This window comes from Cyprinus carpio, chromosome B24 (genome assembly GCF_018340385.1).
Source record: "Cyprinus carpio isolate SPL01 chromosome B24, ASM1834038v1, whole genome shotgun sequence".
Classification (NCBI taxonomy): Eukaryota; Metazoa; Chordata; class Actinopteri; order Cypriniformes; family Cyprinidae; genus Cyprinus; species Cyprinus carpio.
In genome coordinates this window covers 7439753-7511841 of record NC_056620.1, presented here as the reverse complement: position 1 = coordinate 7511841, position 72089 = coordinate 7439753, and the positions used below count along the sequence as shown (strand labels likewise).

At 39.1% G+C, this 72089-nt stretch overlaps 1 protein-coding gene across 1 annotated transcript; it reads left to right on the top strand.

The window, feature by feature from the left end:
• The first annotated feature begins 38447 nt into the window (after nt 1-38447).
• On the top strand, nt 38448-42611 carry LOC122142195. Its single transcript, XM_042751895.1, has 5 exons — nt 38448-38529; nt 38989-39221; nt 39428-39606; nt 39900-40036; nt 42469-42611. Exons 1-5 carry the CDS (start codon nt 38448-38450, stop codon nt 42609-42611), a joined length of 774 nt encoding a protein of 257 aa, XP_042607829.1.
• Nucleotides 42612-72089: the final 29478 nt, after the last annotated feature.

Genomic DNA, 72089 nt, shown 5'->3' with positions numbered 1-72089 from the left:
AAAGACCTTGTCTCAGACGACCACCGGGACAAGACCACAGAAAAACAGATGATTCTTCTGCACAATGTGACTTTGCTGCAGCCTGGAATTGAACAGCTGGTTTCGTCACCGATGGAGTTTTGGTTCCTTGCAGCTGTCGCCTCTGGCTTGGTTAGTGGGGGACACTTAATTTACAGCGATATCGTTGACTTGATTGCAAATGATTGCACAGATACTAATTAAAAATGAACTGAGCTGAATGATGACATCACTGAATTCAATGATGAACTGCCTTTAACTGTCATTTTGCATTACTGACACACTGTTTTCCTAATTAATGTTGTTCAGTTGCTTTGACAAAATCTTTTTTGTTTAAAAGCGCTATATAAATAAATGTGACTTGACTTGACTATTTCCTATTGTACACATTCTTTACACTAATATTAATTAATGTACAATATTTAAGCTCAACATTTTTGCATGTACTGCATAAAAAATATATAGTGTATTAAATATATACATTTAATCAGTTCTGTGTTTCTTCTATAAGTATGTCAAACCTTGCCATTCTTAGCTCTACCAGTTGAACTACAGGAATAAAAAGGAAAATAATAATAATAATAAAAAAGAAAAAAAATGAATGAAATTTTAAAAATACAGGCATAAAAATTGCACACATTTGTAGTCATTTCCATATCAGTGTTTATTGATATGTCAAATCTTTCAGACAAAAATAATGCCCATAACAGCATTCTCTCTCTCCAATTTGTGCCACTATGAAGAAATAAAAACAAAAAAAGTAGTTGATTATAGTGAAATATAACAACCTTAAAAAAAATTACTGATTGATAAAGTAATTAATAGGTACACACAGAAATATGTAACAGAAAACCCATTTAAAACAACACTGGCTTATATTAAAAAAAAAAAAAAAAAAATGGTTAATTTGTTTTCAGAGAATGTTATAAGATGCCAAATAATATTTTTGGTTAAAATGGTTAAGACCAATATTTCACATTATTACCTCTAAAACTATATCTCCTGTAATCACTGATGGCTTCTGTCGTAAATAAATGCAAGACAAACTAAAACTGTTAATTATATTTCAGTCAGGACCACTTGAGTCAAAAATAGCATAGACAATTCTTTGTCAAATTTTCATATTTTTTATTTGCATTATTGTTAAAGTTACATTTGGCGGTATGGCTCTGTTCTGAGTTACCCATCCTTTTCATGAGCTCCATGAAAGCTAGTCAGGGAACAGCAGCAGCTTCTATGGACAATCTCCCATTTAAAACTGGGAAAGCAACAAATAAATTCCCCATTGAGAACAGAGCATGCATCAATGAAAACAGAATGACACCGATTAAGTTAAACGAAAGTTAAGGAGGGGTTAGGGGAGGAGGTGGGCTGCAAGCAATGCAGTGGACGCAGCCAAGCAGCAGACTGAGAATGCATTTAAATAGGGGTCCCTATTTGAAAGGGACCAATTGAGTGCTTAGCAATCAGATCAGCTGTTAGGTCTGGGTATCAGCTGATAGCGGAGCTTGACTACGCGGCCTGCCTGAACTGACGCTGAACCCTATATTTCAGTCAGGACCACTTGAGTCAAAAATACCATAGACAATTCTTTTAGTCAAATTTTCATATTTTTTTATTTGCATGATTGTTAAAGTTATGGTATGGCTCTGTTCTGAGTTACCCATCCTTTTCATGAGCTCCATGAAAGCTAGTCAGGGAACAGCAGTAGCTTCTGGGGACAATCTCCCATTTAAAACTGGGAAAGCAGCACATAAATTCCCCCCAAACAGACCATACCAGCCAATCATCCCTGGTTCTTCCTGCCAAATCGAAGAGCCAGTAAAGGATCAAAATGAGCGTTTCAAAAAGCCAATCTTATTTAGTAAAAAGAATAAGCCAATAGATCAACATGAAGCTAGCAAGAGGAATGAAGCTAGACCTAATGAAGCTGCAATTAAATAAGCCCATTAGTTACTGAAGCAATATTTATTTCAACTACAGATCACAAGCATAGCTTTCTGAGCCTCAAGGATGGCTCGAGTAGCTGGCGAAGACCATCTTCCCATAGCTTTAAGTGTAGAAACGTGAGTAAAGGAAGCTGCAGTTGTAGCACCCCTATGCGCAATGAATGAGCCGAATAACACTCTGGGGGAAGTCCGCAGTATTGACAAAGCAGACGCAAACCAGGCTCTGGACATAGGCTTTTCCTCCTCCGTTGTAAATAATGGGTCCTCCAGACGAGCTTGTGGACGACTCCTCAGATAAGCCAACACAGACGACAGAGGACAAAAAGCAGTTATTTTCAGAAACATAAACAAAAGATCCTTCCCTGTTCCTATCAGTTTTTGAGTGCTTTAGAAATATGGTGAAGTGGTGAGAAAAAATTAAAACATCAGATATGTGAGGTCATGTGATGGATTGAAGGAATCTGAGTGGGATGAAAACTCGCCACCTCTAAGAAAGCCATAAGCAAAACAGATTCTAACATCATATCAGAATAAATCCCAAAGCATCCCTCTCTCAGACGTGATATTAATTTTTTCAGAAGTGTAAGTGTAAGAGTGAGACTTTTTTCATTGCCTTTAAGTTTCTCTATTTTAAGTCCATTAAGCAAGAGAAGAATTGATGAATTTGAGCAAGCTGATGGTGGATGGATCCAAACAGCGCAGGTGGAATTGGATGCCGGCGATCATAATTTTGATGGATGAAGGCTGCATTTTACGGGACTCAAAACAGTGGACTATAAAAGCACTAACATATGAAACATTGACAGGAAGTATATTTGCAGAGAAGGTAGCACAGAAAGAACTAAAATGAGACCAAGCAGTGTCGTACATTTTTAATGTCGAAGTTGCTAGACCACTGCGCATGTACTTGGCTGCTGAATGTAAATAAGACTGAAGGGTCATGTCTAATCTATTACGATTTAGCTGAAAGGAGGGCAGACCAAGCTGGCTGACGCTGAACCTGGACACAGGAGGTGGAATTTCTGAAATTCAAATCGAGAAAGAAAATCAGCAATTTGATTGTTTAAGCCTGGAATGTGAGCAGCTCGAAAAATGAAGTTATCCATGACAGATGACAAAGTAAGGCGCCTGACGAATCTGTTGATAAACGGAACTGATGATCAACCTTTGTTAATTATATTAACGGTTGCCTCATCGCAAAAAAAACAAAATTTGTTTTCTAGACCATTGTTTGCCCCACAGAATACCAGCTATCACTATAGCATATAATGCCAACAGAGCGGTGGACATGTTATTATCAGGCACGGATAGCAGCTCCTTTGGCCATTTACTAGCAAACCACTGACCATTAAAAAAAAAAAAAAAAAAAAAAAAAAAAAAAAAAAAACAGAAGGCGCAGCATCTGTATACAAATTAAGGGCTGCAGAAAACTCCCGATCATCATAATGAAAAAAAGAAATGCCATTCCAATTGTCAAGGAGCAAAGACCAGAACCTGAGATCTGATCTGCAGCCTGCATCTAAGGTAACTATGTCCTTAAGATCTTTAACTGATTTGGATAGATCGAGGAGTCTGGCAATAAAAGACCTGCCTTGGGGAATTATACGCATCGCGAAATATGGCCTAGTAAAGAAAGCAAATCTCTTTTTGAAAAAGATATGGACATCTCATGATTTCTTTGATGCAATTTAATTTCTCAAGGGGCAACGAGGCTTGCATTAGATTGGAATCTAATGTAATGCCTAAAAACTCGATAACTTTAAGAGGGCCTAAAGTTTTTTCCTCAGAAAGGGGAACACCTAAATCAGCGAAAGTGTGTTTTTTAAAAGCCAAAATGCATCTTTCTGGCTTGGCATTTTTATAATCCACTAGCAGAAAATCGTCTAAAAGATGGAGCACGTGCGGTAATTTACAGTTATTAAGTAGAATCCAACATAGCGCCTCTGATAGTGTATCTAATATTTTTGGACTACTGTGACAGCCGAAAGCGAGCCTGACTGAAAAATAAAAAATGTTCCTCCATTTGATGCCAAATAAATGCCACTGTGATGGATGTAAAGGCCTAACTTTAAAGGCGTCTGAAATATCTGCCTTTGCGAGCCATGCACCCCTACCTGCCATTTTTATGAATTTAATTGCGTCGTCAATAGTTGCGTAAAACGGAGAAAAAGGAGCTAGAAGAATAAGACTGTTGATACTTTGAGCAACGTCATTATAAGGGGCAGACAAGTCAAAAATTAAGCGCTTCTTCCCTAAATATTTTCGAGTAGCTATCCCTATAGGGTTAATCCGACAAATTGAGAAAGGAGGCCCAATCAGGAATCCTTTCTTAACTTCCTTTTCCAACAAAATATAGACAATTTCAGGTTCTTTTACAGCAGAAAGCAAATTACAGGGAAAAGAATGATTAGGCAACCATAACAGTCCTACAAAAAAACCTTGAATAAGTCCAGTTATTAAATAATTGACGAAGCAGCAGTTAGGATGATTTCTCAGTGCATGTCCCAGCTTTGGAACATTGACTGGGGTTGATGGCTTTATCTCTTTTTCTCCTTTTTCATAAAGCGGGTTCGTCTTGGGCACACAGATTTTGGGTGGCCGTCCCCGCAGTAACTACAAGCATGAACATATTTACAATTATAGAATTTGCAAACACTTTCATTAAAATTATAGCACAACGGAGTAGCAAATGGTGTTACCTTAGAGTCAACAGTTTGAAAGCCAGGCTTAGAGGGTGGAGGAGACACAGATTTTGGCCATTAGATTGAGAGTGTGAGAATGAGAGCCACGGATTGAGCAAGAGAGAGTTTGATGACCAGTGAAGTGTCTGCTTATGAGAGTTAAGTCGACTACAGACCAGTCCAATCTCTGATTGAAACGTTTAATAAACATAGCAGCTTTTGCAGAAAATGACTTATGATAGTCATAGAAGAGAGTTCCTCCATAAGTCAAAGCCAGGTCAGAAATAATTGCTAAATATTTGTCCAGCTCGGCTCTACGAGATGGATAGATTTCACATATGACATCTCTGTAAACCCCAAATGCCACGTTAAATTCAGCTAGTGTTAACATTTTGGAAAGCCGGGGATCGCTGTCTTTAAGCATAACAGACACATCGCCGCAGTCAACAACACGCTTCTCGCTCATTTCTGAGCACAGCAATATTTTCACAAGATTAACATCATTACCTGCAACGATTTGGCTTCTCAACTGATGAGAAATCGCAGCAGCCGGCGGAAAGAATGGAGAGCCTGTAGACACTGGAACTGCCCTTCCCATTGTTCTTCGTAGTATAGAGATCGCTAAGACATGTGACCAACTGGGCGGCAACGTCATCAGAACGCAAAGAATTATGGGTATGTTTGGCCCGTTTATATGGGGTGGCATAGCAGGCTAGTGTTCTGGCATGAAAATAATGAAAAATTAGCATGAAAAACAGAATATAACCGTACAAAATGCAGCGGACTAAAGAAAACATTGTCGGACCATACCGCCTAAAACTAAATCCTAATGCAAAGACGAGATATGATGAGAAAATAAAGGGAATCAAAGGACTGGATCCTTACGAGCAGAGCGACTGGTCAAGGGACGTCAAACTGTTGCCCATCTTCCAGCACCCATATATTTACAACTACATGATACTAAGTGTTAACGTTAGTGGGTACCAAGATGGTGGCTGAGTAAGCAGTCGCTTTTTTTAGAGCTCTCTTTAAGACCGCGGATTTTCATGATTTAAACTAATTTACTCCACCCGAAACGATGAATATTCAGCAGATACTTAAACCAGCAATACTGCAGTCACCGACCTCTTCAAATCCAGAAAAGCCAACAGATGGTGAGCATAATTACTGTGCAATGGATGTAACAATGCAATCAAAGAGGGAACGCGGACCAGACTCGACGCCGCCAACTCCAAGTAAGACTTTAAAAGAAAAAAAGGCTAAGCCAAACATTGAGAGTGATCATCTCCAAGTTTCAAATAACGATATTTTGGAAGCAATATTGTAGTTGGGGAAACATGTGACTGGAATTGAGTCGCAGTTAGGAGACATTAAAGAGCAAAACCGCCAGAACACCGCCATGATTTCTAGTTTAACCAAAACTGTGCAGTTCAACTCGGAAGAGTTAAATGAGATTAAAAAGAAAGTGTTGGAATTGGAGAGGGCTAATGGCCATTTACTGGAGGAAAACAAAGAATTGAAAAAGAAAGTAACGGAACAGAAACGATATAGCATGAGGCCGTGTCTCCAAGTGAGGGGACTAAAGGAGAAGAAAGATGAAAACCTCAGAGCGACCATCATCCCCATACTGAAGAAAATTGCCCCAGAATATGCGGGAGACATGGAGCGCGCGGTGGATGTTGTTCATAGACTTGGCAAACGAGAGGATAACCGCACCAGGCAAGTCATTATCCTGTTTGCATTGAAACATGTGAAGGATGAAGTATGGCTGAAAACCAAAGACTCGCCAATATGCAGTATGGAAGGTATTAGCTTTGCGGAGATGTTACCCAAAGAGGATTTGGAGGCACGAGAGCGTTTGTGGCCTTTGGTTGATCAAGCAAGAAAGGCGGGGAAACGAGCCTTTTTCCGGGGGCTCTTCGCGTACATTGATGGACGTCGTGTTGAGGACAACGGACTTCTTTAGGATAAGACTTTAAAGGTGAAAATTTCATGAGCGGTTTGAGAGCTCTAACATGTGGTATTTTCTTATTTTAGTAGCACGGTTAAAGGTATCGTAAAAAAAAAAGTTTTTTCCAAATGAGTGGCTTGATAGGTGGCCAGCTAGAGTTGGTAAACCCAAATTTAATATCCTAATTAATAACTTTATGGCTGATAATAATTTTAACAACATTTGGAGAACAACATACCCAGAAATAACAGGTTTTTCACGGTTTTGACCAAATGGATGCTGTAAATCTAGGATGGATTATTGGTTGGGTACTGACAATATAATGAGTCATGTTACAAAGACAACCCCCGCCGTGTCACTTCTGTGGATGCCGAAGCACCGCACAAGGCGATGGCTTGGGGAGACATGTGCGACATGGACTATGAGGACAGCGCTGCGCTGGAGTTTTCTCCACGTCGCTCGCTCTCCCCTACCCGAGTGCAGGAAGCGAGCTTTGACGAACCCGTCGTTTTCTCAAATGAGGATTTACAGCCCACCCCGGAGGCATATGATGCTATCTCCTTCGGTTGTGGACAGTATGACGACGACGTCTTATCCAACGCGGCCTCGGAGTCTGAGGACTTCACGGCTGACGCTTGCAGCCCTCTCCCTCCTAGCGGACAGGAGAAGTGTGTTTCCCCCTCCTACAGCGAGCTGTTGGACGTGGTTTCTCGCACGGTGGGTAAGCTGGGACTGGATTGGGAGGTTGAGAAGGCCGAGGCCCAACCTTCATCGAAGCTGGACGACCGCTTTCTGACTAATCGTACTCCTGCTCAGCCCCGAAGGCCCTTGCATTTTTTCCCGGACCTCCACCAGGAGGTTTCGAGGTCCTGGAAACAGCCTTACTCGGCGCACATTACTAACGCTGCAGCTGCGGATTTCGCCACCATTTCTGACATGGCGAACCGTGGCTATGCAGTGATGCCTCCGATGGAAGAGACTCTCGCCGAACATCTCACGCCTAATTCGGCCACGGCATGGAAGTCTCGCCCCCTTCTTCCTTCTAAGGCGTGTCGAGTCACGTCCAGCCTCGTCGGGAAATCCTACATGGCTGCGGGCCAGGTGGCCGCATCGCTCCACTCCATGGCGGTCCTCCAGGCCTACCAAGCGGAGCTCTTAAAGGAACTCGACGAGGGGGAGGGTATTACACCCGAGGCTGTGAAAGAGCTGCGGCGAGCAACGGATTTGGCGCTATGCGCTACCAAACATACTGCTCGAGCAGTGGGCCGTTCTATGGCTGGATTGATAACGGTTGAGCGCCATCTCTGGCTTAATCTCACTGACATCAAAGAAAAGGACAAATCTTTTCTCATGGACACCCCTGTTTCTAAGGACGGTTTGTTTGGGGAGGCAGTCACTTCGGTGGTGGATAAATTTAGGGCAGCGAAACAGCAATCAGCCGCCTTCCGCCAGCTGATTCCTCGCAGGCCCAGGGAGATTGAACGGCAGCAGGCACCCGCGCGTTCTCGCTCAACCTCCTCTCACCGCCAACGAGTTGCCTCACGAGAAGAGCCTTCACCTATGGCGCCCCCTCGTAAGGATTGGGGTCCTAAGGCTTTTCCACCGGCTCGACAGCGACAGCGAAAAAAGGTTAGACCTAAGCTCGATGGCTAATGCCTCTCGTTCTCGGGCCCCTAATAGCAGCTCCTGATATTCTCACTGCTTGCCAGGGACTGTGCCCTCCACTAGAGAGCGCTGTTGGACCGTTTTTGCGTATCCAACCCTCTCACTGCAGTCCCCACTCTCAAACATTGACTGTCTCGCCGCAAAGGGCGCTTCGAGCAGCATTGGATCGAGCTACCATGTCGAGCGTTCCCTCAGACACTCTGCGCAATTCAGCCTTCAGAATCCGAGGAACGGTTCAAGGGTCTGGCAAAGACGGCCCGTTTATGACGGCTCACACAGCTGCCGCTTTTTCACCTATGTTTACCTTCATCTGCCGTGGACACGCTTCAGGATTATACACAACGAAACGCAAAGACTTTGACACATGCGCTTCCCCTGCTTACGGACGCCGCGAGCCTTCCGTGCCCGGACATTTTAGCGCGTATGAAAACATTGCAGAAGGCGGAAATCTTGAAACCACTGACGTTATTTCGGGCCGCGTGGGAACGCTTGCCAGGCATTTCACAATGGGTGTTACGCACAATTCGTCACAAAGGCCCACCTCCTTTCCGCGGAATTCTTCCCACGGTTGTGAAGCCAAAGGAAATCGCGGTGCTGCAGCAAGAGATGTCAGCTCTGCTGAGCAAAGGGGCTATAGAAGAAGTACACCCCTCTCAGATGGAGTCAGGTTTTTACAGCCGCTATTTTGTTGTACCAAAAAAAAGGCGGCGGTTTGCAACCCATTTTGGATCTACGCCGTTTGAATCTTGCACTCAGGACGAGCAAATTCAAGATGTTAACAGTAAAGTCTATTTTGTCTCAGATTCAACCAAACAACTGGTTTGTCACGATCGATCTGAAGGATGCATATTTTCATATTCAGATCATCAAGAGACACAGGAAGTTCCTCAGATTCGCTTTAGAGGGCAAAGTGTATCAATACCGCGTTCTTCCCTTTGGCTTAGCCCTGGCTCCCCGAACTTTTTCGAAATGCATGGACGCAGCTCTGGCCCCGTTGCGGCTCCAGGGCGTTCGTGTGTTGAATTACTTAGACGATTGGCTGGTGTTAGCACAATCGCAGACTCAAGCACACTCTCACCGGGATCTTGTGCTGAATCATCTAAACAGCCTGGGCTTATGCACGAATTTCCAGAAGAGTGTTTTAATTCCCTCTCAACGGATAACCTTTCTGGGAATAGACTTGGACTCTCGCGCAATAACAGCAAGACTATCTCTCCCGCGCGCTCAGTCTCTCGCGTCATGCGTGCGTCAATTCAAAGTAGGTCGCACAGTGATGGTGAGTTTGTGCCTCAGACTTTTAGGTCTAATGGCAGCGGCATCCCCTGTAATCCGTCTGGGCTTACTTCATATGCGCCCATTTCAGTGGTGGACGAAAAGCCGGAACATTTCACCCCGTTGTCTTCCGCATCGGACGATTTCGGTGACAACCGAATTCCTTCTAGCTGGAGTTCGGCTGGGGGTTTGTGCTTCCCGAGAGACTGTCACGACGGACGCGTCTTTGACCGGTTGGGGAGCTGTTTGTCAAGGGCGCCCAGCTCACGGAGTATGGACGGCGACACAACGCTGCTGGCATATAAACAGGTTGGAATTACTGGCAGTTTTTCTAGCTCTCCAGTATTTCTTGAATCTGCTGATCGGCCGTCATGTACTACTCAGGTCAGAAAACATAGCGGTTGTGTCGTATCTGAATCATCAAGGAGGATTACGCTCTCGCCCCCTGTGCAGGCTGGCGAGAAATATTCTTCTTTGGTCTCAGAACAGATTTCTGTCGATCCGAGCGGTTCATGTCCCCAGACCTTTGAACTTCGGAGCGGATTTGCTATCCAGACAGAATGGAGGTTGCACCCCCAAACGGTGAGCCTTTTATGGCAAATATTTGGAGAAGCAAGAGTGGACTTATTCGCGTCGAGCATGACTACGCATTGCCCGCTGTGGTTCTCCCTACGCCCTCCATCGCCCCTAGGCTTGGACGCGTTAGCACACAATTGGCCCAGAACCAGCTTGTATGCTTTTCCCCCGATTCGTCTAATTCCAGCGGTGTTATCCAGGATACGGCTGGACAGAGTGGAGCAGCTGCTGCTGGTGGCTCCGTGGTGGCCCACACAGCCGTGGTTTGCGGATCTGGTCAGTCTGTTAGCGGGCTCTCCATGGGAGATTCCCCTCAGACAGGACTTACTATCGCAAGCACAGGGAATGATTTGGCACCCAAGGCCAGATCTATGGAAGCTGTGGGCGTGGCCTCTGAGCGGAGTGAGTTAATATGAGTCTTTCTGTTGAGACCACCGAGACTATAATGATTCTAGGGCAGCTTCTACGAGACACTTATATGCTTTCAAATGGAAAACTGTTTACGGCCTGGTGTAGAATTCGTAATATGGATCCGGTTTACTGCCCAGTGGCTTCAGTACTGGAGTTCCTTCAAGACCGTTTCTCTGATGGAGTGACGCCAGCCACTCTGAAAGTTTACGTGGCAGCCATTTCAGCAAACCACGTATATATAGATGGTGCTTCAGTGGGCCGTCAACCGCTGGTCTCTCGTTTTTGTAAGGGAAACAGGTCAATTTAGCTCAAAGGGAATCATTTAAGATTTTAAAGGGAATTTGAACAGAATCACTGTTTCACGGCTGATCACTGAAACGGCCAGCGATTCACTGAACGAGCCGTATAACATCAAATCTGCGCTGGATATTAATATCCAAAGTATAGTGAAAACACTATTAATTAGCACAGTAACAAGATCGGCAGGTTTTAAGACATTAACTTGTGAGCACAAAACACAAGATACTTCTCTTTTCAATATAAATAAGGCTTTATTAGATAAATCTAAGACATATAAACTAATCTAACACATAAGCACACGCACTCACACATTCACACAAGTTGCAGGAGGATAGAACGTTAGGAAAGAGTGAGTTTAAGAGGATGAAAATGTGAAATCCCAAGTTTACAGCAATACGTGAAATTGCATAGACATGAAACAACCATTTAATCACTTAATTAACCCTCGCACTGAGTTCCTCAATGAGGTTAAAATTATATTAGATAACACCAGTACAGATGTGAGTCTGGAGGTTACTTGCGTTGCCTGTTTAACGGGGTTCCCTTTGTTGTCGCTGAAAAGGGGGTTTCCCGAAGTTGCTGATTGGCTGGAAGTTCAGTAGTCGTTGAAGTGACGTCTTGGGAAGCCCGTGGTTGGGCGTTGGCTGAAGATGCGGAGTTGTGGGCTGGCTGAAGTTGAACGGGCACTCGAGGTCAGACTCGGAGACACGGTGTTACAAAACATAACTCAGAACACGAACTCTCAAACGGAAAAGAAAAGAAACTAACGTAAAAGAACAGAAGTAAAGTTTGACGAGACTAGGTGGTGTTTCTTCTCATCGTGGCTAAGTAGCAGCAGGCGTGCAGACCGAAGCACGCTGGAACGGCGCTCGAAGAACGCTAAAAAGTGATGACAAAGCATGACTAAAAGCTTAAACTAAAAAGCAAAGGCTAAAAGCCGGCATGACTGATAGCAAAAGCTTGACAAAAGCTAAAAGCTAAAAGCAAAATATTGATGGTGTCCTGAGAATTTAAACTGGCCTTTTGGCCACACCTCAAATGTTGTCTTGACCAATTAGATATTGTCTTTTCTCTGTGTGTTGCGATGTTTGTCCCACCCATTCATAAATCATATGTTATCTTATCAAGCACATGGTCCGAATTTTCCCCCTCTCTGCAGAGTATAATTTGGACATGAATCCTATAACAAGAATATGATACATTTGACAAAATAACTGATGGTCAGAAACGTTTTCAAGCAAGAATATTCGAAAACACACACATACTAAACATGAATATGAGCCCTAAGCTATTCAAGAGTTATTTAAAAAAGGCATACACAATAAGTGATTAGAAACATTAAAATCAAATGTGTCGGTTACATAAATGATATGGAGTTAAGCAATGGACTGATATCCATTTAGAAGTCTTTTTTGAGTTCATTTTGGTGCATATATGCATTGGAAGGCATTCTCTGTGCCATTCTGGGGAGTAAGGATATGTCCTGTGGAGACCAGAGGGGTTAACAGGTCTCCTTAGGAATTTCAGTCTGGTTTTGCTAGGTGGGGGGAAGTCAATCCAACGATCTTGTTTTCTCTGAGTGTCAGACTGTCCATCTCTTCGATTACTTGCCCCAAATTAGACAATCTCTTCTTCGAATTGAAATTGTCAATAATTGTTCTAATGGTGTTAATGTTGAAAGCTGTTCTGTGAAAGAGTTGGTCGGTTATCAGACTGTGGTGCTGGGAGTTGATTTACAACATCCTGCCTTTCTGTGGAATTCGGCTCATGTTTCAACCAGGCTCCCGATCGAATCTTTAATTTGTCTGGTTCACGCTACATTTTATACAGGGGTGCGCGGCGACGGCTGAGGCCTTTCCGCCCTGTGCGAGTTTCCTTCATGGGATTTATCCATTGTGTTGCAAGGTTTATCAGGGCATCCGTTTGAGCCCTTGGAAACTATACCGGATAAAATCCTGACTTTAAAGACAGTTCTTCTTGTGGCTTTATCCTCCCTCAAGAGAGTTGGGGATTTACAGGCTCTTTCTGTTTCACCCTCGTGCATGGATTTTGCACCAGGTGCTGTGAAAGTATTGCTGCGACCGAGGCCTAATTAGGTCCCTAAGGTTGCTTCGAACCCTTTTCACTTTCAACAAGTGGTCTTGGAGGCTTTACCCCCTGCAGAGGCGGGGTCAGGAGATCTGAGTCTTTGCCCTGTCAGAGCGCTGAAGACTTATGTTGATCGAACAGCCCCATGGCGTGAGTCTGACCAGCTGTTTGCCTGTTTCGGACACAAGAATAGAGGCCATGCTGTCACAAAGCAACGCATGTCCCATTGGCTGGTGGAGGCAATATCTTTGGCCTATGAGGCGCGCGGACTCGCTTTGCCCGTAGGAGTTAGAGCTCATTCCACGAGAGCAGTGGATTCTTCACAGGCTTTTTCTCAGTGGATCTTCTATGGATGATATCTGTGCTGCGGCAGGATGGTCCTCACCGAGCACTTTTATCAAGTTTTACAGTCTGGATGTGAGGACAGCTCCTGGCTCCTGGCTTCCGGGTTCTCTCCACTTGAGCAGATGCTTCCTTGGATCCCAGCTACCAGGTACATCAGGCGTTATGGTATAGGGTTCCCATACGGTGACGTCACCGCAGCATCGAAGTGACCTATGAAAGGGAACATCTCGGTTACGTATGTAACCACGGTTCCCTGAATAGGGAATGAGATGCTGCGGTCCTGGCCGTTCCATACCTTGATAGCGTTCTTCTTCAGTTCATGAAATCTGAGCGAAATAGCACGCGGCACTCAGGTATACGATGCGTACACATGCGTAGGGTGGTGCCAAGCGCTATTTGGCCAATAGGATTGGCGGGATGGTATAGGGCTTCAGACATTCGTCACACCGAAGGTGTTCCCATACGGGTGACGTCACCGCAGCATCTTGTTCCCTATTCAGGGAACCGTGGTTACATACATAACCGAGATAGGTTTTTTCACATCCGCATTTCGACTTCAGCTAATCAGTTTGGGAGAATGCAAACAACGTGATTCCAACATCCAGCCATGCAAGAAAAACGTGCATTTTACCTGAGGGAAGACAGAATCAATAAGGAAAGTCATCTTTCTTTAATGTAGGTAATGTTATTAAATACCTAGATGAAACAATTTATAGTTTAGATTAAACATTAAAGGCAAAAGCACTCCGTTATAAGAATGACTTCGTTGCTAAAATGTCATAACTAAAAACATCTTAAAAGGCAGTGTAGAGAAAAGAAGATCTCTGATAGCCGAGGCACTCCGTAATTAAAATGTCTTTATTGCAAAAATGACATGTCCTAAATGGACAACTTTAAAATGCCCACGCGTAGCGGCATGGGGCCTTCTTCAGGGCACAGTGAAGCAAATAAAAAACTGATCTTATAATGACAAAGACACACAGGTAGAAGCAAACACACAGATGCTGACAATCAGTATTGAATGTCTACAGGTAATTACTAGGACACGCCTCTCACACCGTTCTCAGCACTAAAGCTATTAGTCACAATAAATAACAGAAACACAGGCAACATATAGCATGCATTTATATTCATGCATACATTGCTAGGGCACGCCTCTCACATGGTTCTCAACACTGAAGCTGCTGGTCACAACAATAATAAAGAAGAAGCAACAAATAGCATGCACATACATTCATGCATATATTACTAGGGCACACCTCCTCACATGATTCTCAGCAATAAAGCTGTAGGTAACAATGCAAGCAAAAAACACAAGCAACAGGTAGCATGCATATATTCATGGCTTACACCTTCATGTATACATATGAATACACATATACATATACAATATATGGAAAGTTACAGGAAAGAACAATATTACAAAATCACAGAAAAGGTCTATAATCTATCTCCTCATTTAATCCTGGATAATCCATTGCTTTGAAAATCCATATCCAAAAACCGGTTTCACGTTGCAATAACTGTTTTAAAATATCACCTCCACGTATTGATTTTTTAATAATTTCAATGCCCTGAATTCTAAAGATGAGAGGGTCACTATGGTGTATTTCTTTTTATAGTGTTTAGCCATGGGGTAATCTTCGTTATTGACTCTAATTGCGTATTTGTGTTCATAAAACCGCTCTTTTAGTTTTCTTTTAGTTCTGCCCACATAGAAACACCCACATAGGCATTGTAGGCGGTAGACCACATATTCAGAGTTACAGTTAATAAAGCCATTAGTCTTAAATTCTATCTGCTTTCTCAAATCAAAAAAAAATCTTACTTTAAACGACACCCTCACAATGACTGCAAGATCCACACCTATAGGTTCCCCACAACCCTTTTCTAGCCATGTTTTTTTTCTAGGACCTGGAAGGTAACTTCTTACAAGTTTGTCCCTTAGGGATGGTGCCTTCTGAACCACAATCATAGGCGGCTCTGGAAAAACGTCTTTCAAAATAGAATCACTTTGAATTAACCCCCAATTGGACTTAATTATTTGTTGCATTTCAGAGGCACTACTACTATATTGGGTAACAAAGACTGGTCTAGAGTTGTTTTTAGCTATGTCTTTCCTTCCGCCGGCTTTTTTTCTCTAGTAGATCAGAGCGTGTTGTGGAGCGTGCTTTTATTATTGGCTTTTTCTATTATCATTGGTGAGTAGCCCTAGCCCTGAACCTTAAGTCATATCTTGAGCCTGCATTTCGAAATCAGAGTCATTATTGCAGATGCGTCTAATACGCTGAAATTGTCCAAAAGGAATATCATCTTTTCAGGCTCCTTAGAGGGAAAACTGTCCTATATATCCCTTTTGGACAAATTCTCTTTCTGGTCTTTGTTTGGTGTGTGTGCAAAAGATTATTGTCATCTATAGAGATAGTCACGTCCAAAAAAATATTATAGATGTTTTTGAATGTTCAATTGATAATTTTTATATTAGGGTTAGTTGTATTGATATACTCATGAAATTGCAAAAGTTCTTCCCTCATTCCCAGACCAGACCAAAGAGGATATCATCAATAAAGCGTCCCCAAAAACTATCTTGTCACAAGAATTTGTTACTAGATCGATTATATCTGTATTGCTCTTCCCAGTGACCTAAAAATAAATTGGCATAGTTTAGGAGCAAAACATGCACCATCGCTGTGCCTTGAGCTGTCTAAAGAAATCGTCTGGAAGAGGAACACATTATTGTTAAAATCCATTCTGTGAGAGAAAGTAAAAAATGATTGGGTGGTGATGTTCTCCGACCTATGTGACAGATAATGTTGTAAGGCTAATAGGGCCTTCTGGTGGTCAATATTGGTATATCTAGGGAGGCTACATCTAGAGTCACACCAAATAACAATTTTTTGACATTTGCAATATTCATAAGTTTACATAACACATCAGTAGTGTCTTCAATGAAAGAAGGGAGATCCCGCACTAGAGGGTTTTATAAAAATTCCACAAATTGGGAGCAGGGCTCAGTCAAAGATCCATTGGCCTGAGATAATGGGTCTCCCTCAGGTTGTTCTAAATTCTTAGGCTCTTCGGCAACAATGTAGAAAAACATGCATTGGGGATTTTCATTCATTAGAAAAGCAAATCATTGTCTGAGATCCCTTTTTGGCTCTACAAAGGATAAAATGTCCTCAGTTTCGTTTTTCATTTTTTACAATTGAATATTGCAAATGTTCAAAAATTGTTATTTGGTGACCTCTAGATGTAGAGAGGTGTCATTCAAAGTAAAGATTTTTTTGTGATTTGAGAACGCAGAGAGAATTTTTAAGACTAATGGCTTTATTAACTGTAACTCTGAATATGTGGTCTACCCGCCTACAATGCCCATGTGGGTGTTTCTATGTGGGAAGAAACTAAAAGAAAACTAAAAAGAGCGGTTTTATGAAAAACACAAAAATACGCAACATTAGAGTCAATAACGAAGATTACCCCATGGCCAAACACTATAAAGAAAATACACCATAGGGACCCTTCATCTTTGAGAATTCAGGCATTGAAATTATTAAAAAATCAATAACGTGGAGGTGATATTTTAAAACAGTTATTGCAACGTGAAACCTTTGGGATATGGAGTTTCAAAAGCAATGGATATACCAGGATTAAATTGAGGAGATAGATTATAGACCTTATCTGTGATTTTGTAATATTGTTCTTTCCTGTAATTTTCCATATATTGTATATGTATATGTGTATGCCTAGCTGTATACATGAAGGTGTAAGCATGAATATATGCAATGCTAACCTGTTTGCTTGTGTTTTTTGCTTGCATTGTTACCAACAGCTTTATTGCTGAGAGTCATGTGGGAGGTGTGCCCTAGTTATGTATGCATGGATGTATGTGCATGCTGTTTGTTGCTTCTTTGTTTGTTGTTGTGACCAGCAGCTTCAGTGTTGAGAACCATGGGTGAGAGGCGTGCCCGAGCAATGTATGCATGAATATAAATGCATGCTATCTTTGCCTGGGTTGTGTGTTATTTATTGTGACTAAAAAGCTTTAGTGCTGAGAACGGTGTGAGAGGCGTGTCCTAGTAATTACATGTAGACATTCAATACTGATTGTCAGCACCTGTGTGTTTGCTTCTACTGTGTGGTCTCTTGTCATTATAAGATCAGTTTTATTTTGCTTCACTATGACCTGAAGAGGCCCCATGCCGCTACGCGTGGGCATTTAAAGTTGTCCATTTAGGACAGGTCATTTTTGCACTAAAGACATTTTATTACGGAGTGCTCGGCTATCAGAGTTCGTCTTTTCTCTACACTGCCTTTGAAACAATTTATATATTTAAATACACTTACAGCGTACTCTTAACCTTGAATATCATTCTTAAAACACAAAATCGACCAATGAAGAGTCAAGCACGCGAGCAGTCCATATTAATTCTATAAGTTATCTTTTAATTGTAAAATAAGCATTTCCATTTGTACTTTCTGTACTGTATAGCTATGACACCACACGCAAATCAGAGTCAGAAAGAGCTTTATTGTCAAGTATGTTTGCACATATACAAGGATTTGTTTTCGTGTTCACAAGCTTCCAGAACAATGAGACAAACAACAACCACACGATAATAAAAAATCAGAGTAAACGATACTAAAAAAATATCTAAAATAAAGAAAAAACCAATTTTGGGAAATAGCATGATTATTCATTTAACATAACAGTTTTATATTTTCATATACTTTAAAAGATAATGGAGTCCTGTAAAGCCATGCGAAATTTGCAGCAGCGGTGTATGATCCTTTCAGACATCATTAAATTCTGCTGATTTATTTGTCAGGGTTGGAAAACCGATTAATCAAAAAATTATATTTAAAAATGCTAATAAGAAAGTGGCAATCAAATATTAGAAATTGCAATAATATTACCAGATAATTACTATTTTTGATCAACTAAATACAACCTTGATGGAGGCATCAGAGGATCCATTTAAACAATTACAAATCTAAACGAGGATATACCCGTTATAGATAGATGATATATCTATATATTATAATCTTATATATATAGTATATATATATATATATATATTATACAATTATATTTCACCTCTATCTTCAAGGATCTTTAAAACCTAAAACAGTAAAAATTCTCTTTCTTAAGATTTTTTTGTATGGTTCTTGTACAACTTCATTCTTTCTCTCTTTCTGCAATTTCACCTCTAGCATTTCACTCTTTCACTTCCATATATTAAAATCATATGTCAAATAAATATTTTTTGAGTCCTGTTTATGTCTTACACGGCCATCCTGTTTAACACTGTGCACTGGAGGACACCTACCAACCAGAGAGGTATAACATAATTTCAAATGAGACACGATGAATAATAAAAAAGTGCTTTGAAATGAAAATTTAATACTGGTAAGGGACAGAACCGAGTACTGGGACTGGCCTCCACTTCAAAGTGAAACAGTCTGGTAATGGTCATTGCCAGCCAGATCGAGGGTGAAGGGTGGGAATTATAAGTAAGATTTTCTAAAACATTAAATGTAGTAAAGTGTTTGTTCAGTAGACTTTGTCTTGTGGGAAAACCTCCCACAAGCCCTGAAAAAGGTGCTTTAAACTTAAAATCTTCTTTGCACTCCTTGAAAGATGTTCACCCAAAGCCTCAATTCAGTCCAGCAGAATTTTTTGCACACTTCACCACCAAGATCAAAGATGAGCTTGTGAATGTAAAAGCATTCACATTAAATTTATAACCCAACCATGTAATATTTGATTATATTGCAAATTATATTATGCCTTGATCGTGGACAATACCAGGATTTTTTTTGACCAAACATATTTAGGGTTCAGACTGTATACGTGGCGAATAAGGCACTTTTTTTTTTTTTTAAATGGTATTTATCAGTTTGCAATGAACTTTCACACTTGCCCCATACTCCAACAGGGTGAACGCACTGACAAACAAAACAAAATTGGTGGCAGGTGAAATGCCATAGGCTGTATGTTAGGTGTGCAGTCCATTAACCTGGTTTGCTATAAAACATCTATTTTCAGATGTGCACCAGGTGAATTAATAATTTCCCCACCTTTGTGTATATCCATAAATTCTATATATTGCCGTGTTTCCACCGAACTTACCGGAACAATTGTACCAGGAACTTTTTTCCCAGGGACTATTTCCCCCACGACCTGTGCTTTCTGCGGTCCACTGCGTCTAAAGTACGGTGAAGACTAGGCAAATAGTCTGGGGACGTAAGCCTGCGAGTGTTTCTCAAGACAGAGTACGCAAATTTAGGACTTGATACTCGGTAGTTCGGAGTTTGCGAGTCGGACTCGGGAGTGTGATCTCCCGCGGACCGAAACGACGCAAGTCTGGTAATTCTGCAAACAACAGCGTACTTAACATCAGTCAGCCGCCTGCTACTGCAATTTCCTCATGCTAGTATTGTTACAATAAGACGAAATAGGCTATGATATCAAATACCATGCTCATTCGTTTTCATTTAAACATAATATTAGCCGCAAGGAAAGAAAAATGTACTTCTCAGGGAAATGGGTATATATACAGTCTACAAATAGAAACGAGATTATTATATTCCCAATGTCATTTTTATTTCTCATTTTTAAAGGTTAGTTCAGCCAAAAAGATGTCATTAATGGATCACCCTCATGTCGTTCCAAACCGTAAGACTGTTGATGTTACGACGCTGCTGACGGTGCTTTGTTATGGGCGCACCAGAGAACCGTCAGCAGCGTCGTACGTCAACAGTCCAGCAGTCGAGCAACTCACAAAAGGACCGGGAGAGAAGACAATCTGAAGAAAGTCATCCTTTTGGACCAAACAATGTATTGCAATGTTTCAAATTCTAACGGGACCCTCTGCTGTACAGGGACCTACTTTGAAAGATGTTTTATTACCTTTCTGGACATGGTACAGTATACAGTACATACCTTTTCAATGGAGGGACGAAAGGAAAAGCTCCGGACTAAATCTAAAATATCTTAAACTGTGTACGAAGATGAACGGAGGGTTTAAGGTTGGAACGACATGAGGGTGAGTCTTATGAATGATAATTTTCTTTTTGGGTGAACTAAACCCTTTAACATATAGATCAATTGAATGATTACAAAGCTTACCGGTTAGATTTACCCAAAACTAATTATATTGTAAGTTTTAACCACTAAAGAGCCAATAGATCAGCGGGACCCTATCAGAAGGGGACTAAGCGGAGTTAGACTTGCTCTCGGGGATACATAACGCTCCTGAGATTCCGTGATGGGGGCCCCCTTATTGGGGGGTGGGGGGGGGGGGCAGGTGGACGTCTCCGAAAACGGCGAAAACCATTTTTAATAGCTCGCTGCTTTATAAATAAACCACAGATTTGAGTTTTCAACACTACATTCTCGCTGAATACTTAAATCTACTTTCATGTGATACAAACAGTCATATTTGAAAAATTATCCGAGAATAAAGTGGTTGAAATCAAATGCTGCTGAACTCAAACAAATCAGCATGTTGGAGCTCAAGTTCCCGCACCGAAAGTTCAGGACTTGAAAAAGTACTACCTAGTGAGCAGGGACTTTTTGAGGGGATTTTTCTAACCGGAACTTTATTAGATCGTGGTTCCTGATGTGTGGAAACACACCGGTACCAGAGCGAGTCCCTATTCTGGGTAAATTGCCAGCGGTGGAAACCGCGGCCTATGTCTAGTCTCTCTTCAGTGGTTAAGATAATATGTTTTTATGACGACCCAAGTTTCGGCAGGCATGTGGTAATGTTTTTGATGACACAACGTGAGGGTGTATTTATTTTTTAATGTGTGAAAATATCTGAGTATAGGGTGCCAGGACTTAAGGGTTTTTAAGGGACAAACACACTTGACCAGATCATGTCAAGAGTAACAACTGACTAATCCAAATGTTTTTTTATCTCTTTCTTGTTTTGTATTTTGTTTGCAGATGCTGTCATGAAAAACGCTGAAAAGGCAACTGCGGACACCTGCAGGAGGACAGGCCATCAATTCCGTTGGCGGAATGCGGTTCCAAATGAACGAAATAAAAGGCGATGTTAGAGTTTGGTTGTTATAGAGAGGGTGAAGGAAGAACAATCCCAAAACCCCTGCCCCTGCTTCCTTCAAGATTTTTTTGTGGGATCTTATCTAATGGTGTTTTTTCGTAAATTAAAGGCAGCTGGCTAAATGTAACAGACACTACTTTGATGGTTTGGTCTTACAAATACACTACACACACACCCTCCAAAAACACCAACTTTGATACAATTTGCATTGCAAGAAAAAAAAAAATACAGTAGTGTCATGTTAATTTTGCCATGCCTTACTTACAAAAAAAAAACACATTATATAAATCTAAAAACTCTTGAGGAATCAGGGGCAGGGTTTGGGATGTCTCGTCACCATCTCTATTAGAAAGAATCTAAATTTGTGTGTTTGGTTTTTTTTAACACAACTTTCAGTTCATAAGTACAAAAAAACAAAAAGAATTCTTTCAAGAATTTACTTTTCAGGTTTTAGCATATCCTTTAGTATTCATATAAGCAATGCAGTAAAGTTGCTGGTTTGATTTATGTTTAAACTGTGCAGTTTATGTGCACTTGTTATTGTATCAATGTCAATAACATATTAGTTTTCTATAGTAGGTGACTATGCATCTGAATATATGCTCTTTTGAAAGTGAATTATACTGTCACAGGTTTTTAAGTTGCATTGTTGGGGCTTTTTACCATTTTTCAGTCGCAATTGGTTCAGTATTGTTGTTAAATCTATATTTTATATATATTATATATTATATATTATAGACTAATATATATATATTCTGACATGTACTGAATGTAATATGTTAAAATATTAGAAATTAATAAATAGCATATTGACACCTGTAATACATAGTCTGATCTCTAAAATGTAATTACATATCTGGGAAATTAATAGATGAAATATTTACAATATAAAATATTTAACTGATGAAATGTAATCTGTGTAACAAAAATATTAGAAATTAATTATATGCGTTATATACAAATGACATTTTAAATAGTCTGATATCTAAATGTATTTACATGATGGAATAAAAATATGTAAATATTTCCAATAAAAATATATTAAGCTGTTTATATATGTGGAAATTAAAAAGCCGCCAAAATCAAATATTTAAATATATTTTTGTCATATATTTTAAAAATATTTACATATATTTTATAAAACATATTATCTTCTTTTAAATTTAAGAATTTTAATATATAATAAATGTATTTCATTTTAATATTTCGATCTATGTGACTTTCTGTATGGTCTGATGTGAAACGACCAGCATAAGGGATGACTTTGATATGCATTGTGACGCAGGCTCTTGAAATTACTTTTTTTGGTTCGTTGGTCTAGGCTTAAAGTTACATAATGTTTTTCTTTAGTTTAATTTGCCTAAACTATTGAGCTGACCCCGGTTTATTTTGTATTCTCTTTATTTTTGAATGGTGCCGTTTACGCAGTTGGCTAGAGCAGAGCGCTTGGGGGAACGCGGGTGCGCTCCTCTTTGGTTTAGTAAGAACTGCCACAAGGCTGGCAGTATGCATATAGTTGGGACAACAGAGTAATATCGAGTACAAGCGGGCTTTTGCGATTAGCTAAAATGCAAACGGTTCAAATCGCGATTTCGATGTAATTGCACAGCTTACACGGGGAGCAAAACCTGGGGTCAGTGCCTTGCTCGATGGCCTTCAGCCATAGGCATTGAGGATGGAGAGAGCGATGTTTCCTCGCAATGATAGACTAAAGCTTGCCAACTTCACACATGTTTCTAAAACACGAAATGAAATGTTATTTGCAAGCGAAAGACCGATTTAATTTTAGGACTTTTGGCTCCTGAAGTAATGTTAGATCTTCTAAGCACAGGAGGCTTATTATTGTTCTGTGAGGGTAACAGTTATTGAAACTAAGCAATGAAAGAGATGTCAGCCATCAGGAGCACCATAACCCTCTTTTTAGATGTACAGGGAATGGATATTGAAGTGAGTGATTTGAATTTGGCTTCAAGGTGCCCACCAATCACGTCTTTCAGACAATCAACCAGTTGAATTGACCAAAGTTCCGGTACAGACATTTCCACACTTTGCTCTCGTCACATTCCCACAACGTTTGTTTCATTTATACAAGACAATGATCTTCATCCCGTTACATTTGTTCTGGAATTTCTTTTGTGATAACCAACCATATTTCTTCATACATCATAACTATTCTCAAACTCGCCCCCAACCCGAGATGTTTGATCTGCGTGTATATTCCCTATTTTAAACCACTAGCTGGTACCATTCGGGTGCCATTTAATTATACGCGGATCATTAATCGCAAAAAAAAAAAACTTGTTGGTTAGAAATTGTTTATAGGGAGGGTCCCTAACTAGAGTTGTAAACGGGACACAGAAGAGTCAATACGGCAAATTCAAAGCCATATATTGCATGCAATAACTAAACTGAGACCTATAAATAAAACCACAAATAAAGGCCTTCTCATGTCATACCTTTCAAACCCCTTTATAAAGACATACTACAAACAGACATTATTTCGCCAACAGAAAATCAGACCGGCATACAGGAACTCAAAATATATTCTCTGTTTTGATGTGATGTGATGATGATGCAGAGGAAATGATCTTACAAATGCTGGCATGTTCATTCCCACTGTGTAGGAAATCAGTGTCATGAAATCCACCGTTCAAAGACCATCATCCAAAGATTGTCCCAGTTGCACCAGTAATTCCTTAGTTTAGGCATCGTCCCTAAACACGAGGCCCGTCTTTGGAGGCACCTTTGTGCATATAACCGGTTCAAGAATCCACAACCGTTGACCACAACTTCACAGTCTCACAACCCCCTTTTAACGTATCCTTTTGGTCGGCCCCCACACCGATATGCATAGAAGGTCCATCCCACAGAATTGTGGAGTCCTTCTGACGAAAATGCTAAGAAATCACATAGACACTAATTCATATAAATTCCCCCAAAGCATCAATCAATACCAAACACAGCCACCATGCTTACCTTCCCGACTGAGCAGCAACACGCAAGGTTTTCTCAATCAGGAAAGGGTTGTATGGAAGCTACAAGCCCTGACTCCTTCCCTCCTACGCATTCTGATTCTCTACTCCCTCCCCTTTTATATCTGAGAGTCTGCTCCCTGTTGGGGTGGGGGTTCGTCCCCCCCCTTCAACCTACACCCATGTACCCAGGTTTGTGAGACTGTTACCGTCGCCCCATCTGCTTGCCCACTTCCAACCGATGTTTCTACCCCTGCACAGAACTGGTATTTGGCAATGCAGAAAGACAGATGTGACGGTATTAGAGTTTTCTGCTCCATGCGTGATGATAGGAGTTCATACCGCACAGGTGGCTTAATTAGTGCTTCTGTGCCTATGAGCACTATATTCGTGCCAACTCGCAGCTGCCGAGCATGAAGCACTTCTTGCTGCACACCTTCGGCTGCGCCGTTAGTGTCGAGCCCTGCCCGGCCGGACATGTTGCCCTGTCCTTATGCGCCCCGAGCCCCCTCTACACCGTCCTTTTCTCTGGGGGTCTCCCCGGGGCGGCGCCGCTGTTTCTGACCGCGCTGCCCTGTGTCGCTTCTTTCGGCTACAGGGGGCGCTGCGCCATTCTCTCTCTCATTATAAACCTCCTCTGCAGAACTGCGCCCATTTGGCCCCTCCCCTTTCCTATTCACTGTTTTACTTCTCCCCCCACTTCCCCGTTTTTTTTTCACCTTCACCGCCCCCCCTTCAGCCTTCACCTTCCCTCTTTTCCCGTTATTTCGTATTCCTGCTGTTACTTCCACCTATGTTCTTTCCCACCATTACTATGTGGTGCCGCCTAGCCCCCCGGGCGACCCTGTGCTTTGTCCCTCATTGTCGTTGTCGCTGGGCTCTACCTCGCGTCCCGGGGGGTCGGGCCTAGCCATCGGGTTTTCCGGCGTCTATGTGCATTCCGCCCTTTTCCCTTTGGGGCGTTGCACCTGTGATTTTTTAGGTTGTCTCGTCCTGCTGTTTGTTCCCTTGCTCCCTGTTCCGCTGCTGGCAGTGCGTGTCCCTGATGTCTGTCCCTGGTTTGCCCCGTTTGCTCACCCCCGCCACGTGGTCCCGGACCTTAGGACCCTCGGATGTTCGCTTCGCTGTCCCCTCACCGCCTTCCGGTCCACTACTGTTTTGTTTTATTTTTCTATTCACTTCTTTTTTTTTATAACTTAGTGTCCTGCACCCGATCTTTCTGCCCTTCCAAGCCGGGCCGCCATGCCCACCCCTTCTGGGCCTTTCCGCCCCTGCTGTGCGCACGATCTTGGCACGGCGACTCCCGTTGCCTGTTTCCCGGGCGCCGTCCACTCCAGCCGGTTCCTGCTGCCTCTACCCTTTTCTCTGCCCTTTCCGTGTGTTGTCCATGCTTTAGCTTCCCCGGATTTGTTTTTATTGTTTCCCCGCGCACCGTCGTCCCCTTATCCTTGCTCTTTTATTGTCCTCTTGGCCGGTCCCCTGATCTTTTCCCTCCCCAGTTTCCTTTTGTTTTCCTTTTCCCACTCTGTCCCACGTCCCTGCCTCCCCACCCTTTCCAGCCCCGTCAAGCAACCCCACCCCCCCCCCCCCCCCCACACGGCTTCCTTTCCTCATTAACCGCCTCTGCGAACCTTCAGTGGTGCCCCTCGCTGCCCCCGGGCCCGTTTTTCCACTCCCTTCTGTGCCACCAGTCCCCTCCCGGACTCCTCCCCCCCTTCCGCTGGCATTGTTCTCCTATCGCCCCTCTGTCCCCCCCTTCTTCCATGGGCCCTCCGTTGCTCCCTCCCTGTCTTTGCTGCCTTCTCCCCGTGGCGACCAAAGGCTGTGCGTTCCTCTGCCCCTCGGCCTGCCCTGCTGCCCTGCTGTTGCCCTCGTGTCTGGCTCCTCCTCCCCTGCCCTATCTTTTGGCCTCCCGCCTTTCAATGGCCGCTCTCCCTTTTCTTCTTTCTTTCACTCTTGGTTTCACACTCGGCCAATAGCCCACTCTCGTGTGCATGGTTTCTTATTTATCTTCCCCATGCGGTTCACTTACACACTGGTGGAGCTTCGCCTTCACGCCATGCACCCTCTATGTTCCTGAGGTCCAACAAGCTGCTGGTTTGCCTTTCCCCGTCAGTACTTGTCGGCTCTACCTTCCCCATGGTCTTGTCTCCTGTTCCTGCCCTCATCCTTCCCCCATTTCCCTGTTTCATGTGTTTGGTCTTTTTGTTCTTCCCCCGCCCTCCACTCCCGGCTGGCGCCCAGTTCGCATTAGTCTTCTTGTACCATTCTAGCTGGCACTATATAATATAGATAATATATAATTATGTATATTCTTATAATTCATCTATAGCTATCTATATATAATAGTTTTTCGTAATCATGCCTTCCAAGACAACAGTTAGTATATGGTGTTTGACACCTGGGGGACCAATGGCTTTAAACGGAAGTTTTGGGCCCCGAGTTATTCTCCGAGATGTGTGGATTTGGTCGCACGTACTTACCAATGACCTGGGTCATTAGGCCAGAGGATTTTCATGGGGGATGGTGGAGAACCCCACCCGTGACATTTGGTTCAGCTGGAGTCCACCTCCGATTACCCCGTATCTGTTGCATCATACGCTTAGGTCCCTGAGCAAAACCCTTTACCTTCGCATTTTGGCTCTTATGTGCTTTTATCAGGTGGCCCAACCCCTTTTTATCCATCCTCCATTTTGCCCCATTTTTATCAGCAGCCTCCGCTGCCTTCGTGTTGCTCCCTTTGACTGTCCAGTTTCTGCCAGCTCCTCCCGGTAACTGGACGACTACCATACCACGCTCCCATCAATAATGCCGAACTTGTTCTGATTTATCATGTAATGATTTGACAACAAAAAACACCAACGGAATCTCTTGAAACATATAGCCTACCTTACTGTACATCGTAATACCCCCCGGCCACAAACTCAACTCACGATTCCTGTCACTACTCGTAGACCAATTAAAAAACTATATATTTCTATGCCGTGTAGACTACACTGTATATTAGGACTCCACCTGCGTGACCGCCATGTTAGAATAATTTGTGGTCTGACGATAACTTTGTTGTTAAAAGAATGAACACTGGTTAGGCTGTCGAGAATAGCCACATAATGCACTTAAAAAACCGTGCTATGAATATCAAAGTACTCCGCCGAGGCAGCACAAAGTTCAAGAAAATAATAGTTATATGAGATTTGGTACTCATGCCCTGAGAGCAGCACGTTAATTACACTAAAACTAAACAGTAGATTAGAATATTGGGGAAGGACTCCTGCCCTGAGAGCAGCACATTAGTACACTTAAAATAAACAGCTAAGATGTAATATAGAGTACTCCTGGGCCCTGAGAGCAGTGCAATAGATCAGTGGTTTAAAATACTAGTAATATCGAATATTGAGTACTTCTGCACCTAAGAGCAGCGCATAGTGTAGTAAAATAAACAGTCAATATGACCTATTGAGTACGCCTGCCCTGAGAGCAGCGCATCTAGTTCGTAAAAGTCCAGTAATATGAAATATTGAGTACTTCGGCCATGAGAGTCAGCGCATAGTTAATAAAAACAGTAATATGAATGAGTACTCCTGCCATGAGAGAAGCACATAATAACACTAAAAAAATAACAGTATATATGAACATTGAGATAATAGACTGCCACGAGCGACGACCGGCATGCACACCGTACAGAGAGAGATGAGAGATTCCTAGTAAAATAACAGGATACCATATGAATAGTGAGTATTTTTGCCCTGAGAGCAGCGCATAGTTTAATAAATCACAGTATTTCCTCATGAATGAGTTAACTCCTGCCATTGAGGAGCAGCAAATATACACTCAAAAAAGAACAGTAATATTGAATCTTGAGTACATCCTGCCACTGAGAGCATGCACAGTTTAGTAAAAATACAGTAATATGGACAATATTGAGTATTCCTGCAAACACATAGAACCCTAAAAATAACAGTTAATAGGGAATATGAGTACTCCTGCCTGGGAGCAGCACATAGTTATTATTAATAACACAGTAATATGAATGCGAAGTACTCCTGCCTGAGCCCACGAGCCCCATAACACATAACCCCTCCACACTACAAAAACTCAACAGTAATATCGAATATTCGAGTCACATAAATGCCATGACGCACGCATGCCACAGGTTAGTAACAAATACAACAGTTAATCTGCATACTTGAGTATTCCTGCCAACACATAGAACCCTAAAAATCACAGTTAATCTGCATTATTGAGGACTCCTGACCTGAGAGCAGCACATTTAGGTTATTAAAATAAACAGTATAATATGAATGAGTACTCCTGCCCTGAGAGCAGCACATCATTACACTAAAAAATAACAGTTAATATGACTATGGAGTACTCCTTCCCTGAGGGCAGCGCCATAGCTTGAGTAAACATAACAGTAATATGAATATTGAGTACTCCTGCCATGAGGAGCATGCCACAGTTTTTTTTTTTTTTTTCTTTTTTAGTAAAAATAACAGTACTATGGAAAATTGAGTATTCCTGCCCACACCATAGAAACCCTAAAAATAACAGTAATAGGAATATTGATTACTCTGCCCTGAGAGCAGGCCATCAGTTATTCAAAATAAACAGCTAATATGAATGGTCTACTGCACTGCCTGCAGAGGCAGGCGCATAGTTTAGTAAAATAACAGTAATATGAAGATGAGTACTCCTCCCTGAGAGCAGCGCCATAGTTGAGTAAATCACCAGTAAATGAAGATTGGAGTACTCCTGCCATGCGAAGCAGCGCCTAGTTGAATTTAAAATAACCAGTAATACGAAGTTGAGTTACCCTGCCCTGAGAGCAGCGCATAGTCATGGTTAGTAAAATAACAGTAATATGAATATTGAGTACTCCTGCCCTGGAGAGCCGCGCATCGTTTAGTAAAAATAACGGTAATATGAATATTGAGTACTCCTGCCCTGAAGAGCAGCGATATTTTATTAAACCATAACAGTAATATGGAATATTGAGTACTCCTGGCCCGGGGAGCAGCGCCTAGGTTAGTTAAAATTAACAGTAATATGAAATATTGAGTGCTTCTGCCCTAGAGAGCCAGCGCATAGTTAGTCAGAGTTAGTAAAATAACAGTAAATATGACTATTGAGTACGCCTGCACCTGAGAGGCGCGCATAGTTAGTAAAATAACAGTATATATGAATATTGAGTACTGCTTGCCCTGAGAGCAGCGCCGCATGTTTAATAAATAATACAGTAATATGACATGAGTACTCCTGCCCTGAGAGACCACATAATACCCTAAAAAATAACAGTAATATGAACATTGCGTACTCCTGGCCGAGAGCAGCACAAATAATATACTAAAAATATAACGTAATATGAACATTGAGTATCCGCACTGAGAAGCCAATGCAATCAGTTTATAAAATAACAGCTTTAATATCAGACAGGCATTGAGTACTTCTGCCCCTGAGAGCAGAGCATAGTTTAAAAATAACAGTAATATGAATGGAGTATCCTGCCCTGAGAAGCAGAACCTAATACACTAAAAAATAACAGTTAATTATGAATATTGAGTACTCCTGTCTGGAGAGCATTGAAGTTTAGTAAAAAGACAGTAATATGAATTTGGGAGTATTCTTGGCAACACATAGAACCCTAAAAATCAACAGTAATATGAATTTGAGTAATCCTGCCCTGAGAGCAGCACATAGTTTATTAAAAAAACAGAATATGAATATTGAGTACTCCTGCCCTGAGAGCATCACATAGTACACTAAAAAATAACCGGTAATATGAATATTGCAGTACTCCTTCCCTCGAGAGCAGCGCCATTAGTTGAGTAAAAAACAGTAAATAGGGAAGATTGAGTAACTCCTTCCCTGAGAGCCAGCGCAATAGTTGAAGGAAAAATAACAGTAAATGAATATTGATTACTCCTGCCAGCAAAATAGTACCCTAAAAATAACAGTATAATATGAATATTGAGTAATCCTGCCCTGAGAGCAGCGCATAGTTTAAGGTAAACTAACAGTTAATATGAAGATTGAGTGCTTTGCCCTAGAGAGCAGCGCAAAGTAACACTTACAAACTAACTGTAATATGAATATTGAGTACTCCGTGGCCTGATGGAGCAGCATCATAGTACACTAAAAAATAACCAGTTCCCCAGTAAGGGTGTTCCTTCCTGAGACCACCCCAGTTGCTCCCGCTAGGGGTCAGTTTATTTCTTTAGGAATATAATGAATTAATCCTGTCCTGAGAGCAGTGCTATCACAGACGTAATTGACTGAGCCCACATTGTCAAACGCTATATTGAACAAGTTCTTTTTTCGCTCATATTGGTGCAATCAACAGACGTCGCTGTAGCATTGGAAAAAGCGGTTTTTACTCATGTTACCACATAAACAGCTTTGGTGTTACCAATCACCGATGTAGCAGTCAAATAACAAGCATGCTATATTATAGTTAGAGGCATGATTACATTTTATGTGCATCCTTTTTTCGCTAATTATCTTATTAAATGTTCGATATGTTCATTTTTTTTTTTCATGAAAATACATGGTAAATTAACTTACTTGCACTAAATGCATCCACGAAGCGCCAGTAACGTATCTGTCTGAAGTATTCCATCTACACTTTCAAATTTCCTGACTCCGCCTCTGCTTCAATTTCATTGTTGAATCTGTAAACCAATATTTTCCTTTCTGCCATCAGAACATGTGTGAGTAAGTAAAAACTCCCATCTGCTTTTCTCATGCTCTTCTATTCTTGAGAACATGCCATGGAATGCCATATCTGCCATTCCAGATATAAAGGGGCTGGTGTCTGTGGGCTTTGCAAATGCCATACAAATGAAGCAATGTAATGCATGGTTCTCCTCACTGTCACTGTCTCCTTGTTGGTGCCATCTTTACAGCAGAAAACCTTTTGAACCAAAGCTTTTCTTGAATTTTGTTGAGGGTGGAACTTGAAAAATATGTCTAGATTTTCTGATGTTGGTACAGTGAAGAAATCAAAGCTGGGGATGGCTTCCTGACTCTGACTCGGTCTATCTTCCTGAATCTGAATAAATGAATGAGTGAAAATGAAAATGAATAAAACTAATAATAATAAAAGGTTGTTTAAGTTTATTTAACATATAGGTGCAGTTCCTCACAAAATAGGCTCATCTGTGTGTTGACACACTGTTACTTAGCACTAAAATGCAAAAAGACGAATAATATTAATACTCATAAAACTTGCCCAGAAAGCAACACGGAGAAAAAGGTGCAAACTTCTTGTGTAAGATGTGTTGGTCCTATCTGCAAATGATCATAGCTACAAAATCTACAAAGGATAGTAGCAAATTAAATTTTCTGTATAACCATTATAACCATAAAGATAAAGAGTTAAGAACTGATTTCTCAGCACTCAGCAGTGTTGGAATTTAATATTAACTACCATCAATTGTAAAAATCAGTAACTAGTTTACTAGTGCGAGCTAAATAACGCTACTGTTTCATTTCAGCTTACCGGTTCAGTTTGATTGCCATCTTCACTACTAGGCTCAGGTACAGGTAGGGAGGGGGAGAGTAGTTCTTGATCATCATCAGCAGGTGCTGGTTCATCATCAGTGACCGTGGTGCTGGGTCCAGGCTCGCTATCATTGGCCTTGGCTTTAAAACTTGAGCCGTCAGAGCCTGCTGAACTGCAACTTCCCTTTGCGCCGATTCCCCCAAATGCATAATCAGTTAATTTGAAACATTTCAGAGCATCTACCTCTAATGCTTTTTTTTTTTCAGCTCCACCTTTTCTTTTCTTCCCCCTTTCATCCATAGACAATTATTTGTTATTATCTTATCTGCTCAGAGAAATTCGCTGTACCGGATAAATCTGTCTCTCTCTCTCTGTAAAATAGACGCCGTGAAAGGGGGCGTGTTTCAAGATATGCAATGGAGTAGACCAAACTAAACAGGGAAGGAGGACAAAACACTCACATGCAAACAAAACACACTCCTTGTTGGCCGTGGCTGTGCCCACGCAATCAACTCACTCCATCCATTTGCGTAGAAAAGAGATGTAATATTATGATTTCCGTCATTTGAAAAAAAATATATATATATATTTGTGTTATACCGGGTAAAAATGTATTAAATTCAACTTAAGAAAGTTCTGTATATACCTGTAAAGACTAAAAGCTTGCCCACTTCAAAGATGTTTCTAAAACATGAAATTATATTGTATTTGCAATGCAGAAACGACAAGATTTTTATGTGTTAGGAGTTTTATGCTCATGAATTACTGTTAGAGCTTCTAAGCACCGGAGGCGTTAGTTTAGTGCTTCTGTGAACAGTTGCAATATGTTAGTGCAACTAAGCAAATGAAGAGAATGCAAGCCCACATATGATTAAAACCTTTTTTCTCTGAAAGAGAAAGTTGGTTTAAGCAATGTTAATACTAAAGCTTGCCCACTTCAGAGATGTTTCTAAAACATGAAATGAAGTGTTATTTGCAATGCAGAAAGCAAGACACATTTAAAAGATACACTATACACATTCCAACTAAGCAAATTAAGAGAATCCAAGCACAGGAGGCTTAGTTTAGTGTGCTTCGTGAAACAGTAGTACTATGTAGTGCCACCTAAGCAAAGAAGAAAATGCAAGCCCGCATAATCTAAAAAAAAACTTCTTCCTCTGTAAGATAAAGTCTGTTTTATGCAATGTTAAGGACTAAAGCATGCCCCACTTCAAAGATGTTTCTAAAACATGACGAAATGTTAATATGCAATTGCAAGAAAGACAGATTTTAATGTGTTAGGGAGTTTTATACTCATGAAGTAATGTTAGAGTTTCTAAGCACAGGAGGCTTAGTTGAGTGCTTCTGTCAACAATAGCACTATGTCAACACGGTTTCACTCCTATTCGTCACATACTGCCGTTTGGTCATTTCCCCCTCACGTCCATAAGTGATTTTTAGGGTACCCCCTATTCGTCGCTTGACAACGTAGAGGGGTCATCCGATATTTGAATGCAAATCCCTCATCTTTGGATTTTGACGAAATTGGGTTATCCATCCAGCAGTTTGCCTGTGCTGGAAAGTATGGTTTTAGGCGATTAATTTTATGCTTCAAATGTGTATTTTGCAGTAGCGTGCAGCGCATATAGCCTACTGTTACAATTATTGGTGCGGTGACCATGCAATTTCGTGGGGCAGAAACCCTTGTCTATATCGGTATCACAACTTTTTTTTATATAATTTTGGGACTACATTGTAAAACGGACAGAATTTGCAGGACTGCATATTTGCTGTAGGCTTAAAACATGCCTTAATTTAGGTGGGATATTTTCTAATTTCGATGGTATTTCAATTTTTAATGGCTTATAGTGAGCCTACAACTTTGCTTTTTTTGCTAAAAAAAAAAAAAAAAGATTAGACGACTTTTATACAACTTTCATCTCAATACTGATTATGAAGTTGTGATAAATTAAATACCCTACTGCAGAAATGTTTATTGCTTAATATGGACATATCCTTTGGCAAAGGGATGGATGCATTCTAGGAAGTGATGTGTTTAAATGTAATGGCTACATATACCCGTGTTTCCTTCAGTTAGACATTTAATGCTGACCCCTTTAAAACATTTTGAGCAAGGATATAAAAATATTAAGACTGTACTTTTTCATTATGATTGATATTTTGGCACAATTTTGTGCAACACGTCACTGTGTGTGACCATCACAGAAACCATTGCCCAGCACGATTCCACCACGGTAAGTGCATACAACAGTCTACAAAGGTGTTGATTATTATTATTAATATAATTTAATCAATATTATTGAATTAATAATATTATCAATATTATTTAATCAAATAGAAAACAGTAATTGCAATAATATTTTACATTATTTCTATATATATATATATTATATATATATAGACTATACATATCATACATGCCATGTTTTTTGTGGAAATAAACTCTAAATGCTTATTGAGGGATTAATGGGGGAATGGTTATTGGGGATATATATAAAACAGTTTAAGTCTGGCAAGTCAAAGTTTATTTTTTGTTGTTGGTTTTTTTTGTTTGCATAAAGTACCCTGGATCATGTTATTCATGTTTGTTTATCCATTAGAATTAAGGCAGAACCAGGATGTGTTCAAAATATGATAGAGCCCTTGCTCACACAATGTCTTCTTTTTAAAATCATTCATTTTTTTTATGATATTGTGATTGCATGAATAAACAAGAGTAGCATTTACTTAACTTCTTAGCCTAGTAGTTATTCATATTGTAATATGTAGTTTGGTGATCTATTCTTTTTTTCCTGTCCTTTTAAAAAACAGCACCTCATTACATCGAAAAAAGGCAGTTTTAAGAGCCACATTTGTCTTGTATCTTGTTACTCTCTCTACTGTTGTATTGTGTTCTCTCTCTCCCTCTCTTGCCTGTCTTACTATGGGTCTGAATTAGAACATATCTGAGGTTATTATTACGTACCTGTGTCTAGTATCAGGTAAAGTTTATGTCATTGAGTGTAAAAAGCAACAGCTTTTTTGCTACAGCAGGTCCCAGTCAGAGCCAGAGTCGAAAGACGGGTGTCTCTCATATCAGGGCTCCGGAAACCCAGTGTGGAAATGATTAGGACTTTCCTTCCGTTACTTCAGGTGTGTTTATTTATTTTGACTTTACTGATTCAAAACAGTATGTTTCATTTATTATAAAATGGCCATTGGTTCAATGCTATTCTCTTTTGTTATAATAAACTACTGTTTTTAAATATTTTGCATTGTTTTAACAGAGTCCTTCCTTCAAGAGCTTAAAAGCTCACTGGGGGGGACATACATGAGGATGAAACGGCACTTTAAGCCTCAACAGACTGGTCGACCCGAAGGGCTTCATATCAGGGTGGTGGGAGAAAGAGAGACCCCGACTGATCAACACCATGGTGGCTCGACAACATTGTGGAAATAGTCCAGCCGTTATCTGTTGTTGTGACTGCCGATCACACCCATTCATACTGTATGTGGCCAGTGTGATGTCAGGGTCCACCGAGGTCAAGTGTTCCAACAACAGGGATTCGATGACATATGCATTTTTTCATCCATTGCCTCCCACAACTTGTGTTGTGGAGAGGGTTCTAACCCAGTGTGGTAAGTTGTAGTTTTTAAAAGTCACATTCTTAGACTTGACTGAAAAACTGATGGAAACATGGCTGACCCCCTCGGTACCAGACGAAGCTGTAACACCATCTGATAGCTTCTCTGTTATTCGGATGGACAGGACTGCGGAGGCCGGCAAAACAAGAGGTGGCGGGGTCTGTTTCATGGTCAACAATAAATGGTGTGACCCCAGGAACATCACCATTTTGTCCCGTTCCTGTTCGCCTCATCTGGAGCATCTGACAATCATGTGCCGGCCGTTCTATTTGCCTTGTGAGTTTACAGTGGTCATCGCCACGGTGATTGCCATCTCCATGATGTGCTTAGTGTCTGCTTAAACAACCACCCGGACGCTGCCATCATTGTGAGTGGGGACTTCAATAAAGCCAGTCTAAGACATGTAATGCCAAACTTGTACCAGCACATTTCCTGTCCAACCAGAGGGAGGAATACATTGGACCACTGCTATTCTCAGTTCAGGAATGGCTATAATGGCCGGTGGTGAAACGCTGGTCTCCCCAATCAGAACCCCAAATACGGCAGGGACAAAATTACGTCAGTGAGTTTGCGTCAGTGGAACTAGACCTAAACATCTTCCTCAAACCGGAATACAAACAAAAGCTCATGCAGACAGCTCCAGAGATGGCCGAGGGTAAAACGCTGGTCCGCCCAATCAGAAGCTGCGCTACAGGACGCGGTCAATGACGTGGACTGGGACATGTTTAGGTTTAGTTCCACTGACATCAGTGAGTTTGCGGATGTAGCTATCAACTTTGTCGGCATGCTGGTTGAGGAGTTAACACAAACCATAACAATAAAAACTTTTTTGAACCAGAAACCATGGGTCGATAAATCAATCCGGGCAGCAGTGAATGCGCGCACAGCCGCGTATAATGCGGGGCTTGTGTTGGGAGACATGAGCGGACACAAAACTGCCTGTTACGCTCTCCGACGCGCTGTGAGAACCGCTAAACAACAGTACAGAGAACGAGTGGAGTCTCATTTCCAACTGAATGACTCCAGGCACATGTGGCAGGGACTGAGAACTATCAGTTCTTTTAAAAGTAAACCCTCCGTTGCGGTGGGTGCTGACTCTTCACTAGCCAACGAGCTGAACACCTTTTATGCACATTTTGAAGCAAACCGCTCTGGCGATACTGACGTGCACAGAGGAAAATAACAGCTACGTCAGTGACGCATGCGCAATCACTGTATCGGAGGACGAGGTTCGTCGAGCTCTGAAGCATGTGAACATCAGGAAAGCGTCTGGCCCAGACGGGATTTCCGGTTGTGTATTAAGATCATGCGCTGATCAGCTGACTGATTGTTTACGTCCATCTTTAATGAGTCCCTTGCTCAGTCAGTCGTCCCTACATGCTTTAAAAAAAATCTATCATTGTTCCTGTATCAAAAAGCAACAATCCATCTTGCCTAAATGATTATCGACCAGTGGCACTCACATCACTAATTATGAAGGTTTTTGAGAGGCTTATGAAGAACACCATCTGCTCCTCTATCCCTAACAACATTGACCCACTCCAGTTCGCCTATCGCCCTAATAGGTCTACTAAGGAAGCTGTGTCCCATCTCCTGCACGCCACTCTCACCCACACTGACAGCAATAAAGGGAACTATGTGAGGCTGCTGTTTATAGATTATAGCTCAGCCTTCAACACTATAGTCCACCACAATCTGGTCTCCAAGCTTAGAAACCTCGGACTGAATGCCCCACTCTGGGTTCTTGATTTTCTATCATGCAGACCTCAGGTAGTGAGGGTGGGTCAGACCACCTCCAACATCATCACCCTGAGTACATGTAAATGTAAATGTCTGACATCATGCTGCCAAACAAACGGTCTCTTTCTGAATGTCAGCAAAACCAAAGAACTGGTTGTGGACTTCAGGAGGAGGCAGCAGCGGATCTACACCCCAATCATCATTAACAGGACCCCAGTGGAGAGAGTGAGCAGCTTCAAATACCTTGGCGTACACATTTCCGAGGACATGATTTGGACTAAGCACATTCAAGCTCAAGTTAAAAAAGCCAGACAATGACTATACCATCTGAGACTCCTGAGAAAATTCAAGGTTTCCCCTAGAATCCTGAAAACGTTCTATATCGGGGCTATAGAAAGTATATTGACTCAGTGCATCTCATCATGGTATGGAAACAGCTCAGCCCAGGATCGTAAAGCCCTGCAAAGTGTAGTGTGCTCCGCTGAGCGCATCTCCAGAACATCTCTCCCCTCTCTGCAAGGCATCCACACCAGGAGATGTAAATCTAGGGCTATAAAGATCCTTAAAGGCCCCACCCACCCTGGAAATCCACTGTTTCATCTGCTACAGTCAGGCAGACGCTTCCGCAGTCTGATGGCAAAAACGGAGAGGCTCAGTAGGAGTTTCTTCCCTCATGCTATCAGACTACTAAAGCATGGACATTAAATACACTACACTTTAGAGACTCTGGTAGTGTAGGTTTACCCAATAACTCTCTGCACACTGCACTTTTTTATGACACCTAACTATGCAACTCTTCTGCACATTGTTTACATCTCTGCACATCATCTGTATAGTAGTTCTTGTAAGCATCGCTACACAGCATCTGTGTAGTAGTTTAATATATTGTGTATATTTCATTATTTGTATTTAATTATCTTTTTCTTTGATTTTTTTATAATATTTTTCATTTATTTCATTATTTGTATTTAATTCTTTTTATTTTTTATTTTAATTTTTTCTCCTTATTTTTTTCGGATATTTCATTATTTGTATTTCATTTTCTCTTATTTTTTTCTTTTGCACAGTCTAAAAAGAGTATGCCAGACCTACATTCCACTGCTTGTTGTATGTCATATAACTTGTACGTGACAAATAAAATCTTGAATCTTGAATCTTGAGGTTGATGAAGCCATCAAGTGCATCTTGTTTAAAATAGTTGCCAGTAAATAAATGTTGTTATTTAATTCTTATCCATGTGTTTTTTTTTTTTTTTTTTTTTCAAGAGCGTCTTGTACCTTTGGAGATGGCAGAGACAATATGCGGTTGTCTACGAGTATTGTCCAGTGTCATCGCAGGACAGTCCATAGTTGTGGTTACAATGAATGGTAAGAAGAACTTTATGGCTTTGGGTGGGGGTCACTTCTGTAGAAGTGTCTGCAGAATTTCACCCACTGCTATTTGCTGATCACACCTCGTATATACTCCCTCTCACTTTTCGTCACAATTATGCACATATACAAATCATGAATATGTTACATTCATACATGTTACATTGTGCAAGAAATTTTCTTTATCATGGCTGGAAATCCATAGGTGTCCATAGGTTGTGTGTTGATCAGATTGACTGGGCCCACCTATGTGGAGGAAAACAATTAACATTTGTTTGAATGGGGATAGTTAATTTGCCTGACAAAAGTGTGACTTCCAATAGAGTGCCTTACAAAATGTTTGTAGAAGTGTCCTCCTGATCCATCCTTAGTCAAAGGTTCCCATATCAATTGTCAGAATGACACAGTTACGTCTGTCAGAATTAACTCTGTGTATATATTTCCTTCTTTTTCCAGGGCGATATGATCTCAGATTGCCTCAGATTAGATGCAAAGCATGTGAAGCCACTTGGATTCCTGCAGTGGATGACCTGATCCATAATGACTACTGGCCTGCCACTTCTCACTATTCAACTGTGTACGCAACAGATGTCCTTTTTTCTTTTGAAGAGATGAAGGTGACTGCACCAGGGATGTCTAGCCAAGCATTTCTTAGAATGCTGGATCAACGCACTGTTCGCGTTGGCCGTGTAAGTATTCGTGGTAATAATGAGTATGAGTGAAGTCTACACATTGTTTATTTCCTTTGATATGTATTCTAAGGAGTGGTTACGAAGTTAGTACAAACATCCCAAAATGTATCCATTTAGAACATTTTACGTCAGTGTAGTATATTGTTTAATTTTGACCCATTTTACTGTTCTCTTTTGTTCTCTTTTACTGAACTTTGAAACAGAGCGGAAACATCACAGCAGACAGCTTCCAGAAAAGCTTCTTGGAGTGGGAAGCTGTCCGATTCGAAGTGGACAAATTATGCCAGGAGGACCACTTTGACTGCCCAGCGTGCAGCCCAGACATGCTTGCAGTATCTGTTGATGGAAACCATAAGCACTACAGATTCAAGAGTGCAGCAAGGTACTGTGTGTGCATTGACGGTCCATTACTTTGAAAGTAACTGCTGTGAATTGAAAATCATATGAATATTAAGTTAATATGTATTTCTTTTATTTATATCAGAGGGAAAAGCCATCTTTGATGGCGTGTTCATCGTGAATGATGGTGATGTCGCAAGATTCGTGGACTATGTCCATACCTCAACCAGTCATATAAACTTACACAACTTCACTATATTTAACTATAAAACACCACGTCCTACAGAGGACTTTGTTTGAACAAGTTTGGACTGTTAACCATCTTCCATGTTTTAGGTCTTTGGAAGAGGTGTCTGTGGAGGGCAATGGTCAGCAGCGTGTGAAACGTCTCAGAAGTCCTCAGGAAAAACGGACAAGGAGGGCCTGGAACTCGCTGTATGTCGTCATGGTGTTCTCCTTCGTGCCCTCAATATGTTCAGGGGGGAGATTTTTGCCTACCCCCTGTACCTCCAAAAGCAAATGGCCTGTAAGCCAGTTAGATTTTTTGCAATGGATGTGGCATGCAAGTACTGGCCTTATCTCCAGAGAGTGACAGAGAAATGCCCTGAGCTTCAGGATCTCCTCACCATGAGGCCATTTATTTCTGTTTTTCATGCCAAAGCTCATGATTTCAAATGTGTGGTAAGAAAAAAATGATTGTCCATGACATTTTATTTCCCTGAAATCCTGCATAAGATTGTTGCCACTTAGGTTTTTTAAAGGTAAAACGGAGTGGAGCATATCAGGAGGGGGCTGGTTCGACTCTTGGGGAAGAGGTGGAGCAGTGCAACGCCTTCCTCTCGAGGATTGCTGTAAGACAAAGCACATGTCAAAAGCAGGTAAGGTAACCAGTAAATTTTGATTCTGATGACATGGGTGAGCCACTTTGAGCTCATGCATATATGCTGACTCTGAAAATATAAAGCTCAGAATATTCAACACAAATGGATGGATCGATTACAATACCATCATCCTATTTTATTTGACGTGAGGATAAGGAAGGGCAGTGCGATATAAAAAATACACATCAGAGTACGATTCGCCTACTGTCCTGCCATAGTACTCTATGCCATTTAAATACTGTCCTGCGCCACTGTTTCATGCTATTTCTTCACTATCCTGTGCTATTTACCTAACCCTTTTATGGGACAGTAATCAAATGGCACAAGACAGAAGATTAGTACTATAATACTGTACTGTAAGTTATTATCTCTGAAAAGTTTGTGATTCAAGTCTGCACAGTTTCTTCTCCTACTGCTACTGGAAAGAAGGGTGATAATCTCTTATTTTTTATTTTTGCAGGACACATGCTGACGATCATGGCCATGCGCTGGAACCAACAAAAGTTTGACAACTTGGCTTCTACCCATGCCCGCCGATATCGGAAGGTAAAGACACCAGTTTTCCCTTATGCAAAATGCATAGCGATGTTGTAAAATAATGTGGCATATATCACAAAAATATAGAGAACACAATTATCCAGATATTTTTCAATATATTCAGTATTAATTATACAGATGGTTGCATGTGTAGTGTCAATTGTATTTTTTAGTGTCTTGATATAAAATATTAAATGTTCATATCACATATATTGATAGTCCACGTATATACGAATATACTGTACAGTATATTTAATTAGTGTTGTATGTGGTTTCCTAATAGTGAAGGTACTTCACAATCCTTAGCAACAATAGTCAAAGTGGTAGATGCTGATGTTGCCGCTGTTGCCAGCCAAATTGAGGAGCTGGTGGCAAGTGTTAGGAGGAGGTCCCAGCATCTTTATAAGGATAGTGACGGATGCAAAGGACATGCACAAATCCGCCGAAAGATCAGGGAGGAAAAGTCAAGTCAAGTCAAGTCATCTTTATTTATATAGCGCTTTAAACAAAAAAAGATTGCGTCAAAGCAATTAATTAGACATTATTAGGAAAAACAGTGTGTCAATAATACAAAATGACAGTTAAAGGCAGTTTCATCATTGAATTCAGTGATTGTCATCATGCAGCTCAATTCAGTTTAAATGGTATCTGTGCAATAATTTTGCAATCAAGTCAACGATATCGCTGTAAATGAAGTGTCCCCAAATAAGCAAGCCAGAGGCGACAGCGGCAAGGGAACCAAAACTCCATCAGTGAGAGAATGGAGAAAAAAAAACCTTGGGAGAAAACCAGGCTCAGTTGTGGGGCCAGTTCTCCTCTGACCAGACGAAACCAGCAGTTCAATTCCAGGCTGCAGCAAAGTCAGGTTGTGCAGAAGAATCATCTGTTTCCTGTGGTCTTGTCCCGGTGGTCGTCTGAGACAAGGTCTTTACAGGGGATCTGTCTCTGGGGCTCTAGTCCTGGTCTCCGCTGTCTTTCAGGGCTGTAGAGGTCCTTTCTAGGTGCTAATCCACCATCTGGGCTGGATACATACTGGACCCGGGTGACTGCAGTGACCATCTGACTTGGATACAGACTGGATCTGGTGGCCACGGTGACCTCGGAATATAAGAGAGAAACAGACTAATATGAGCGTAGATGCCATTCTTCTAACGATGTAGCAAGTACATCGGGTGTTATGGGAAGTGTTCCCGGTTCCGGTTTACCTAACCGGGAACTTTTCCACTACAAAATCTTAAATTCTGTAGTGGAAAAGTATAACACCTTGGTTCCTAATGCAGCTAAAAAACTGACATTGGACACCATTCTGTCTGACAAGATTGTTTGGCCATGGCAGCTTACACACGGTGGTATGTACACAATTCCGTTGACTATGTGAAATAGTCACATAGTGGAACAAAATCTTTCATGCCTCAATTGTAACCCCAGAAAATCTTTAAATACTAATCTTAAATACAACCGACTTATGTTTCATCTATGTATTCCAGACTCTGTAGATCTAAGTACAAAGAGGAAGGCATTCGACATTGTGATGGCAGTAAGGAGACTTGAGGAGGAGAAGAGGATTCTTATTGCAGAGATGAACAAGCATTGGAAGTCTCTTTGTACCCGTGCAGACACCCTGAAGTAGATCTCATCCCAGCTTTCTAATGTGACATCAGGTATGTATTTGTTATACTTGCCATACATTACAATATTTCTGAATGTTTCTAATTAATAAAGGCTCAATGTGTTTTAACGTGTAAGGTGAGACGTGGGGCCTGCTTCAAGATGCTATCCGAGGTCTACAGAGCTTGACGATGAAGAACAAGCAAGCAAGCAACAGCCTGGCAAAGCATGCAAAGAAATGTTATGTTTAAGTTCTGACTAAAACAGAAATTAACTTTGATAGTGATTCTCAGGAATACCATACCAGTAGTGACTCTGAGCAAGATTAAACATGGCCAAAGTCCTTTTTTATGCTGTTGTGTGCTGGGGAGGCAGCATTAAGAAGATGGCCGCTGGGACAAGTTGGTAAGGAAAGCTGTCTCTGTGTTTGGCATGGAGCTGGAGTTAATCATTTAACAAACTGAGGATAATTTGCAGTAGCAGTCTTCTGTCATGCTCAATATTGAGGAGGTCCTTTGTCCCCAGGGCAAACCAGCAACTCAATGTCACAGAAAAGGGGAGAAATGGACTTTTTAGCATGAGTCTCACCCTGCGGCAACCATCACATCACTTTGGCTATCCACTATCCATTTGACTGTCTAGCAGGCTACATTAGCCCCTCTACACATTCTGGACTGTGATTTCAACATTTACCCCTGTTGGCTTGTATAATCTTTTTTCTTTATATATATATATATATATATATATATATATATATATATATATATATATATATATATATATATATATATATATATATATATATATATATATATATATATATTTAAGTTTCTGTTGTTCTATTTATTTTATCTTCTTTGTATTGTTTTTGTTAAGCAATACTAATATGCTCAGACTCTTTTTTCCATAGTCATATTAAACATGCACAGCTTTGCACTGATTAAATCCCTGCATTGTTAACTTTTGCACTACCACCACTGCAAATCACTCCATAGCTGCCCATCATGTATCACAGGGTCAGTCCCTACCAGGCCTTTGTAATCACTTGACATGCTCTTCACTTTTTACATTTGTGATTTTTGTTATGTGTCTAAGCTATGTGTGTTGTTTTTGTGGTTGTATAAGCTAATAAATGCCTAAAATGTGGTGTGTCGTCTTAAGTACAGTGTCTGTAATAGGGGGAAGAAGACATTTCATCATGACACTTTCCTCCATCTCCTAGATACATCTTACATGAATACTCAGATAACATTTATTCACAAGATCATATGGTTTATATGTATTTCTTTTAATGTTATTATTTCTGTCTTATTGCCAGGGAAGCTGGATTGCTTTGTTTATTGATATGTTTAAAACTATAATGCTACATCTATCAACATTTATTTAGATGTTATCATGGTATTCATTACATTATTTTAATAATATAATTTCAGTCTTATTATTGGTGAAACATTACAGTATGCTGTAAGACAGAACACTACAATGTGGGCCAAGCGGGTCACATGCGAATCCCATATCCCGCAATGCAGGTCAGGGGGTCTTTAACGCCAGTAAAGCTTCAGTGTACATATTTAATCAGTGGTTTTGTCACCAGCAACAACACTTTGCTCAGTTTTGAACATTTTGAGTGTAGCTGAAGCCCATTCACAGCAGACAGCAGAAAAACAGAGGAGCCGAAAAAGTCCACCCACCCAGCCTGGAAGAACTACAACACTAGCTTTGTAACTGTGTTCTGTGGTGTGTCTCTAGTGGAAGCTGTAGTTTTAAAATATAGTGGAATGTTTCTCATAAGTAGAAGTTGGCAGTGTAGAATTTTGGATATACCCTGTTTTTTGTTGTTGTTTGTTTGCTTTTTGGTATGGGGAATACACTGGTGTCATCAAATTTAAAAAAAAAATGAATCATTAAATAGGTCAAAATAGCTTATTACCATATTTCACAGTGTTTACAGAGTTTAAACATTGGAGACCATATCTGCATGACAGCTAAGGTCCAGAGCTTTCTATAACAGCTGGTCCTATGTGTGTAGCACCTAAATGACAAGCCTTCAAACATGTACTGGGTTCAAGGTTCAGAGCAGAGGTCAATAATTCAAATCAGGAGTAATGTATCCTCTTCAGACTGACATATGTTACTGTCGAGGTTGAGACCTTTCCAATGATGTGCTTGCTATAGTCCTACGACAACGTTTTAATTTTTACATATCATGAAGACCACTTTGCAGGCGATAACCTCCTTTATTGTCCTCAGAGGGATATTTGCCTTGAGTTCAAATGCTTCACACATAAAACTTAACATATTATTTTATCATACATCCGACATATACTTACAATAAAAAACAACATAAACAAAATGATATGTAGCCAGACTGAAGCACATCAAAGCCACAGTCTATTGCTAATTTTTCAACCTACACACAGCCCTATATGCATTATATCATGAAGCTATTGCATAAGCAACATTATTTACATTTTTAATTGAGGTAGGTTTAAATTAGGCCTATAGTTTAGAAATATTTAGTTTACATTGGGGTCCCCTATAGTTTATGCCTGAGGATAAGAGCTCATACTTGTCATGGAGAATACAAATAGAGTTAGGGTTAGGGTTAAGGTTAGAATAAGTGGGGACTGAGTGTATTTCATGAATAATGCGACATTTTCCTGACAATTAAAACCAGAGGCTTTTGATCATGAAGACACTGGCCAGATTAAACAGCACATCAGGCCACATGTGGCCCACTTTGCACAGACAGGCTTTAGATTTCCAACCACTGTCATAGGCCTTAGTAAACCGCCCACAGTCAAGTCATTCCAGGGTGACAACATTGATGTCCTCAGTGTCCTGGCACGTTCCCTATTGTCAGGGAAACACAGGAAACCTACCTCTCTCCCTGGTTTTATGACAAGAAAAGATTAGACTTTTCAATTATATTGATGGCCAAGCTGGAATTGTTCCTGGCTTTAACGATTTCTCAGGCTCATGTCTCCGGTCTTTCTGATCTCTGAAGTCTGATCACCTTATGTCATGCACATACTGTATGTTGATTGTTGACACAGAGGATGATACTTGTACTCTACATTTTGATCGAGATATACTTAAAAGTATAACTAAGTATTCAAAGTATACTTGGCTTTTAGTTTTGTTAACGGTTTTGATCGATTAGCCTATTAAATAAACATTTTTTACAAGGTTTTCATATACAGTCTTATAAAACTTGTGAAAATATTGTTTAGAATATTGATATAAAACAGATATGTTTCTAATTCTGCATATCTGAAATTTTGTGTAGGCTAGTCCACTGGCATCGGTACATCAGAATTTACTTTAATTCTACTTTACTCTTTCCCCACCATTGACTGAATTTTCCAGCTATCCATGTTTTCACTGTTATACGGTAGGATGCGCTATGACACATCTTCTAGTACAGAAACTCCGGATCAAAACACAGGAGAAGAAGAAGCTGAACCAAGTGATAGTAGATTACTCACGCAAATGTAAAATAATGTGATCATCAAATATTAAACAGCTTGTAAATCAAAACTGCTTAATATTACCAAATGAAATGAAGCATAACACACGAAGAGAAAATGACTGTGAAGCTTTGGGGTTGTTGGACTTGATCTACTCCATCTGTGTTTTGATCATCGTTCTGAATCTGATCGAGACGCAGTCTTTGACAAAAATGTGATTTTCTCAACTTCTTTGTTTAAAATGTTGCCTTTATGAAACTTACCGACATTCAAGTGTTGATGAAAAAGAAAGCATGAAGCTAATAAAATGTTTTTAAAATTAAAGTACAGTTAAATGTATTTTTCAAGTATAAAAAATAATATCTACATTTGAATATAGTAGTATACTGCAAGTGCAAAATAATATATAAATAGCATAATGTTATGTTCACTTACATATATACAAATATTACAAATTATACTTGCAGTATAAACTTCTAAACTAGTAGTTTACTGAGAGTACACTTCAGTGTGTACTTTCATAAACTAAAAAATGTACTACTTGTATTAAAATAGTTAACTACTAGTATACTTATAAGTTAACTTGTAGTAAAGATGCATTAAAAATGAGAAACCTAGTTGTGTACTTAAAGTTTATACTTTCAGTACACTTAAATGTATACTTTTATATACTAAAAGTGGGCCAATTTAGTCCCAAGCAGTATTGAAATAGTACACTTACAAGTCTACTACAAGTACACATTGATATTAGTATACTTACTCCATAAAGTATACTTAAAAATATACTTGAACATTACATAAGTATACTTCATAAAATTAACTTGAAGTATACTTCTTTTTCATAAGGGGTAGCACTTGTGAGAGGGTTGATAGTTGAAAAAGTTTGATAACTACTGCTCAGTGTTACTGTTTTGTCACATGTGGATTGAAAGATGAGACAGACATGAGTCAAGGTATAATCAGACAGCCTAATGAAAAATATGGTTCTACATCTTATCCCATTCATCTGTTTTTCCAATATTTTATCGTATGGATAAATTGTCTGTTGACTGCATTTGCATCCTTATATGACAAAGGCAAAAAAAAGTTTGATTCACTTCAAATGGGTCTGAGTTTGCTTGAGTTGTTCATATATGAGTCACTGTTCTTAGTTCACTTTGAGGGCTGAAAGAGACCAAGTGTGAATACACCCTGAGTTTGGTCCAATTAAAGGGGCTACATGCAAAAATACCTTTACACCCAACAAATGGCTGCTGATATACACATGGGGTGCAAAGAATGTATCCTTGCTTTTTGTTTTCTTCTTTTTGGCCAGGGTAGCGGGTGGGGCTTGTGTGGCTCCTGTACCTGTGGCTTAGGGTGCAAGGGGAAAAGATTAAGAATTATATATTCAGTATCTTGGGGAAGTGGCTTAATTAATAGAAGGGGGTGAAATTCACATTGGTTAACTTATTTTATATTAATACAATGATTACAAAACCATGGGACCAATTTACAGATGGGGTGCAAGGCAAGATTACTCACTGTGTGTGTCTCTCTGTGTGTCTCTCTCTTTAGTTGAGGTTGGATGGATGTGGGGTCTCGTCTGCCTTGGCCTGGGGTGGATGGTGGGCCCGGGGTGGATAGTGGCAGGGGCGCCCCCAAGGGGTGGCCAGGGGTGGCCACGGCCACCCCTGTATAAACTCTGGCCACCCCTGTGGCCACCCCTAGGGTGATTTGGAGTGGCTACTATTAATTTAAATCTATTAAATCTATCAATTTTAGATCTATATAATTTATATATCATTTAATATAGTTACTATCACACGAAGAGTGACTTTTTTTCTCCAGAAGTCTCCATAATTGCAAATGTGACATTGATTTCATACAACAGTTCAATAAACAAGAAGTTAATATCAAGAGTTTTACGTTTTAGACAACATATTCAGTTTTTGCGCTCTATTTCTAAAAACAAAATCATTCCAAACACAGCCACTGTTTTGCGTCTCTGAGCAACATGATAGTGTTTCGTTCCTGAATGAATCAACCGTTTAAATGATTCGGTTCAATCGCAATGACTCACTTATTAACAGTGACTCGCTGCCACCTACTGGCTGTTTTAATTTCACATTTAAGGTACCATTTCATTTTTTTAAACAATTTCAAACATCAGTTTTCAATGTTTCATGTTTAAAATATCAAAACATTATTTATTAATTTGTAACTCCAGGTTAAAGTATTCCAAGTCCCTCAGAGCTCCATTAAACAGTGTGTAAAAACATCTAAATGGCACTTCAGATGCAGTTTCTGTTTTCTCTGCATTGCAAAGATCAATTTTGTTGATACTGATTGCATTTGCTTGGTAACAGCCCAAATGCAAGTGTCTGACTTAAAAGATGGTGCACACTTTTAGAAAAAAATGGCGTAAAGGTAAAAAAAAAAAAAAAACACCCTCAGCTGTCAGCATACTTAGAAATAAGATATCAGCACAATAACACACACAGCAAAATATTGTCTAATTTTCGTTATCGATAAAATCCCAGAAATCACAGAGATATCATTTCTTGTCAATATTGCAAACCCTTTATTTATTTATTTATTTTTTGATGTGCCACCCCAAGATTTACTGTGGCCTCACCTGGCCACCCCTATTAAAATTTTCTGGGGGCGCCACTGGATAGTGGGGCTTAAGGTGCAAGGGAAAAAGGTTGAGAATTGTATATTCAGTATCTTGGAGGAGTGGCCTAATTAATTAAAAGAGGTGAAATTTACCATGTGTAACTTGTTTTATATTGTGCACTGATTGCAAAAAACATAGGACAAATTTACAGATGTGGTGCAGTGCAAGATTACTTACTTTGTCTTTTCCTGGGTGGTAGAGGCTCCACATGCTGCTGAGCCTGAGAGTCGATCGTAAATAGTTCAAGTGTAATAATTTGCTGGTCTGTTGGGGTGGGCTGGACTTGTGGGATTAGCTGGTCTAGGGGCAGGGGCTGGTCTTTCTGGGGCTGGTCTGGGGGCTGGTCTTGCTGAGGCTGGTCTAGGGGTAGGGGCTGGTCTTGCTTGGGCTGTCTAGGTGGAGGGGCTGCTGGGGCTGGGGCACATCTGTTGAAGTTAGCAAAAATATGAATTCAGTACACATTGTCAAAGAAATCAATGACAAACACTAATGAACTATACATAAAACTTATCTTACCATCCAGTTTGATTATGAAGACATATGCCCTCTTCATGCTGGTTCAGAAACACGTGTTGTTTTGCGTCGGCGGCAGATGCGTGACTACATCTGCCATCAACTTGGCTGTGCCCTTGTCCCTCTGGCTGATAAATAATATGGGCATATAGCCCAAGGAATAAAGTTTTTGGACCTGAAAGGAAACAAAGTAATTAACACATTTCCAATATATTATGTTGCTACATTATTACATATATGGCAGTCCATCTACTATTTAAAGACCTAATCTGGCAAAAAATATTTGTTAACGCTTTCAACAAGTGTTAAGTATTATTTTATTATTATTATTAATTATTATTTTATTATTAACGCATTTAACGCACTTGCCCCGCACCAGACCTATGTGGATCATCTGACATTTCATACAGTCGATTGATGACTAATATGAGGCTGGGCAACAACTTACTGCGTGAAAGAGCCCTAAATTTCAAGATATGGGGCAAAAATGCCCTTGTTTGAGATTTTGTTTCATATTTACATCACATAGTTAAGCAATATCACATGAGCAGTAGGCTAAGTGCAATATCACATGAGTGAAAATGTGATGATCTTATACAACAGCGCAGTAAGTGAGAAGTTAATATTATATTTTAGACACAATGTTGTCTGTTTTGTTAAAAAAAAAAAAAAAGAAAATCCCAACCAAAATATAAAGACAAAGCAGAACTGTTTATCTCCGATCAACACACAGTCGAATTTCATTTCTTAATCCACGTTTTTAACGACCTGGGTAAACCATTTGGCGCGTTGAACCTCTGGCCATAGGCGCGTTGGATTTGAAGTGGCGCTGCCGATGACATCAAAGCACCGCGAGAGCGATTCAAAAGTACAAGGAGCCGTCTGCTCTCTACAGCTCTTGCGTACTTTGATGTCACACACCGATCGATTTGATGGTGATGACCCGCTTCAAGTCGAACAAGCCTAATGATTCACTGAACCTTTCTTAAAGAAGCATTTACTTTACTCCTTAATGAATCAGCCATTTGAACGAATCAAATGAATGAATAAATGACTCGATGACTTAATCATTAAGACATTTACCACCACCTACTAGCAGTTTTAGTTTATTATTAAGAGTATAATTTCATTAAAGAAATAATTTCATATTTTCATAATAATAATAAAATTAAGAAAAAAAGTTATAGTTCACCCAATGACAATTCTGTCATCATTTACTCACATGGTCCAAAAGATATGTAATAAATTTTATCAAGCTAAATATTTCTTGCTGAACCTACTTTTTGTAATGTCTAAAAAAATTTAATCACTTACCAGCCCTAATTTAAATTTAACATTTATGCACAATCCATCTATGAATTTTGTGGTTAGTGAATTCATTTGATTGTTAATAGCCAGCATGTCTTTTCATTTGATTGAATTTATTGATTAAATAAGAACCTGACATAAGAGGACACAGATTTTATAATACTAATAAGACAACATTTCTGTCTTTTTTTAATTATTATTATTTCAGGGGTTATTTTCAGTTATTTCAGGGTTTTGATCTCTCAACTGAGAGAACACATCCTGTTTATTATATTATAATGAATATTTAATATTACATTTAAACTCTGACTATAGCCTAGACATGTTGCATATTAATTGTACTATTTATGAACCTCAAAACATATTTTTGTGTATTTTGTGTTACTCCATGATGTCTGAGGGCATTTGTAGTGTACAGTTGGTATAGGGCCCAAAACATAACCTCAAACCCAGGGGCCCCAGCCCCCCTAAGTCCTGCCCTGGAGAGAGTAATAACAAGACAATAAAAAATAAGACAATAAACAAGACAATTGTGGCTCTTAAAAGTGCCTTTTTTTCGATGTTATGAGGTCCTGTTTTTTTTAAAAGGACAGGGATTAAGGAACCTGCAGAGAAAGGGAAGAACAAATCAAAAAAGAATAGATCACCAAACTACATATTACAATATGAATAACTACTAGGCTTAGAAGTTAAGTAAATGCTGCTCTTGTTCATTCATGCAGTCACAATATCATAAAAAAATAATGATTTTAAAAAGAAGTCATTGTGTGAGCAAGGGTTCTATCATGATATTTTGAACACATCCTGGTTCTGCCTTAATTCAAATGGATAAACAAACAGGAACACCATGATCAGGGTACTTGTATAAACTTTGCCTTGCCATACTTCAACTAATATATATACATATATATATATATATATATATATATATATATATATATATATATATATATATATATATATATATATCCCCCCAAATGTTTTTTTTTTCTCTCAATTTGTTATGCTCCAACCAATGTAATTAACCCATTCCCCCAATAATCCCTCAATAAGCATTTACATGTCCAAAATAAAATTGAGTTTATTTCCAAAAAAACAAAAAAAAACATGTTGTGTATATATGTATAGCCAATAACATGTTGTTGTTTTTTATAAACTCGTAATTTTATTAATTTTAGAAATTACAACTGCAGTCAGGGGGTACAAAAATTAAAGCACATAAACAGACATAAAAATACATATACATAATCAGTGACAAATTTAGTTAAACAAAGATGTGAAAATGTTTACAGATTGAAACGTATTTCGCAGCTTTCTTATTTTTCAGCCCCAATATTGTATTTAGGTATTGCAAAATCTACTCTTAAAATTAAAAATAAAGGCCAAATTTACATTTATGAATACTAAATTTAGCTAACAAAAGCAGCAGATTAATTAAATAATATTCCTTATGGTAAGAATTGTCATAAGAGAAAAAACCAAATAATAAATTTTTAAATGTATTTTAAAATGTTTCATCATGTAGATCACAAAATGTACACAATGTATCAATATCACAATTAAATCTGTTCACAAGAAAATAATTACATGGGTAATATTTATAAATAAGTTAAAGTGAGATTTCTTTGATTTTATTTGTAATTAAATATTTATGTGGGAGTTTCCATATTTTAGACCATAACAAATTATCAGCACATCCATTCCAAAATGATATAATGGCAGGTTTGGAGACAATATCCCTTTGGAACAAAGCCCGTATACAACGATTATTATTTTTAGTACAGGGATTAGAGAAACAGATTCGGCCTATTTCAGTATCAGCAGGATCCAATGAGTATGGAGAGAGCAGAGGACAGGACTTTTTAATAAGTATATTTAGACCAGAGGGGATAGCATCCATAACCACAGCAAAATCCTTAGGAGTAACTGGGATATTATATTTAGAAAGAAATTCAGAGTAGGTCAACATAAGACCATCATGGTTATAAAGTTGCCTGACAAAAATTATATCATTACAAAACCAATTCATAAGGAATAAAGATTTAGATTTATATAGAATGTGCTTATTATTCCAGATAAAAACACCTGTTTGGAGAGAAGTTATGTTTATAGATTAAATTCCAAGAAAGAAGCATCTGTTTGTGAAAATTAGATAGTTTTAAAGGAAGTTTGGTAATACTGTAGTCACAAAGTAAAAGGAATTGAAGACCACCAACTTGTGAAAAGATAAATTGAGGAATATTATTCCAGATAGATGTTGGTTTTTTAAGGAATTGCTCAATCCAGTTAACTTTGAAGGTGCGATTAAGGGTGGTAAAATCTAAGGAGTTAAGGCCTCCGTTTTCAGTTGAGTTCATAACCACAGATTTCTTTATATAGTGGGTTTTATTTTTCCATAAGAAGTTAAATAGCATTTTATCAATAATTTTACAAGTATTATCATTAACTGCTAGGGATAGCGCTGCATACGTAAGTCTCGATATGCCCTCTGCCTTTGTGATCAGTACTCTCCCCCTCAAGGATAGGTCTCTCAGTAACCACTGATTTAACTTTTTCTTTGTTTTGTCAATGACTGGTGAAAAATTAAGTTTACATCGTTCCTCTTCATTCTTTACAATCTTAATGCCTAAATATGTGATTTCATCTTTAATGGGAATATTACAAATTGACAGAAGATTACTGTTTTTAAGAGACATTAACTCACACTTATTTAAATTCAAGTAAAGCCCTGAAGCTTTAGAGAACGTGTGGATAATATTAAGGGCTAAAGGTATTTCTCCTGCATCTTTTAAAAAAGTGTAGTATCGTCTGCTAATTGACTTATGATAATTTCACTGCCAACTGCAGTGATTCCCCTTAAAGGGCTCTGTTTAACATGGTCTGCAAGAAGTTGTGAACAAAGTAAAAATAAATATATGGGGAGATAGGGCATCCCTGTCTGATACCACGACTGAGATTAAATCTGGGTGAGGTGCCATTACGCAGCTTGATTGAAAAATTTGCATCATAATATAAAGTTTTAAATGGAGTTCACCAAATCACCAAAACCAAATTTGTTTAGGGCCGAATATATGAAATGATGTTCAATAGTATCAAAGGCCTTATGGAAGTCTAAAAAAAGAATGAAACTCTCATCTGGATATAGATGTGGGTAATCGACGAGGTCTAATACCAAGCGAATATTATTTGAAATGTGTCTATTACACATAAAACCTGACTGTGTGTCATCGATAATAGAATCCAGGGTTGTATTAATTCTAGAAGCTAATATAGAGGCTAAAATTTTATAATCATTATTAAGTAAGGAAATTGGTCTCCAATTGTCTAAAATTAAAGTGTCTTTTTTTGGTTTGGGAATTAAGATAATTAGGCCTTGTGTCAGGGTAGGCGGGAGCTTACCATACTCAATAGATTGTAAGAAGAGTTTCAAAAGAAAAGGAGCAAGTTCTTCTGAGAAGGTTTTATAGAATTCAGAGTTTAAACCATCTATACCAGGAGATTTATTCAACTTGAGCTCTGTAATAGCTTGAAGGACTTCCTTTATACATATAGAACTATCACAATGTTTTTGATCTTCATTTATAGTTTTCGAATTAGTAAGACTATCTATAAAGACAGAGGAATTATCCTCATTAAATCCTGAATTGTAAAGAGTGCTAAAAAATGTTGAACAGTAATCTGCAATGTCCTTTGAGTCACTTGTTATTGTACCATTAATATTCAAATGCACAATTTTATTTGCTTTTGCATGGTTTTTTTCTAATTGAAAGAAAAATGCCGAATTCTGCTCACCCTTTTCCAACCATCTCTGCCTAGATCTAATGAAGGCACCATCTGCCCTCCTTTTATAAATATCATCTAATTGGCTTTGAAGTGTGAATAATTCAAGATATTCATTATCCGACAAGTTTGGTGATTTATGAGTAAAAGATGTAATTTTAGAAATTATCATCTCCTCTTCAAACTTTCTAGCTTTAGATAATAAACTACCAGATTTTCTGAGAAATTTACAAGCTTCAAATTTAAATAACTCCCAATTAGTGTAATAGTTATTACTAATCTGAGCTATATTACAATATTGTGCAATCAAACTGCGAATGGTCATCTTAACAAATTCATGTTCCAATAATGACTTATTGAGCTTCCAATAAGAGTTATGGTAGTTAGAGGAAGGAGAAGAAAGTAAAGAAATGGTGATAGATACTGCCTTATGGTCTGTTAAAGGCGTGGGAAGAATATTAACAGAAATATTTTCCTTGTGTAAATTGCACGGTGTTAACCAGTAGTCAATACGAGACATAACAGTACATGCCTTATCATTCCATGTGAAAGAGCGAATACCAGGGAATTTATCTCTCCAAATGTCTACTACACTAAATTTCTGCATAAAGGTCTTCAATGTGGAGTTATGATAATTTACACTGCGAGGTGGCCATCGGTCAAGGGAGTTGTCTAAAGTGATATTAAAATCTCCTCCTATTAGAACAAATGAATTTGGGAATTTAGATATAAAGTGTGTAATACGACTCTCTAAGGTTTTGAATAAAGCATCATTTTCAATTTTAGAATTGTACCCATAAAAATTAACAATAATTATAGTCACCAGATCTAGTTTAATAACTAAAATAATGAAGTGACCAAGGGGATCACCCTCTGAAAATAAAATGTCCCCCGAAAATTTGTTTTTTAAAATTGCAACACCAGCTGTACGCTCAGACCCATGAGCAAACCAAACATCATTACCCCATTGAGCTTTCCAGAAATTTACATCTTTGGGAGTAGAATGAACTTCTTGAAAGAAACAAAAGTCAGATTTCTGCTGTTTAGCAAATAAAAACAATGCTTTACATTTAACATCTAACTCTAACTCTAACACAAAAATAACAACTAACGACAACGACATGAATATAAGATGAACAAAAGAAACAAGAACAGTATTAGAAAAACTTCCATCCCCTTTGAAATTAAATAACATAGAAATGAACCTGGTTATGAGACTATAAATGCTAAAGATAACATTAACCCACAATTAACTTGGAGTAGGCAAGTAATAAACTTAAGCATAAACTTACAAGTTGGCCTAACAGATCAGTTAGAAAATTGTTCATATGCAAGATGAAAATCATTTGGTTTCACGTGGGTAACTGCACCTCTTTTCCATCAATGAATACGCGCACACCGACAAAGAACGCTCGTTTTCCTTCCTTCCTTGCAGCTTCAACCAACGGCCACCTCTTCATCCTCAGCAATTTGTCTGCTTGAGACAAATCTTCGGTGAATCTCAGCTTGTGACTCCTCAGATATTCAGAGTGCTTGGCCTGTCGCCAGATCAGGTCCCGTGTAGATCTCCTCACGAAACGAATGATCACTGGTCTCGGTCTATTGGTCTGCTCACTCAGCTTTCCCAGTCGATGCACTACATCTATGTCATCTTTAAAAGAAATGTTAGAGTCGGGAACAACTGAGAATTCCGTATAAATGGAGGTTCCATCTCCGCTGATAGCGTTCGGCATCGTTCAGTCTCTGCTCAAGTTCGTGGATTTTGGTGCAGTTTGAATTGGCGGTAGTTTTGCAACTTTTCAAATCTGTTTTTAAAGCGTTTACTTCTTCAAACACAAAGTCAATTGATTTCTTAAGACCCTCAATGCTCACCGTGTTGCTGGTTATCATTTTGCCGAGGTCATTTGCACTCTCTTTAATCCTGGATGTCAATGCCTCAATGACGTTATCTTGCAATTCCGTCAGAGAAATTTCACCTCGAGATTTCTTTAGCTGAGGTTTCACAGGCGTATCTAAGTCAGAGTCATGGACAATCTCGAGACTTGGGGTTTCAGACCGGGTGACAGCGGGACTTTTTTTGCCGTATTGATGGTCTACCTCGATTTGTGCGGCAGCCCCAACAACAGCAACAGGAACATCTAATTCCATTTCTTCTGTAAGCAACTTGGAAGTAGAATTCTTATTTTTTCCTTTGCGTTTCATCGTGCTATCCTTGGTTTCCATGTACAATTGAGATCAGTTAACGATCGCCAACTTAAGGAGGAAATTAAACTTACTTAAATAACAAGTTACCTCGCTTAAACAAAACAGAAAAGTGCCTTAATGCATATTCGAACGTTATGATGCGTCCGGGTTTAAGTAGAGTTAGAATGTAGGGGATGGAAAGTAAAATTGAATCAGCTGCATGAAATTGCGACCACACCGGCTGCAATCTTGGCCGACACTACCGGGTCGAGCGTACTGCGCAGACTCAAACTGAGCTTGATGGTGTAAATGTCACGTGAGCAACCTGTCTGACAATTGTAAGTCTTCTAATCGCTGTGCCAAGAGAAATCTGAATCACCCACCAAATCTTGCAGACGTTGTTGAATAAATTTGCTTTTATGGACTCTCTATGGCCTTCTCCCTTGACTTCATGCCTCCACGTCCCCCCGATAGCCTCATAGACAGTAAAAGATTGTCTTCGAGCTTCTCCTCCTGTCCATACGGTAATTTCTCTACTGTGCGACAGAGAGTCACACGTTATGATGCAATCGTTAGCCTATTTTTACAAAAACTGCTTCTACAGGGCCATAACGTAAGATACAAGGTAATGGAGCCTTTTATACATTTTCGTGTTTCTTTAGAAATAATGAATGGACAAATGGGGTCTATAAACGCCTCAGATGTAAAGTTATTCGCTGTCAAAGTGACGCCAAAATGAATGGGAGTCAATGGAATGCTAACAGCAGGTGGGGGTCCGTTAGCCAATGGCGGCGCCCAGGGATGCTTCAATAAAATATGAAACCCTGCCCCCCTGGGTGGAATCGCGCTGGGCAATGGTTTCTGCGATGGTCGCACAAGTGACGTGTTGCACAAAACTGCGCCAAAATATCAATCATAATGAAAAAGTACAGTCTTAATATTTTATATCTTTGCTCAAAATTTTAAAGGGGTCAGCATAAATGTCTAACTTAAGGAAACACGGGTATATGTAGCCATTACATTTAACACATCACTTCCCAGAATGCATCCATCTCTTTGCCAAAGGATATGTCCATATTTGTCACGGACCGTGCAGACCCGGCCCCATCTAATCATCAACGCTCAGACTCCCCTGAGTACTAATCACCAGCACCTGATCGCCATTACCCCGGCACTATAAAACACTCACAGAAACACCAGTTCACCGTCAAGCCTCCAACAGGAATTGACCTCACGATCTTGTCTCCAACTCACCTTGTCTTATCAGCAAACACCAGCCGTAACGTATACTCACATTTGGGGAGTTAACCTGTGTGTCTTTGTTCTCTTGTTCCCAGAACTCTCATGGCACTATCCATGATCTGAATTCTCCTACGTACCTCGATATCTCCTGAGTGCCCATGCGATTCTTCGAACATTGTTCTCCCATTGCAAAGAGAAGAGACAAGTATTGATATTCACGTATTGTGTGGCTTTGACGTCTCGACACGTAACAAACTCACCTGGCTTTCACAGAAGCGGAATCCCCTGGCTTCCACGGACACAAACTCCACAGACCCCGCACCAAGATTGCACTTACTCACCTCTAACGAACTTTATCTAAATAAAAGACTTGTTGAATTCACTTATCTCAGCCTCCGTGTACTATCCTGGCAATATAAACATTTCTGCAGTAACTTCATAATCAGTATGGCTCACTATAAGCCATTGCCAATTGAAATACCATCGATAATTATAAAATATCCCACCTAAATTAAGGCACGTTTTAAGCCTACAGCAAATATGCAGTCCTGCAATTATGTCGTTTAGCCCAAAATTATATAAAAAAGAGAAAAAAGTTGTGAGACTGATTTAGACAAGGGTTTCTGCCCCACGAAAATGTATGGTCACCACACCAACGAATAGGGGGTACCCTCAACGTCGGCTTATGGACGTGAGTGTGAAATGACCAAACGGCAGTACATGATCGAAAATTATAAAATATCCCACCTAAATTAAGGCATGTTTTAGGCATACAGCAATTATACAGTCCTGTAAATATGTCATTTTGATGTAGCCCAAAATTATATAAAAAAGAGAGAAAAAAAAGTCGTGATACCGGTTTCTGCCCCACAAAAATGTATGGTCACCGCACCAATGAATGATTGTAACAGTATATGTGGCGCACACTACTGCAAAATACACATTTGCAGCATAAAATCAATCCCCTAAAACCATACTTTCCAGCGCAGGCAAACTGCTGGATGGATAACCCCATTTCGTCAAAATTCAAAGATGAGGGATTTGCATTCAAATCTATCGGATGACCCTCTACGTTGTCAAGCGACGAATAGGAGGTACCCTCAGCGTCGGCTTATGGACGTGAGGGGGAAATTACCAAACGGCAGTATGTGACGAATAGGGGTGAGACCGTGTTGACTATGTTAGTGCAATTAAGCAAATGAAGAAAAGGCAAGCCCACATATGCTGAAAACCTTCTTTCTCTGTAAGAGAAAGTTGGTTTATGCAATGTTAAGGCATGCCCACTTCAAAGATGTTTCTAAAACATGACGAAATGTTATATGCAATGCAGAAAGACAGATTTTAATGTGATATTCTCAATGTTACCCAGAAAACAGGATACAGGTTTAAATCATTCGAAATACTTCTGCTTAATTTTACACTGTCAGATATGCAAAAGAAATCTATCGTATCTCTTGCTCTGGCTACTGTGCATAGACCACCAGGACCGTATACAGAATTCCTAAAAGAATTTGGATATTTCCTCTCAGACCTGTTGGTTACCGCTGATAAAGCGCTACTTTTCGGAGATTTTAACATTCACGTTGATAATACAAATGATGCATTAGGACTTGCGTTTACTGACTTAACTGTTTTGGAGTAAAGCAAAATGTCACCTGGCCCACTCATCGTTTTAATCATACGCTAGATTTAATTATATCTCATGGAATCGATCTTACTGATATAGATATCGTACCTCAAATTGATGATGTTACTGACCATTTCCTTGTATCGTGGATTCTGTGTATTGATGATATTAACTATATGGCTTCGCGTTATCATCCGGGCAGAACTATTATTTCAGCCACCAAAGACAGATTTGCAAATAACCTGCCTGATTTATCTCAACTGCTCTGTGTACCCATAAATACACATGAACTAGACGAAATGACTGGCAACATGGGCACTATCTTCTTTAATACATTAGAAGCTGTTGGTCAACAAATTGAAAAAGGTTAGAGAAAAACGTACTGTGCCATGGTACAACAGTAATACCCACTCTCTCAAGAAAGAAATTCGTAGTCATGAGCGCAAATGTAGAAAAACAAAACTTGGAAGTTTTTAGAATTGCGTGGAAAAACAGTATGTCTAGCTATAGACAGGCTCTAAAAACTGCCAGGGCCGAGCATACTGTATCCACAAACTCATAGAAAACAACCAAAACAATCCAAGGTTTTTATTTAGCACAGTGGCTAGATTAACAAATAACCAGACACCACCCGTTAAATAGTAATGACTTTATGAATTTCTTCACTGATAAAATAGATAACATCAGAAATACAATAACAAATGTAGATTCTACAGCATCTAATACTTCAGTTTTATCCATCACACCCAAAGATAAACTGCAGTGCTTTACAACTATAGGATAGGAAGAGCTAAATAAACTTATCAATGCATCTAAACCAACAACATGTTTATTAGATCCTGTACCCACTAAATTACTGAAAGAGTTGTTACCTGTAGCAGAAGAACCGCTTCTCAATATTTTTAACTTGCCGTTATCTTTAGGTCACGTCCCAAAACCATTCAAGCTGGCAGTTATTAAGCCTCTTATTAAGAAACCACAACTAGATCCTTGTGAACTGGCAAATTACAGACCCATTTCAAATCTACCATTTAAGTCTAAAATTTTAGAAAAAGTTGTGTCTGCTCAATTGTGCTCCTTCCTGCAAAAAAAAAAAAGATCTCTATGAAGAATTTCAGTCGGGTTTCGGGCCCCATCATAGCACAGAAACTGCACTTGTTAAAATTACAAATGACTTGCTTCTTGTGTCAGACCAAGACTCCATCTCATTGATAGTTTTACTTGACCATAGTCAAGTCAAGTCAAGTCACCTTTATTTATATAGCGCTTTAAACAAAAAAGATTGTGTCAAAGCAACTGAACAACATTAATTAGGAAAACAGTGTTTCAATAATGCAAAATGACAGTTAAAGGCAGTTCATCATTGAATTCAGTGATGTCATCATGCAGCTCAGTTCAGTTTAAATCGTATCTGTGCAATAATTTGCAGTCAAGTCAACTATGTCGCTGTAAATGAAGTGTCCCCAACTAAGCAAGCCAGAGGCGACAGAGGCAAGGAACCAAAACTCCATCGGTGACAGAATGCAGAAAAAACCTTGGGAGAAACCAGGCTCAGTCGGGGGGCTAGTTCTCCTCTGACCAGACGAAACCAGCAGTTCAATTCCAGGCTGCAGAAAAGTCAGATTGTGCAGAAGAATCATCTGTTTCCTATGGTCTTGTCCCAGTGGTCGTCTGAGACAAGGTCTTTACAGGGGATCTGTCTCTGGGTCTCATGTAGTTGTCCTGGTCTCCGCTGTCTTTCAGGGCTGTAGAGATCCTTTCTAGGTGCTGATCCACCATCTGGGCTGGATACGTACTGGATCCGGGTGACTGCAGTGACCCTCTGACTTGGATACAGACTGGATCTGGTGGCTATGGTGACCTCGGAATAAGAGAGAACAGACTAATATTAGCGTAGATGCCATTCTTCTAATGATGTAGCAAGTACATCGGGTGTTATGGGAAGTGTTCCCGGTTCCGGTTTACCTAATTAATGCAGCCTAAAAATCCTTCAACGGATTTGGAAATTAGAAGAGTATTAGTGTGCTATGTGTAAGCCACGTTAAAGAGATGGGTCTTTAATCTAGATTTAAACTGCAAGAGTGTGTCTGCCTCCTGAACAATGTTAGGTAGGTTATTCCAGAGTTTGGGCGCTAAATAGGAAAAGGATCTGCCGCCCACAGTTGACTTTGATATTCTAGGTATTATCAAATTGCTAGAGTTTTGAGAACAGAGCGGATGTGGAGGACTACAATGTAACAGGAGCTTGTTCAAATACTGAGGTGCTAAACCATTCAGGGTTTTTTAAGTAATAAGCAAGATTTTAAAATCTATACAATGTTTAATAGGGAGCCAGTGCAGTGTTGACAGAACCAGGCTAATATGATCATACTTCCTGGTTCTAGTAAGAACTCTAGCTGCTGCATTTTGGACTAACTGGAGTTTGTTTACTAAGCGTGCAGAACAACCACCCAATAAAGCATTACAATAATCTAACCTTGAGGTCATAAACGCATGGATTAAAATTTCTGCATTTGACATTGAGAGCATAGGCCATAATTTAGAAATATTTTTGAGATGGAAAAATGCAGTTTTACAAATGCTAGAAACGTGGCTTTCTAAGGAAAGGTTGCTATCAAATAGCACACCTAGGTTCCTAACTGATGACGAAGAATTGACAGAGCAGCCATCAAGTCTTAGACAGCCTTCTAGGTTATTACATGCAGAGCATTTAGGTCCTATAATTAACACCTCTGTTTTTTCAGAATTAAGCAGTAAGAAATTACTCGTCATCCAGTTTTTTATATCGACTATGCATTCCATTAGTTTTTCAAATTGGTATGTTTCGCCGGACCGCGAAGAAATATAGAGCTGAGTATCATCAGCATAACAGTGAAAGCTAACACCGTGTTTCCTGATGATATCTCCCAAGTGAAACATGTAAAGCGTGAAGAGTAACGGCCCTAGTACTGAGCCTTGAGGTACTCCATACTGCACTTGTGATCAATATGATACCTCTTCATTCACTGCTACAAACTGATGGCGGTCATATAAGTACGATTTAAACCATGCTAATGCACTTCCATTAATGCCAACAAAGTGTTCTAGTCTATGCAAAAGAATGGTGTGGTCAATAGTGTCGAACGCAGCACTAAGATCCAATAGCACTAATAGAGAGATACAACCACGATCAGATGATAAAAGCAGGTCATTTGTGACTCTAAGGAGAGCAGTCTCAGTACTATGATATGGTCTAAATGCTGCGTTCGACACCATAGATCACGACATACTCATAGATCGATTACAAAACTATACAGGTATCCAAGGGTAGGCTTTAAGATGGTTTAGATCCTACCTGTGCGATCGCTACCACTTTGTTTATTTAAATGGGGAGTCATCTCATTTATCACCAGTAAAATACCATGCTACAATCCATCACGCTCCCTAAGGTCACTTTTGGTAGTACCTAGGATAGCAAAGTCCACTAAAGGAGGTAGAGCTTTTTCGCATTTGGCTCCCAAACTCTGGAGTAGCCTTCCTGATAATGTTCGCTCTCAAGACAAAATTTCTCTTAATAAATCTAGAATTAAAAACACACCTCTTTGGCCAAGCATTTAAATAATGCATCTTATGATTTTGGACTGCAGTTATACAGTATCTGATCAAATGCGCATTATTATTCTTTAGCTTGGGCTAAACTAATTAATTTTACTTGACTGGAACAGCAGCTATGCTAATTATGTCTCTATTTGTTTCTGTGTTTTGTAACTAGGATTTACACAAGCTCCAGTCTGGATCCAGAACACCTGAGAAGAGGTGATGCCAACTTGTTTTGCAATGATTTGTATCGTAAAAAGCGCTATACAAATAAACTTGAACTGAAGTGAATTGAATTAGGAGTTTTATGCTCATGAAGTAATGTTAGAGTTTCTAAGCACAGGAGTCTTAGTTTAGTGCTTCTGTGAACGGTAGCACTATGTTAGTGCAGCTAAGCAAATGAAGAGAATGTAAGCCCACATAATCTTAAAAACAAATCCCTCCAAAATAAAAAATTCCTCTATCCAATGAAAAGAAAAAATCTTTCCAACTCAAAAAAACATTTTAAATCATGAAATGAAATGTTATTTGCAATGCAGAGAGACAGATTTTAATGTGTCAGGATTTTTATGCTCATGAAGTAATATTAGATCTTCTAAGCACAGGAGGCTTGGTGTAGTACTTTGTTATTGCAACTAAGAGTTTAGCACTTCTGTGAACAGTAACACTCTGTTAGTGCAACTAAGCAAATGAACAGAAAGAAAGCCCAGAAGTGCTAAAAACCTTCTTTCTCTGATAGAGAATAATAGTTTGTACAAAGTTAAGACATAAGCTTGCCCACATGAATAATGTATCTAACATCTTAAATGAAATGTTTTAGCAATGCAGAAAACAAATTTCAGTGAGTTACTAGTTTCATGATCATGAACTCATGTTTGAGCTTCTAAGCATAAAACGCTCAGTTTAGCGCTTCTGTGACCAGTAACACTCTGTTAGTGCAACTAAGCAAATGAACAGAAAGAAAGCCCACAGTTTGAGAAAACCTTCTTTCTCTGTTAGAGAATGACAGTTTGTGCAAAGTTAAGACATAAGCTTTGCCCACATGAAAGATGTTTCTAACATCTTAAATGAAATGTTTTAGCAATGCAGAAAACAGACTTCAGTGAGTTACTAGTTTTATGATCATGAACTCATGTTTTAGCTTCTAAGCATAAAACGCTCAGTTTAGCGCTTCTGTGACCAGTAACACTCTGTTAGTGCAACTAAGCAAATGAACAGAAAGAAAGCCCAGAAGTGCTGAAAACCTTCTTTCTCTGTTAGAGAATGATAGTTTGTTCAAAGTTAAGACTATAGCTTGTCCACATGAAAGATGTTTCTAACATCTTAAATGCAATGTTTCCGCAATGCAGAAAACAGATTTCAGTGAGTTATTAGTTTTATGATCATGAACATATGTTTGAGCTTCTAAGCATAAAACGCTCAGTTTAGCACTTCTGTGAACAGATACACTCTGTTAGTGCAACTAAGCAAATTAACAGAAAGAAAGCCCAGAAGTGCTAAAAATCTTCTTTCTCTGATAGAGAATAATAGTTTGTACAAAGTTAAGACAAAAGCTTGCCCACATGAAAGATGTTTCTAACATCTTAAATGCAATGTTTTAGCAATGCAGAAAATAGATTTCAGTGAGTTACTAGTTTTATGATCATGAACTCATGTTTGAGCTTCTAAGCATAAAACGCTCAGTTTAGCGCTTCTGTGACCAGTAACACTCTGTTGGTGCAACTAAGCAAATTAACAGAAAGAAAGCCCAAAGTTTGAGAAAACCTTCTTTCTCTGTCAGAGAATGATAGTTTCTGCAAAGTTAAGACATAAGCTTGCCCACATTAATAATGTATCTAACATCTTAAATGAAATGTTTTAGCAATGCAGAAAACAGATTTCAGTGAGTTATTAGTTTTATGATCATGAACATATGTTTGAGCTTCTAAGCATAAAAGGCTCAGTTTAGAGCTTCTGTGTACAGTAACACTCAGTTAATGCAACTAAGCAAATGAACAGAAAGAAAGCCCAGAAGTGCTGAAAACCTTCCTTCTCTGTTAGAGAATGATAGTTTGTTCAAAGTTAAGACTATAGCTTGCCCACATTAAAGATGTTTGTAACATCTTAAATGAAATGTTTTAGCAATGCAGAAAACAGATTTCAGTGAGTTATTAGTTTTATGATCATGAACATATGTTTGAACTTCTAAGCATAAAACGCTCAGTTTAGCACTTCTGTGAACAGTAACACTCTGTTAGTGCAACTAAGCAAATGAACAGAAAGAAAGCCCAGAAGTGCTAAAAACCTTCTTTCTCTGATAGAGAATGATAGTTTGTACAAAGTTAAGACATAAGCTTGCCCACACTAAAGATGTTTCTAACATCTTAAATGCAATGTTTTAGCAATGCAGAAAAACAGATTTCAGTGAGTTACTAGCTTTATGATCATGAACTCATGTTTGAGCTTCTAAGCATAAAAACGCTCAGTTTAGCGCTTCTGTGACCAGTAACACTCTGTTAGTGCAACTAAGCAAATGAACAGAAAGAAAGCCCACAGTTTGAGAAAATCTTTTTTCTCTGTTAGAGAATGATAGTTTGTGCAAAGTTAAGACATAAGCTTGCCCACATGAAAGATGTTTCTAACATCTTAAATGCAATGTTTTAGCAATGCAGAAAACAGATGTCAGTGAGTTTTTAGTTTTATGATCATGAACATATGTTTGAGCTCCTAAGCAAAAAACGCTCAGTTTAGCGCTCCTGTGACAGTAACACTATGTTAGTGCAACTAAGCAAATGAACAGAAAGAAAGCCCAGAAGTGCTGAAAAACCTTCTTTCTCTGTTAGAGAATGATAGTTTGTGCAAAGTTAAGACATAAGCTTGCCCACATGAAAGATGTTCCTAACATCTTAAATCAAATGTTTTAGCAATGCAGAAAACAGACTTCAGTGAGTTATTAGTTTTATGATAATGAACACATGTTTGAGCTTCTAAGCATAAAACGCTCAGTTTAGCACTTCTGTGAACAGTAACACTCTGTTAGTGCAACTAAGCAAATGAACAGAAAGAAAGCCCAGAAGTGCTAAAAACCTTCTTTATCTGATAGAGAATGATAGTTTGTGCAAAGTTAAGACATAAGCTTGCCAACATGAAAGATTTATCTAACATCTTAAATGAAATGTTTTAGCAATGCAGAAAACAGATTTCAGTGCATTACTAGTTTTATGATCATGAACATATGTTTGAGCTTCTAAGCATAAAACGCTCAGTTTAGCGCTTCTTTGACCAGTAACACTCTTTTAGTGCAACTAAGCAAATTAACAGAAAGAAAACCCACAGTTTGAGAAAACCCTTCTTTCTCTGTCAGAGAATGATAGTTTGTGCAAAGTTAAGACAAAAGCTTGCCCACATGAAAGATGTTTCTAACATCTTAAATGCAATGTTTTAGCAATGCAGAAAACAGATTTCAGTGAGTTATTAGTTTTATGATCATGAACATATGTTTGAGCTTCTAAGCATAAAACGCTCAGTTTAGCGCTTCTGTGTACAGTAACACTCTGTTAGTGCAACTAAGCAAATGAACAGAAAGAAAGCCCAGAAGTGCTGAAAACATTCTTTCTCTGTTAGAGAATGATAGTTTGTTCAAAGTTAAGACTATAGCTTGCCCACATTAAAGATGTTTGTAACATCTTAAATGCAATGTTTTAGCAATGCAGAAAAACAGATTTCAGTGAGTTATTAGTTTTATGATCATGAACATATGTTTGAGCTTATAAGCATAAAACGCTCAGTTTAGCACTTCTGTGAACAGTAACACTCTGTTAGTGCAACTAAGCAAATGAACAGAAAGAAAGCCCAGAAGTGCTAAAAACCTTCTTTCTCTGATTAGAGAATGATAGTTTGTACAAAGTTAAGACAAAAGCTTGCCCACATGACAGATGTTTCTAACATCTTAAATGAAATGTTTTAGCAATGCAGAAAACAGATTTCAGTGAGTAACTAGTTTTATGATCATGAACATATATTTGAGCTTCTAAGCATAAAACGCTCAGTTTAGCGATTCTGTGACAAAGTAACACTCTGTTAGTGGAACTAAGCAAATGAACAGAAAGAAAGCCCAGAGTTTGCTGAAAACCTTCTTTCTCTGTGTAGAGAATGATAGTTTGTGCAAAGTTAGACATAAGCTTGCCCACATGAAAGATGTTTCTAACATCTTAAATGAAATGTTTTAGCAATGCAGAAAACAGATTTCAGTGAGTTATTAGTTTTTTTATGATCATGAACATATGTTTGAGCTTCTAAGCATAAAACGCTCATTTTAGCGCTTCTGTGTGACCAGTAACACTCTGTTAGTGCAACTAAGCAAATGAAGAGAAAGAAAGCCCAGAAGTGCTGAAAAAACCTTCTTTCTCTGTTAGAGAATGATAGTTTGTACAAAGTTAAGACATAAGCTTGCCCACATGAAAGGTGTTTCTAACATCTTAAATGAAATGTTTTTTAGCAATGCAGAAAACAGATTTCAGTGAGTTATTAGTTTTATGATCATGAACATATATTTGAGCTTCTAAGCATAAAACGCTCAGTTTAGCGCTTCTTTGACCAGTAACACTCTTTTAGTGCAACTAAGCAAATGAACAGAAAGAAAGCCCAGAAGTGCTGAAAACCTTCTTTCTCTGTTAGAGAATGATAGTTTGTTCAAAGTTAAGACATAAGCTTGCCCACATGAAAGATGTTTCTAACATCTTAAATGAAATGTTTTAGCAATGCAGAAAAAGATTTCAGTGAGTTATTAGTTTTATGATCATGAACATATGTTTGAGATTCTAAGCATAAAACGCTCAGGTTTAGCGCTTCTGTGACCAGTAACACTCTGTTAGTGCAACTAAGCAAATGAACAGAAAGAAAGCCCAGAAGTGCTGAAAAACCTTCTTTCTCTGTTAGAGAATAATAGTTTGTGCAAAGTTAAGACATAAGCTTGCCCACATGAAAGATTTATCTAACATATTAAATGAAATGTTTTAGCAATGCAGAAAACAGATTTCAGTGAGTTATTAGTTTTATGATCATGAACATATGTTTTAGCATCTAAGCATAAAACGCTCAGTTTAGCGCTTCTATGAACAGTAACACTCTGTTAGTGCAACTAAGCAAATGAACAGAAAGAAAGAACAGAAGTGCTAAAAACCTTCTTTCTCTGTTAGAGAATGATAGTTTGTGCAAAGTTAAGACATAAGCTTGACCACATGAAAGATGTTTCTAACATCTTAAATGAAATGTTTTAGCAATGCAGAAAAAAACAGATTTCAGTGAGTTACTAGTTTTATGATCATGAACACATGTTTGAGCTTCTAAGCATAAAACGCTCAGTTTAGAGCTTCTGTGTACAGTAACACTCTGTTAAGTGCAACTAAGCAAATGAAAAGAAAGAAAGCCCAGAAGTGCTGAAAACCTTCTTTCTCTGTTAGAGAATGATAGTTTGTGCAAAGTTAAGACATAAGCTTGCCCACATGAAAGATGTTTCTAACATCTTAAATGAAATGTTTTAGCAATGCAGAAAACAGATTTCAGTGAGTTATTAGTTTTATGATCATGAACATATGTTTGAGCTTATAAGCATAAAACGCTCAGTTTAGCACTTCTGTGACCAGTAACACTCTGTTAGTGGAACTAAGCAAATGAACAGAAAGAAAGCCCAGAAGTGCTAAAAAAACCCTTCTTTCTCTGTTAGAGAATGATAGTGTGTACAAAGTTAAGACATAAGCTTGCCCACATGAAAGATGTTTCTAACATCTTAAATGAAATGTTTTAGCAATGCAAAAATACAGATTTCAGTGAGTTACCAGTTTTATGATCATGAACTTATGTTTGAGCTTCTAAGCAAGCATAAAACGCTCAGTTTAGCGCTTCTGTGACCAGTAACACTCTGTTAGTGGAACTAAGCAAATGAACAGAAAGAAAGAAAACCCACAGTTTGAGAAAACCTTCTTTCTCTGTCAGAGAATGATAGTTTGTGCAAAGTTAAGACATAAGCTTGCCCACATGAAAGATGTTTCTAATATCTTAAATGCAATGTTTTAGCAATGCAGAAAACAGATTTCAGTGAGTTATTAGTTTTATGATCATGAACATATGTTTGAGCTTCTAAGCATAAAACGCTCAGTTTAGCGCTTCTGTGACCAGTAACACTCTGTTAGTGCAACTAAGCAAATGAACAGAAAGAAAGCCCAGAAGTGCTGTCTTAAACTTCTTTCTCTGTTAGAGAATGATAGTTTGTTCAAAGTTAAGACTATAGCTTGCCCACATTAAAGATGTTTGTAACATCCTAAATGAAATGTTTTAGCAATGCAGAAAACAGATTTCAGTGAGTTATTAGTTTTATGATCATGAACAAATGTTTGAGCTTCTAAGCATAAAACGCTCAGTTTAGCACTTCTGTGAACAGTAACACTCTGTTAGTGCAACTAAGCAAATGATCAGAAAGAAAGCCCAGAAGTGCTAAAAACCTTTCTTTCTCTGATAGAGAATGATAGTTTGTACAAAGTTAAGACATAAGCTTGCCCACATGAAAGATGTGTTTCTAACATCTTAAATGAAATGTTTTAGCAATGCAGAAAAAACAGATTTCAGTGAGTTACTATTTTTATGATCATGAACTCATGTTTGAGCTTCTAAGCATAAAACGCTCAGTTTAGCGCTTCTGTGACCATTAACACTCTGTTAGTGCAACTAAGCAAATGAACAGAAAGAAAGCCCAGAAGTGCTGAAAACCTTCTTTCTCTGTTAGAGAATGATAGTTTGTTGTGCAAAGTTAAGACATAAGCTTGCCCACATGAAAGATGTTTCTAACATCTTAAATGAAATGTTTTAGCAATGCAGAAAACAGATTTCAGTGAGTTATAAGTTTTATGATCAATAACATATGTTTGAGCTTCTAAGCATAAAACGCTCAGTTTAGCACTTCTGTGTACAGTAACACTCTGTTTAGCAAACAAAAAAAAAAAAAAAAACAAAACCCATAAAAACCTAAAACCTCCTTTATATAATAAAAAATTATACAAAGTTAAGACATAATAATACACAAACTAACCCAAATGAAAGATGTTTCTAACATCTTAAATGAAATGTTTTAGCAATGCAGAAAACAGATTTCAGTGAGTTATTAGTTTTATGATCATAATGAACATATGTTTGAGCTTCTAAGCATAAAACGCTCAGTTTAGCACTTCTGTGACAGTAACACTCTGTTAGTGCAACTAAGCAAATGAACAGAAAGAAAGCCCAGAAGTTTGAAAAAACCTTCTTTCTCTGTTAGAGAATGACAGTTTGTTTTGCAAAGTTAAGACAAAAGCTTGCCCACATGAAAGATGTTTCTAACATCTTAAATGAAATAATTTAGCAATGCAGAATACAGATTTCAGTGAGTTACTAGTTTTATGATCATGAACACATGTTTGAGCTTCTAAGCATAAAACGCTCAGTTTAGCGCTTCTGTGACCAGTAACACTCTGTTAGTGCAACTAAGCAAATGAACAGAAAGAAAGCCCACAGTTTGAGAAAATCTTCTTTCTCTGTTAGAGAATGATAGGTTGTGCAAAGTTAAGACATAAGCTTGCCCACATGAAAGATGTTTCTAACATCTTAAATGAAATGTTTTAGCAATGCAGAAAACAGATTTCAGTGAGTTATTAGTTTTATTGATCATGAACATATGTTTGAGCTTATGAGCATAAAACTCTCAGTTTAGCACTTCTGTGAACAGTAACACTCTGTTAGTGCAACTAAGCAAACGAACAGAAAGAAAGCCCAGAACTGCTGAAAACCTTCTTTCTCTGATAGAGAATGATAGCTTGTGCAAAGTTAAGACATAAGCTTGCCCACATGAAAGATGTTTCTAACATCTTAAATGAAATGTTTTAGCAATGCAGAAAACAGATTTCACTGAGTTACTAGTTTTATGATCATGAACTCATGTTTGAGCTTCTAAGCATAAAACGCTCAGTTTAGCGCTTCTGTGACCAGTAACACTCTGTTGGTGCAACTAAGCAAATGAACAGAAAGAAAGCCCACAGTTTGAGAAAACCTTCTTTCTCTGTCAGAGAATGATAGTTTGTACAAAGTTAAGACATAAGCTTGACCACATGAAAGATGTTTCTAACATCTTAAATGCAAAGTTTTCGCAATGCAGAAAACAGATTTCAGTGAGTTATTAGTTTCATCATAATGAACATATGTTTGAGCTTCTAAGCATAAAACGCTCAGTTTAGCGCTTCTGTGACCAGTAACACTCTGTTAGTGGAACTAAGCAAATGAACAGAAAGAAAGCCGAGAAGTGCTGAAAAAAAACCTTCTTTCTCTGTTAGAGAATGATAGTTTGTTCAAAAGTTAAGACTATAGCTTGCCCACATGAAAGATGTTTCTAACATATTAAATGAAATTGTTTAGCAATGCAGAAAACAGATTTCAGTGAGTTATTAGTTCTATGATCATGAACATATGTTTGAGCTTCTAAGAATAAAACGCTCAGTTTAGCACTTCTGTGAACAGTAACACTCTGTTAGTGCAACTAAGCAAATGAACAGAAAGAAAGCCCAGAAGTGCTGAAAACCTTCTTTCTCTGATAGAGAATGATAGTTGGTTGTACAAAGTTAAGACATAAGCTTGCTCACATGAAAGATGTTGCTAACATATTAAATGAAATGTTTTAGCAATGCAGAAAACAGATTTCAGTGAGTTATTAGTTTTATGATCATGAACATATGTTTGAGCTTCTAAGCATAAAACGCTCAGTTTAGCGCTTCTATGACCAGTAACACTCTTTAAGTGCAACTAAGCAAATTATCAGAAAGAAAACCCACAGTTTGCTGAAAACTTCTTTCTCTGTGTTAGAGAATAATAGTTTGTGCAAAGTTAAGACATAAGCTTGCCCACATGAAAGATGTTTCTAACATCTTAAATGAAATGTTTTAGCAATGCAGAAAACAGATTTCAGTGAGTTATTAGTTCTATGATCATGAACATATGTTTGAGCTCTCTAAGCATAAAACGCTCAGTTTAGCGCTTCTGTGACCAGTAACACTCTCTTAGTGGAACTAAGCAAATGAACAGAAAGAAAGCCCAGAAGTGCTGAAAACAATTCTTTCTCTGTTAGAGAATGATAGTTTGTTG

Bases quoted from the DNA above. Each gene is read 5' to 3' on its own strand.
- LOC122142195 (XM_042751895.1), top strand. From the start codon at position 38,448: ATGGCAGAGACAATATGCGGTTGTCTACGAGTATTGTCCAGTGTCATC. The intron at 38,530-38,988 runs GTAAGAAGAACT...TTCTTTTTCCAG, and splicing joins AGTTGTGGTTACAATGAATG to GGCGATATGATCTCAGATTG. The intron at 40,037-42,468 runs GTTCAGGGGGGA...TATGTATTCCAG, and splicing joins CTCCTTCGTGCCCTCAATAT to ACTCTGTAGATCTAAGTACA.